Source organism: Megalops cyprinoides, chromosome 1, assembly GCF_013368585.1.
Source record: "Megalops cyprinoides isolate fMegCyp1 chromosome 1, fMegCyp1.pri, whole genome shotgun sequence".
NCBI classification, from domain to species: Eukaryota; Metazoa; Chordata; class Actinopteri; order Elopiformes; family Megalopidae; genus Megalops; species Megalops cyprinoides.
Genome location: NC_050583.1, coordinates 70,840,324 through 70,907,893, shown reverse-complemented (window position 1 = coordinate 70,907,893; position 67,570 = coordinate 70,840,324). Strand labels below are relative to the sequence as shown.

Genomic DNA, 67,570 nt, shown 5'->3' with positions numbered 1-67,570 from the left:
AAACAGGTAACACCACTGTAGCTCCCTGCTCCACAAGCCCTTGCAGACACCACCAGGTCCTCTGTGTAACCGGCCAGAAGTAGGCTCTGCCTGCTGTCTGGGTTACTTGTGCTTTCCCAGCCACCGTAGTTACTTCCTGTCTGACACACAATCAGCTGATTGGATATTGCAGCATATTTAAACCCCCAAAGTAGCGCCCCTAGACAGTACGCTCATTCCTGGTTGGTTTGCTTGGTCCTTGATGGACACTGCTTTGCTGCGGAAAGACTTACACTGTTTCACGCCATTGCAGCAGACCTACGGTGTGTGTAGCCTACTCCATTTGGCTGTACTTGGGTAGGCAATCTCAACTAGCATCCTAGGTAGAGAGCTGAACATCTGGCTTATGCCACTCCCTGTCCAGATCTACTGCTCTCACGGGTATTGGTTTATCTTTCTTTTAACAATGGCTCATTGGAAATATCGACCATTTCTTGTTTCTCCTGTCAGCAGGGGCTAGTGCGGCCGCACCTGTGGGCTGGTTACTGGATGGTGGATCCCCTTCCTTCATGGACTGCACAAGGTGGATAACACATGTAATAGTTACAACGTGCACTTTCACCTTGATCACTGTTTGCTCTGTGTGTGGGGTTGTGTGTGATTCCAGGCACATGGAGCAGACACGTGTGAATTGGGTGAGCCAGCCTCTCTTCCTCCCCCATTCCAGTTAACCACTCCATATGGTTGGTGTACTCCATTTGTGTTCATTCATCCCCTTGTTGACAGCCAGTACCCTATCCCCTTCTATTCCACTTGTTTTTACTGCTGTTTTTATTGTAGTTTTTAATGATTGTTTATTTAAATAAAGTGACTGTTTTTACTTCTTCATCCACTTTTTAAGCTTTAACTTCGATATAAATAAAATTGCCCATCCAACTCAAATGCACGTCTCTGTCATTTATTACAAAACTTAGCCATGTACTGGGGAGCCTCTTGAAGTCTGTTTTTGGTTTGGTGGTATCAGATTCCTAAGGTGCCAGTCCTTAAGTGGCGCAGTCAAGCAATTGCTAACAGTCTGAATATTGCATTTATAACCAACTTGGAGCCCAAGGCCATATCTGCAACACAACACAAACACACTGACATAACAGAGGAACGTTCCCCAAAATGCAGGCAGTGAAAGTCAGCCCACTCTTGCTCACTACTGCCACAGACTGTGCTCTGTCTGTTCCTTGCTTGCTTTTTTATGCTTTGCCACTCAATAGAATGAAACTTTGGTGCAACTTAATAGTGCTTAATTGACAGAGCTTATTACTACCAAGTGACCACATTGATGCCCATGATAATATAACGCACATCTGCCCCTGACATATATCTACCCCAGTAATCATTCCGACATAAAATTCTTCCCTGTACCAGAGCAGAAGTCCTCACATGATCTGTTGAGAATCATGGATCTGTTCTGGCCCCTCAGGGGATGTGTCAGGTGTGTGAACAGGAGGAGGGAAAATCTGCACAACTGGCTCAGCGGGCACTACCTTTGGCACTATTGTCACAAAGAACATCACAGGATACTAGTCAGGGTGGTTTTGACAGGGCACAGGCAAGGACTCAGGCGCGGACCACAAGAACTCCAGAGTCCAGGCGTTTATTAACAAAAATCGCAGAACACGCAGGCAGTCCAAAACAGGCAGGGTCAAAATACCAGGAAGGCAGTCCAAACACAGACAGGAATCAAAGCCGGGGACAGGCAGGGTCAAACCAGGTAGTCAGGAAGATCAGGTGAACAAGGCAGGACAGCAGGCAGGAGCAAGGTCGAAGAGCAGGCAGGGTCGATTCGGGGAATAGCGATCAGGCAGAAAACACAGCGGGAACGAGACAGGTAAAGGCACACTGCAATGAACTGGCAACAAGACAGAGACAAGCAGGGTAGATATAGGGCTGGGCTGATGAGGAGATGGGAAGCAGGTGTGTAAGCAGGCAGGAGGGGATGATCGGGTGGGCGGAGACAGGGCGGAGAGTGGGGCAGGGCTAGAACACAAGGAAAACAAAAGCACATGGACAGGGAAAAACAAAACACAATAGCTAGGGGGCGGGAGCACTGACAGGTTTTGAGGTATTGAAGGGTCAGTTAATTGTTCATGAATATAGTAAATTAGCTAGACAGAATACAATGCAAACCATTGGCCTTTTTCACCTGCGTCGCCATATTGATTTCAAAACGAGGCTTGGGTGGGTAAATGAATCTAGTTAAGCCAGCTAATGGACACTCGATACCACAAATCTACTTTCTACTCAGTTATTTACCAGAGCGTTTAAGGGTGGTCTTAGCTACCTACTTAGCTTTATTCATATTTCAACCGTTTAGCGATTTTAAAAAAGCTAGCTAGCTAGCTAGCTACCCAGCTGATGACTGTCATGCGAGATGACTGTCAGATGCGAAAACGAGGTAGCTAGCAGCTAGCTAGATAGGAGGATCGAAACACGATTAACCTATGAATGGACAACATTTCAGTAGTAATTAACATCTCACTAACACCTACAGGGTACACCAACTGTTAGCCAGCTGGTGAACACTTAATTAGCTAATATTTAATCCGTGTTTAGCGACAGATGACTGTGAGATGCGAGATCGAGGTAACGTTAGCTAGCTAGATAACAGTAGCAACACACAATTTAAATATGAATGGGCACCATTTCAACAAGAATGATCATCAGACTAACACATACAGGGTACACAAACTGTTAGCCAGCTGGCAGACACTTAATTAGCTAATATTTAATCCATGTTTAGCGAGCTAAAAGAGCTAGCTAGGCAACATTACCTAGATGACTGTGAGATCGAGGTAACATTAGCCAGCTAAATAGCAGTGGCAGCACACGATTTACATATGAATGGGCAACATTTCAACAAGAATGACCATACCCTAACACATACAGGGTACACAAACAGTGGACAAGGTGTGCCCTTTTGCCTTTGGGCACAAGCCGTAGGTTTTGTGTCCGTCTTTCACATGCCATGCCCAGCTAATCTCAAATTACCGGGGGGGGGGGGGGGGGGGGGGGGCGACTGTTTGTTTACCCAACCAAGCCTCGTTTTCATTTTCAATATGGCCGCGAGGTGAACTCTGCACTCTCACATTCTTTAGGGATGTCACGAGATGTCACGAGAACAGACACTTCAGTACCAAGGCGATCCTTATCCTTTTAATCCTTATTCTGAAATACACGTTACCATTATTTTTGCTTGAGATAGATGGCATAGTGCTGTGTAGCCAACTATGTTCCATACGACGTTTGCAATGGCTAAATGCTAAAGGCTACCGTGTTTAGGCTAACATAATGTAACCATAGCTAGTGGTAGGCTACCGTCCTTACTGTTCAGTCTGTGTCATCTGTCATCAAAATATGTTAGCGTTTTAAATAAATATTTCCGGACTAATGATCTGTCACCATGTCAGTAAATTTAAACTACTGCTTTGCACTCCGAGTACATAGAGGTGTGTGTGTGTGTATGGGGCACCAAATGTAACAGACCTTTTTCGTAGACAGAAAGCCTTCTGTGCTACGAAACGCATAAATTCATTACGAAACCATATAACACCGTAACGCCTTTTGTCCACAAAAAACACAAATGCGTTAGCATTGTCTCCATGAAACAGTGAAGAGAGCACTTATTTTCGTGCACAGAAAACACAACGGATAATTCCTTTCGTGCACTGAATTTACCATTGTGCTTTTCATTTTGTGGGCAAAAGGCAGAATGCACTGCGCACTATGTGGACAAAAGAAACTCATTTTGTAGACAAAAGTAATTCTGTCCACGTAACAGATGTCCTAGGCCAGCATTTATGCTGTTGTGGCACGAAGTGCAGAATGCGCTATAGTATCATCATTCCGTGCCATTGAATGTTCATTTTGTTCACTTACCTGTTTTGCTATATTACTGAAAGCATGATGTCCACGAAAGGGATTTATATTCTGTGACTCTGCAGTTACAAAGGTATTCCGTCCACAAAAGCAAAGGCTGCTTGAACTTTCGTAGACATCAGTGTTTTGCTTTCGTAATGAATTTATGCGTTTCATAGCACAGAAGGCATTCTGTCCACGAAAAAAGGTCTGTTACATTTGGCGCCCCATATGTGTGTGTGTGTGTGTTAGTACATGGTGTGTGCAGCCTTTGAGCTATACCTGATAAAGGAAAATTGAGATTTCAGTTCACAGTATCAACCAGAGGAGGATGTCGACCAGGAGAGGCAGGAGCAAAGTCAACAAACACATACACAGCCAAACAAGTCAGAAGCTTTTCAAAGACACATATATTATGTTATGTTATATTATATTATATTATATTATATATAGGCCTATTTATTATTCCCATATTTTTTCATGTCTTGGCCAGGTACTGCAATTGAAATGCTGTGCCATCATAAAAAGTTGACTGTTTGTATTTAAGCACAGTATTGTTTGTTTTAAATACTTGAAGGCTACACGCCACTGTTTTGTAATGTTCAAATGTTTTTAATAAAGGAGTGTATGTTGAAGTACATGGGATTTATTGTTTTGTTTTTTTGTTGTTTGTTTTGTTTTGTTTTTTTATCGTGGTATCGAATTGGGTATCGAGAATCATGGAATTTCACTGGTATTGGTATCGACTACTAAATTTCTGTTATCGTGACATGCCTACTCTCAATCCCACCCTCTTTGCTACTCATTCAGACAGCTTGGTACAATCAGTAAGATGATTTGATTGCCCATGATTATCATCATAGAAGTAGCTAATTGTTGATGCATATGTAGCAGGATTGCTAATACAATGTGCTGGCACACACAAGTTAGTTAGCATGCTAGGCAGGGCTGACAACATAGCTGCTACCCGGTTTACTATGTCACAAATCAGTCAAGGTGAGCAGCTATAAATACACTGTATGGGTGGCAGCAGAAAGAAAGCCTTACCTTTCACTGTTCATGTGATGCGTAACTTCCTTGCTGTCTTGGAGGTAGGTTTTAAACTGTGGACATGCGTGCTACTTACTAGTGATGGGCGGACAAAGCCTTGTGAGGCTTTTGAAGCTTCTTCCTGATTGTGCCGAAAAAAGATCCGAAGCTTTGAACGAAGCATCAAAGACAGACACAGTGACATCTGGTGGTTTGCAGAAATTACAGCAGCCATGAGCTCGACAATCCGGAGGAAGACTGCACACAACACCTGGTTGATTTCAGTTCCAGAACTTTATGTACTGTGAAAGCCCTAGAACGTGATGTGTCTTCAGTCTGATCTTCGATCACTCATTAAAGTCCTGTAAGAAATGTATGTTGCTACCTGTGTCTATTTGCTACAGTAAAATTATGTTTAAATGCGTTGTCCTTGAATTATAGCTGCCATGACAGCACACAGTATAGCTACCATCGATACTTGTGATGACCGAGGCTTCATGCCTATCGACTTAGGTTGGGCATGTGCCCACCTAAGTGATTTGACCTAGGCTAAAGAAACAAATTCAATATTAAAAATATTTTTAAACATATAATTGTGGCTACAATGTCTGAACATTACAATTAATGGATAACAGGTTGAAATGTTCCCACACTCGTGATTGACGCTTTCCACTTGTCATCTCCATATTTTACATATCGATTTATCTCGGCTCACTATGAAACACCGAAAACCTGCCGGTTCTCTCTCCATTGTTTTTATAGTTAATAGTCAACATTCAGTTAAGCAAAGGGCAACACAGCATTTTAAAGGCTAGATAATGTGACGCCCACTACATAGCAAAAATGAAGTAACATAGATAACTGCTCTAAAGGCAGCCAACAGGGCACAGAGTATAAGGTAGAAGGCAATATTTATATTCAGTGATTCCTCAAAACTGATGAAAGTATTGAGTTATGGATATGGGAAAAGGAGAACAAAAATACTTTGCAAGTTTTGAAGACCTCTGATTAATCCTTTAAGTACAGGGGTAGGCCGGCCAAGGCTACTGTTCTAGCTGCACAGATGTTGTTCTTGTCCTGTGGCACAAACAAAGACAAGGTATGCATAGGGGGATGTTAGGGTCCGCTGTTCACATTCAGCATCAATGTAACGCATTAAAAATATTTTGACCTGTTTCTCATATGCCATCAAAACTTCTTCCATCTTCTTACCAAAACATCCAGTCTTCCTGTTTTTGTAGAGCTTTAGCAAAGCTCTACCCAAGACCAAACACAAGCAACAGTTATCGAATACACATTATTTTTTATTTTTCAGCTTTAAATCTGCTTTTTTGTCTTCTTGGCCTGCACCAATAACTCCAGCCTCAAGTTGAGCCACAGTAAGGCCATCTTCCTCCTCAAACTCTCTCATTCTCTTATTCTGAAAAAAAAGTGAAGTGGGTGAGTGGTAAAGTTTGGCTACCTGAACTAGTTAAATGTAAGGCAGGGGTAAAGGCAAGGCAAGTAAATTCACATAGGACATTTCATACACAATGGCAAGTCAAACTGCTTTACATAGGGAGGAAATGTTACACCATTCGAGGATGAAAAAAAGCACAGTTTGTTATTTAGATATCACACAAACTTAGTCAGGGCAAATGGATCACTCTGGATGTTGGTTTATATTTTCAAAATTTTCAGCTAGCAGTTTCAGCCATTACGTTTCATTGTAAGACTAGCCCGGCAGCTAGGCTACATGTAATGTTAGCTTGAAAACACAGGTATGAATACACTAATGTCTTCATAATCTCATTGTCTCTATGGGTATGAATTGTTGTTTATATGTAACATCAACTTAGTCGAGGCATAAAAGCCCTCGTATCTTCATGCAGTAGTCAAAATTTGAGCTAGTTGACAGCCTAAAAGTAGCAGGCTTGCTGGCTGCTTCAGCCAAACGGCTTGCTGGCTTGCTGTTTTCACATCCATGCCCCCAAAGCAAAATTTCGCTGGGCGTGATACTAATTACGATACATTAAACAGTATGCTTTACCTGTAGGTCGAACAGTTCTCAAATCGACTTCACGTCAGACGAATAGCTTACTGATACAGTATGTGAGACAACTGTCAAGATCAAGGAAATTTTGCAAAGAGCAACTACTGTGGCGATAACCTAAGAACCTTTTGCAAAAAGTAACCTCTCGCGGTAATATCACTATTTAAACTGGAATACCATAATTTACAGCGATTAGGAATGCATTTCATCCTGCTCTACAGGCAATTTAATTACTTCAAGAGGAGGTTGCTTACCGTTAGCTTTCTTCACGCGTCTGTGGAAGTTGCTTGAAGAGTCTAAAAGTTAGGCTTCAGGACAGGAGTGAGATTGGTTGGATGAGGGAAAGACGAACATTAAAGGTAAGCCTGTCAGAGGCAGAGTGGGGCGGGTCCAAAACGCTACAGGTGATGTGATACAAATGACTCACTATACTTGCAGATGACTTGGATGAAACGTACCGCCCCCCTACCCCCCCCCCCCCCCCCCCTATTTTTTTGCAGATCTACACGATTCACGTAAATGACCTATTACGAGGTGACAACGGCGAATTTTGCTGAAAGGTGACAAGTTTGCACCCCTGAATATTGTGTTTTCGGTCCCTGGACAACCTCAGATTTTTAACCTCTTTTTCAAATGCACAGTTGCCCTCTCTTAGAGCACATTCCACCTCGTATGAGAATACTGGAACAATGAAGACCTCGGGCCATCGGCTGAGATGCTCTGGTGAATCTGTATTATCTGACAGTAACACTGTGCTATCTGTACTGTATCTGTATTGAACTTAGATCTGACTCAATAATTCTAATTATCTTTATGGTTGCCTTGGATGGCAGGTCCTCTATATTGACTAAGTTACAGAGGGCATTTTCAAACTCTGGGTCTTGAAACTGCAAACGAAATTCATAATTCACGTCCAGCTTGTTTTTGACCTCAGATATGAGGGCATTCACAGTCTCAGGGCAAGAGGGCAAGATAAGCCTCTCAGCATTGACATCATCAGGGATAACCCTTAGTTTCAGAACATCAGTCACTTCCATTGACGCTATGTTAGGGAAACCTGTAACATAAAAACAAAGAGCTACCTCAGGTGCTGGCTCTCTTTTTCACTAGCTGCCTAGACCACCCACACAAACCAGTATATCAAATGCTCCCTTATTATTGGACCTAAACCTTACACCACAGTCTGAGCGCATTCTTGTTTCTTCTTACTGGTCTGCAACAACAGTTAAATGCACATGTAGTGCAGCTCATAATTTGTCTAACTTTCTACACACAAAACACATGCACCTATAAAACATGGGTCATAGTAGAAAATGGACATTACCTTTAAATATGTTGTCCAGTGTGCCCAGGAAGGTGATCACTAGTGTTCACAGAAAGGTCCAGACAGATCTTTAGCCTCCCTCAGGTCAAAAAAAGGCTGAGTATGACTGCTTGCTGTGGTGCTATTCTCTTACTCAGACACTGGAATGAAATGTTTAGTTGTGAGAATTAGCTTACTTGATACTTTGTAGGCAAAGAGTGGCATTTGGTCAGTTAGCTGACACACAGATTTCACCGTATGGCTCTTGCTTTTATGATCTGTTAGCTCATACGACCGCAAAAGTTCAACATACCAGGTCTCATAGTCTTTCAGTAGAAAGAAGATGTCATTTCCGATAAATAATATATTTTTGATTTCTTTGAACTCAGGCAAGGTAGCATGCGCCCCAGTGCAAATGACCATTCAAGGTACAACTTTTGTGGTTGGCATGTTTACCTGTTTTGTGCCATATACACTGCTGCTGTCTGTGATATTCGATATTATCACATGTGTATCAGTAGGCAATGACTCAAAAAAGACAGACTCCACTTTTGAAGTCTGTACTGGTGGCTTGAAAAATCTTGATGACAAATAGAATGCCATCATGTTTTGGTGTCTCTCTGCCAAATTTTTCAAAACATTTTTGTAGTTATGAGTGTCACAAACTATTTTCTTGAAAACTTTAAATCTGTGTCCAGAGATGCACCAGAGGACCAAAGCACTTAATGAGATGAGGATAATGTTCAATGTAATTATGCTTTGGTCGTGATCGTAGGCTGGGTAAGACTTCCTGAAGCAGCTGCCTGTGATCTGAAATCTTACATGCCATGTACTGAATGGTATCATCTGTGAAAGTATGAGACACAGCAAGCTCAACTATATCTTTTAAGTCCATTAGCACACAACTGTTTTACACCATAATTCTCTTCACTGTCATTGGTCTGTATTTCTTGAACAAGGTTATCATGCTGATCTTTGGTTCTCATCCCAAAACTACCAGTGACTGCATCTCATTTTTGCATTTCTACCTGAATGGCAAGGCAAAATCTGCAGAAATATGGAGACTTGAAACTCTCACTAAAACCAGCTAGCCCATGGGCAGCAAGGTTATCAGCCACAACAGAGTAGACTGTGCCTCTGAGACAGTCACCAATGTAGACACCCACAATGTTTCAATGTAGACACCCACTTCTTCAAGAGTTTTTAGGTCACCCAAGAGAGGTGCAAAAACTTTTGCATATCCAAACTATCGTGCATCATTTGAATTGCACAAAAGGGCCAGTTGAGTAGAGTGGAGGGCTGAGTGGTATATTAGCTAACGAGCTAACAGAGTTACATTTAACATAAAACTTTAACAAACTAACGTTACTCAGCAGCCCACTTGACAGCGACTATCATGCAAATTAACGTTATGAAACTTTTCTATCTGAACCACTTAAGAAGGAATTGGGCTGCTTGCAAACTATGGCTAATGTTTGCGCAACGCAGTAAGCTAGCACATTTCAGCATTCACACAATGTAGGCCTACTTTTACTATTCTTGTGCGACTACAGCTTGTGCAAAGCAGTAACAGAATAATGTTACCTCGCGTATTAGACAAATCCGTATCTGTGTGAGTCGGGAAATCAATTCTTTCATCAACACAAAGCAGTGCAGCGTCTCCGTTATTCCAGTGCGCAGTGCAAACTCTCTCTCTCGCTCTCTCTTTCCTGCCTTGAACAGGCTGCATGCGCAGCAACCGTTGGTATAACCGCTTGATATAGGTGGGACAAATCGCCAACACGTGTTCACACAAAATTAAGACACTTCTACATCTATACTCATTTTAAATGTAGGATTTGTGGATCTTAATTTAAATTGTTTGGGTGGCAAAACCAAAAGCGACATTCTACGACAGCAACTATTTTCTGTTTTTGTCTGCGTGTAGTGAAGGACAAGAGCAGTCACCCCCCCCGCATTTCATATTGTGGTTTTTTTAATCTCTTTATTCAAATGGCAATGCATTTTATATGTAGCCTACAATGCATTTGTCAGTGCTCCGCCCTCTTCGCTGTGGTGTTTTCGTTTTGTTTTTGTTTTTTTCCATGTGCTTTTGTTTTCCTTGTGTTCTAGCCCTGCCCCGCTTCCCGCCTGATCTCCCGCCGCCTGATTACCTGCACACCTGCTTCCCATTCTCTCGTTAGCCCTGCCCTATATCTTCCCGTGTGTCCCTGTCTTATTGCTAGTTCGTAGCAGCGTGTGTCTCACCTGTTTTGTCCCTGCCGGTTCTTTTCTGTGCGGTTTTTCCGTGTTTGACCTGATTGTTGCCGACCTGATCCCTGCCTGCCACTCTGCTCTGTTCTCCTGATTGTTTTGTCTTCCCGGTGTTTCGACCCTGCCTGCTCCTGATCCCCCTGAACCTGGATTGCCCTCGGGCTGCCTTGCTGGCCCTGAACCTGGATTGCCCTCGGGCTGCCTTGCTGGTTTTGACCCTGCTTGCTTGTCGTTACGATTCTGCCTGTGAAATCAATAAATCCGCCCGCAACTGGACTCTCCGGTGGTCTGTGTTTGAGTCGTTGCCTAAGCTCTGACAGCATTTTGCAGTACAATATGATGACTTATAAACTGAAGCCACTCAGCATAGCCCATCAGCGGGGCTTACATTTTTGTAATGATATAAAGTCAACTTAAAGAAAATGAGTCAATGGAACAAACTGGAATTACATCACCAATACTTAATATGCTCCAGAAATTTAAATGCACTCAAACCAACTGAGTTATTACTTTAACAATTCATTTTTGAGTTATGTTAAATTAATGGGAATGAGTGACTCCAGCTTTTTTCCAAGATTAAGTTATGTTAACTTAGTTCTTTTAGTAAGATATACTGTTTGGTTTTACAGTACAGTTTTTGTTACAGCCCTTTTTATTTGTTATAAACAAGCAAACTGACACACTGAAAGTGCCCCATGGGGGAGACAGGATTTCATTGTGGAGTCAAATATGATGAGTGAGTGCAGCTGTGCTGATTCACTAGCTCAGGACCTCAAAGCACTTTCACACTCGACACAAATCAGAAAAAAAGTCTTGAATCCAAAGTTTCTCCCTTTTTTCTCTTTACTACAAAATTAAACTTCAGTACAAAATTAAAATGATGAATCCTAGGCTTTGCTACTGAAAAGACATAACATGCCGATCAAAAGACTGTGATGCTCTCAGGTCATCCCATTTAGTAACTTCAGCAGCCAATTAAAATGCACCACAATAAATCTTTTCATACAGATACATACATATAAAGACTTCACTTCTCTCATTTAAACATGTTCACTAAATATAAAATTATATCCAAGGTATAACACAAAATAACAAATGTGCATATTAAATGACTTTACAGAAATGGCTCTAACATTCCCGGCCCCTAATTGACTGGGTGAGTAGCACATCAGGTACTAACTTAAACTTAAACTAGAGCCATTAACACCTTTAAATTAAGACATTTTCCTAAACTCTCTTAAAGCTTGAAGGTTCTTCTCTCCTCTTCATGTGTAAGTACAGTCTTTCCAGCTAAGTATTTCTCCTCAATCTTTATTCTTCTTCATGCAATAAGCACAGTTTGGTGATTGGTCTTTCAAGGGTGTTTGTTTTAGTCTGCACTTCAGCACTTCGGACCACTCCTTTAGAATCTGGCATAACTGGTGATTCTGCCTAACATCCATGAATTCCTTGGCAGGGATGGATCAGCCATTAGGACATCTCCAACCTTGAAACTTCTCTTCAGCCTAAGCCATTTTTGTCATTCTTGCAAATGAGGTAAATATTCATGAGTCAACCTCCACCAGAAGAGGTCTGTCATATATTGAATTTATTGACTGTGTGTCTGCAGTCCTTCCTCATCCAACAGTTTTTGCTTTATAACAGAACTGAGCACCTTTCTGACTGTGCGAATCTTACAATCCCAGATACTGCCATAGTGAGACGCAGCAGGTAGATTGAAAATCCACTGCACTCCCTTCTTCATCATGATTTCATTGATACGGGAATGGTCCAGTTCTTTTAGCGCTTCATGCAGCTCTCTCACGGCACCTACAAAATTTGTGCTGTTGTCTGACTGAATGATTGAAACCTGTCCTCTTCTACTCTGGAAACGCCATAGAGCATTAATACACGAGTCTGTGTCAAGTGAATAGGCAACTTCTATATGCACTGCTCTAATAGTAAGGCATGTGGAAAGCACTCCATAATGCTTGACTTTGGCACATCCTCTTCTCACCTCAAAAGGTCCAAAATAATCCACACCTGTGTTGGTAAAGGGTGGTTTATCACGCAGCAAATGGTCTTCTGGCAAGTCTGCCATTTTCTGTTCTCCTACCTTTGCATGCAGTCTTCTGCGAGTGTTATCACACTTCTTGCTGCAGCATTGGCTCTAGGTGTCCAATACCTTTATTGTAATCTGGCTAAAACATGATTTCTGCTGCTATAGTATGTCCTGTAGTCCTGTCTCTTCATGAATGTGTTGAATAAGGCGGGTTATTCTGTGTTTTTTTGTGCGGAATGGAAGGATGCTTGGCCTCCTCAGGCATCGCCGATCTGTTCAGACGTCCCCCTACTCTCAATACACCATCTTGTAAGTACGGATCCAGTGTGTAAATAGAACTGTTCCTTCTCACGAGTGCTTCCTTGCTCCTATGCTTGTCTCTGACTATATCTAATCAGTTCCATTTCAGCTTTGGATAAATCCTCAACAGTGAGCATTCTTTTTCTTAGTTTCTTCTTGCACATGAACATTGGCTGAAAGACAACTGATTTGATTTTTTCTGGATCATTTTCAGATCGTTTTATGGTCTGGTCAAATCATGTCAACCTTGTCTGCAACCACTGCCGCTGTCAACTCCATCCTGGGAACAGTAATTTGTTTCGGTGGTGCCACTCTTGACTTTCCCATCAAAAATGAAACGTATTTTTCACCTTGATCATTCATAAACAAAAGATAATACATAATGCCATATCCATCTTGACTTGCGTCTGAAAAATGATGAATTTGTGCAGCTTTTGTGGGCCCATATGAGGCGGATTTGATACATCTGCTCACACTGAGTTCTGAGAGCTTGTCAAGGTCTGATAACCACTTCTGCCATGTCTGGCTTTGCTTCTCTGGAATTTCTTCATCCCAGCCTTTTTTCTCCTTGCAAAAATCTCTCAGAATGAGCTTCATGGGTAAAAGAAGTGCTGCTAAAAAACCCATTGGGTCGTACACAGAACTGACAACAGACAGGATGCCTCTTCTTGTATATAGCTTATCCGGCAGTTGAATCTTGAACCTGAAGCTGTCAGAACTTGTGCCCGCTCCACAGGTAATTCATCATACTGCAAGTCTAGATCTTTAACTTGAGCTGCTCATTCCTTCTCAGAGATGGAGTACAGCAGGGCTTTACTGTTGTTCACCCATTTTGTTAGATGGAAACCACCACTGGCACACAAAGTCACCAGTTCCCTCTCAAGATCAACAGCTAAGTCTTCTGTAGCTGCTGATTTCAAACAGTCCTCTACATAGAAGTTTTTGAGGACTATCTCAGTGGCTTCCAGTGTAATCTTTGTTGCTGCATCTTCTGCTCTTCTTCTGAGTGCATACGAAGCATAACTAGGGGATGACGTAGCTCCGAACAGATGGATGCACATCCTGTACTCTGCTGCTTCCTCATTCAAATCACCATCTGGCCACCAAAGAAAGCACAACAGATCAGCATCCATGTCTGGAACCCGCACCTGGTATAACATGGACTCAATATTGGCAATCATCGTGACAGGCTCTTCTCTAAGTCTCAGCAGCACTCCAATAAGGGTGTTTGTAAGATTGGGTCCTTGTAGCAACTGTTCATTCAACGAAACTCCTTGGTAAGTTGCCGCACAGTCAAAAACAACTCTTAGTTTTTTTCTTTTTCAGGTGGTACACCCCATAGTGCAGGATGAACCATACCCTACCATGCTGCGACTCAGTTGCTCTTCTGGTACTCTAATGGCATAACCTTTCTCCAATATGTTGTTCATGAATCCTTTGTACTCTTCAAAGAAATCTGGATTCCTAATGAACTTCCCCTTCAAAGTGTTAAGCCTTTGTTCAGCTATACCACGGTTATATGGCATCTTCATCTTGTCATCCTTCAGAGGCAGCTTAAGGCAGTAATGACCATCAATGAACCGTGTTGATGTTGTTACAGCATGCATGAACTGCTTATCCTGTCGGGATAGTTCTCATCTATCATCACAGCTGCACTCTGGACAATCAGCAGTGTAGTGCTGAATCAACATATCTTCAATGTTCATCACAGAGATGTGGTTGACCAAGAAGCTCTGTCTTTCAATGTCATCTGACTCCCTCTCTCCCCCTGCACTAATTGTGTCAGGACTCAGGCATGGACTCAGACGCGGACCACAAGTGCTCCAATTCCAGGCGTTTATTAGCAGAATCGTCAAACAAGCAGGCAGTCCAAAAACAGGCAGGGTCAAAATACCAGGGAGGCAGTCCAAGGGGAAAACAAGGATCAAAAACAGAAACAGGCAGGGTCAAACCTTGAAGGCAGGCAGATCAGGCAATCAGGACAGGAGGGCAGGCAAAAACGATGTCGAGGAACAGGCGAGGCAAAAACCAGCAAAAAGCCAAACAGGGAAAACAGGCGGGAAACGAGACAGGCAGAAACACTGAAACGATCTGGCAACCAACACAGAGACAAGCAGGGTAGATATAGGGCTGGGCTGATTAGGTGATGGGAGGCAGGTGTGCATGCAGGCAGGTGGAGACAATCAGGTGGGCGGAGACAAGGCGGAGAGCGGGGCAGGGCTAGAACACAAGGAAAAACAAAAAGCACATGGACAGGGAAAAACAAAAACAGCTAGGGGGCGGGAGCCCTGACAATTGGCCCATTAACAACTCAACCAAGAGCTGTCTTTACAGTATATGGTCCGTCTCTCTGGCTGTTAATGATCTCCCACGGCTATATAGCTTTGTAAGCATTGGCACCGATTAGCAGGCCAATGTCTGCCTCTAGTTGTGGGAGATGGACTCGATTCAGGTAAGACCACTTCTCCAAATCTTTCCTCTGTGGTATATTGACTTTTTTTGCAGGTATGTCTGGTTGAGTATACACATTTGGCAGCTTAATGTAGTTTTGTTCGTCTAGGCTGCAAACCTCCAAATCTGTAAGAACATAACTCTCCACTTCCTGTTCTTGTGCCATAGTGCGAAGAAGGAACTTGCGAAGTCTTTCTGCCTCGGATGTTCAACTTATTTGCTAAGTCTTCGGTGCAGAAGGTCGCTGTGCTTCCTTGATCCAGGAATGCATAGGTCTTGATAATCTTTGTGCCTTTCTTGTGTTTTATCTGCACAGGTACTATGGGGAATAGCCATTCGCTACTCTTGGCCCCAGTGTGTTCACCTCTTCTACACCCTGCAGACATGAGAGCACTTGTAACTTTACCTGTGCCTTGTGAGCTGTCATCCACACTGCTCTTTTCTGTAGTGGTATCTTCGTTCACCGCATGCAGGATAGCAGGGTGCCTAAGGGAACAATCTGGGCATGATGCCTTTTTCTTGCAGTCTTTGTACAGATGACCTGCTATAAGACACCCTAAAAAAAGACCATTAGACTTCAAGAACTGAATTATCTCTTTCAAAGGCTGATCTCTGATCTTGTTGCAAACGTTCAGTGAGTGATTCTTTTTACAGTAAAGACAGGGACTTTGGAAAACACTAGCTGACTTAGCTGAAGTAGATTTCTTCTCAGGTTGACCTTTACTGGCATCCTTTTCAGTAGAAGACACATTTATAGCAAAGCTGCGTCTTTTGGACTCACTTTTTCCAGCACCGGGTTTCTTCTTTGTACTTCTCTGATTACCTGAGGTGACATCCAGGATATCTCCAAACAGTGGGTCATTGGCGACTTTAGCTTGATAGTAAACAAATTCTACCAAATCAGGAAACCTGACTCTTTTTCTAGTTCTTTCTTGAATGTCATAAGCATGGCTTCTCCATCTTTCTTTCAATTTGAACAGAAGTTTAGATAAGATGCACTTCATGTTGGTGAGGTTATTCATCTCATCCATGTAATCCACATCACTTACTGTGTTACAACATCTAATCAAGAACAATGCAAAGGTATTCAATCCCTTTCTATCTTCTGGCTTTATCTTTATCTTCTTCAAATAAACTGTGGCAATTGTCAACTCATCTCCATAGTGACGATCAAGCAATGCCCTAGCTTCTCTGTAAGCCCTGTCTGGGCTCATGTGCTCACAGCTACGAATGAGATCAAGTGGCTCTCCACCCATAGACTGCTCTAAATAATACAACCGATCTTGTTGGCTGTCACTTTTGCTATCGATGGCATGCTCAAAGGCCCTTATGAAAGATCTGTAAGTAAGAGTATCTCCTGTAAACGTTGGAATGTCTCTTTGAGGGAGTTGAGACAAACTTTGTTGCTTGATGAGCATCTCAGTGACCTCATTTTGGCACTGCAACACTTTGTACAGGCCTTCAGTGGAAGAGTCAGTAGGCTGAGCATTGTCTGCAGTAAGAGCTGATGGAGGTATTTTTCTGGCTGAAGCCTTGTAAACATCAGCAGAGATGATATCAACATTACATTCGTCTTGCTTCAATTTTTCAATCTCATTCTTTCCCTTGGTTAACTGCGCCAACTTTCCCTTTCGTCCGCCTTTCAATCTCCTTACTTTTTCTTCTACAGCCTTTTCCGTGGGCTTTGGCGCCTTCTTTTGGCTAACAGGTGTATCCACACTTTCATCTGCCATATTGTTTCACTTGTGAATCTTCACACATTAGCTGCTATGAAACCTATGAATTTTCTACAACTTCTTACTCTTCTAATTCATTCACAAACACTTGTGAAAAGAGTTACATGATGTGTAGGATTCCCTGCTAATAACTCAACAACTTTCTGAACGGGAATACCGTGTGGAAATTTCACCTTTCTCCTTTGGCCAAAGTTAGCATCGTCGGCAGGCTAATAGAATCATGAGAGAGTATCAGACCTGGGGCCTCATTTATAAAAAAAGTAGGGCTGTCAACGTTAACGTGTTAAAGCTCGTTCGTGATTAATCGCGAAACTTTAACGCCTTAATGTTTTAACACAAATTAATCATATTATCAAGTTTGACCGCAACTTGCTTCCATAATTCCAGGGCGGATATTTACCTGGCTGAATAACTGAAAGGCGTGGCAAATGCAGATGTGCTGAACGGCAAATTTCGTTTTAACCCTTTCGCATGTAACTTATTTGTTATGGTATGTAGCATGCGTGTTACCTTATATGGTTTGTTATGTTTTAGAATTGTTGTCTTGCTTTTCAAATGTTTTTCTACCTTGATTGGTGTCTCACACATCACCAGCACAGTGTGTCCACAGCTGGCCCTGAGCTGGCCCATGTGTGACACAGCTCTGGCAAATCAGATCTGGGCCACAAAAGGGCCATCATTCTTTGCGGTGTGTCGGCCAAGTGTAAGTGCATGTTGTGGGCCAGACCAATTTTGCTAGGTGGGTAAGGACGTGCTGTCTAGGCACAAAGCTCTAATAGTGTAGCTCTTGGCAAACGGTACCTGCTTATCAGGCACTCATCATCATGCGCGAAGACGTCTGCCCGATCTGTAAAAACTCGCTCCCTTCTTATTGCGCGGTTGGCAATATCTTCAAGAAGTGCCAATGCTGCCATTCTTCCTCTTCCTCAAACCACTGCATTATTGGACATTTTATAGCCTATAGATTGACCGAATTTTTTTTACATGTGTGGAACCACAATATGTATATTAAATAAATTTCCTTCAAGGATGTGTCAGATATGCTAATAGGGGTAGTTTTGGAAAACCAATGTGTTTTTGTTTTCAATTCAGTTCATTTTTATTTGTATAGCGCTTTTTACAACACAAGTTGTCACAAAGCAGCTTTACATTGTTCCCAGGCCTGAGACCCCGCTGAGAGCAAGCCTAAGGCAACAGTGGCAAGGAAGAACTCCCTATCAGGAAGAAACCTTGAGCAGAACCGGGCTCAGAGGGGGAGCCCATCTGCTTCTGGGCAGATAGAGTTAAAGACAAGTTATACAATGTACTTTAAGACATTTAAGATTGATAGACAATAGTAATTAACAGCAGAGCGATTATAAGAATGTCTCCTAGGATGTCCGGTTCTTGGAACGCAGTTGGCTTTGATGGGCACGGCAGCGAGGTAGCAGGACTGGAAAACGGGATGAGACGCTTGGGCTACAGCTCCGGACAGGAGCCCGGAGCAGGGATAGGAAGCAAACAGAAAACAGTGGTTAGTGGATGATAAGAATGGCGGGGATGTAGAACAGAGAGGCAGGAGAGGAGGGGCAGTGAAAAAGGTGCCAGTGTGCAACAAGGAAAAAACCCCGTCAGGCTAACATTATGGCAGCATACCTAGGGGACGGGAGGCAAGGGAATGGCATAGTCATGAGGGCGACCCTAAGGCAGTCAACACCAGCTCACGGCGCAGAGTCCATGAAAGCAATGACCACTTAGTCCACCAGAGATTCTATGATCCACGCCAGCACCAGGCCATGTCCCTCAGCTGAAGGATTTACTATATAGATATGTTTTGAGCCTAGACTTAAAGGTGGAGAGAGAGTCTGTTCCCCGAATCTTGGTGGGTAAGCTGTTCCACAGGAGAGGGGCTTGATAGGAAAAGGCTCTACCGCCTATAGTAGTTTTGCCTACTAGGTAGTTTTGCCCCAATAGGTAGTTTTGTTTTCCACAACTAGCCTAGCTTATATTGTTGTAGTTTATTGATAACTTTATTGTGCAAACCATTACCTATAGCCTAAACCAGTGTTTCTCAATCCTACTCCTAGCAGCTCACTGTCCTGCATATCTTCTGTCTATCCTTGCTCTACCTACCTGACTGAACTCAACAGTGGCACTTTTGATTAGCTGAGCACACCTGATTTAATCAAGTAGCAAGGATAGATAGAAGATACGCAGGACAGTGGGCCACCAGGAGAGGTTTAAGAAAGGCTGGCCTAAACAATGTGTTCAATCTGGCAATACAACTAGAACAGCATCTACTACTACTACTACTACTACTACTACTACTACTAATAATAATAATAATAATAATAATAATAATAATAATGAGGAAACAATTAGACAGCAGACGACATGTTGACACGTTTCAACACATTTAATTTAAATATATTCACTAAATATAAAATTATATCCAAGGTATAACACAAAATAACAAATATGTATATTAGATAACTTTACAGAAATGGCTCTAACGTGGTGTAATTCCTGGCTATACTGCCAGTGCAAAGGGACATAAAAATGTTATCACATAATATTGGCTAATTCATTGAATATGTTTTCAAATATGTAAAATAACTTAAATATACAAACAATACAACCAGGCAACATTAAAAGGATTTTCTATAATAAATAGGTCCCAGTATTTTTAATGAACAATAGCTTTAATGCAGGAGTCAAGGTTTCTTACCAGTATGATGCACTGGCTGATTTCCACTTATTGATACGCCATACCAGCTAGTACCATCTCACTTTCCGCAGGAGTCCCCATTGGGAGGTGCAAGACGGTCCCTTGGGCTTCTGTGGGGGCAGGTGCATAGATGGTTCCAGCACATTGTCCTCTCCAGGCGACCCTCCCTTGTGCCAGATCTGATACGCTGGAGATCGAGGCTTTGGTAGTTGGACCATGACAAAGGGTTGCCATTTAAGGGCCAACTTACTATGCTGCTGCCCATGGAAGAGAGACACATCAGCTCCCCTGGGAGAAACAGTAAGTCCTTTGCCTGCCAGTCATACAGGAATTTGTTCCACTCCTGCTGATATGCTTGGAATGCCACCCGTTGATACATCTGGGTGAGCTAGGGTGTCAGGAGGGAATGGGAAGCAGGTGTGCAGGCAATCAGGCGGGCGGAGACCGGGCGGGGAGCGGGGCAGGACTAAAACACAAGGAAAACAAAAGCACATGGGCAAGGAAAAACAAAAACACAACAGCTAAGGAGGCGGAGCACTGACATAGGGGGGCACGCAGTGATGGTGCCTCCATGGACTTATCATCAAGCCAGAGACAATGCACCCATCTGCAAATCCACAGTGAGCTGGGCATGCCAACCTGTGAGCACAAACTGAGGGGGCATAGCCAGTTCTACCTTGCTCAGAGTTATTACTGGCCTGGAGCAACACCAGCAGCTTCTCCGACCACCTCGGCTGCTTCCTCCTCTCGCGGGTACCCTAAAAAAGACAGCAGGTTCTGGTTAAAGTATTCACAGGCCTCATTGCACTGGGGATAGTACGGGGTGGTGTGCATCTTTATTCATCCATACAAGTCACAGAAGAGTTAAGCTGAGAAGATACAAATGCAGCACCCAAGTCCAAAAGGAGCCACCCAGGCCAGCCTCAGTTCTGGACCACCATGCTCCACATGCCTCTCACAGTGGTCCCCACCAACTGATCTTTCACTGGAACAGCCCACTTATATCTGGTAAAGAGATCCATAAACACCAGTACATATGAGTAGGCATCATCAAGGCACCTGAGCGAGAGATAGTCAATGGCCATGACTTCCAATGGATAAGCGGTCACTAGGCAAAGTATTTTATAGAATCAATAAAAGATATGTTTTCAAGAATCTTAAAATGATGCAAAGCAATATAAAAATAAGAAAGTAGAATCTACTGAATATAGGTCGTGGTTAAAGGTTTAGTGTGGTTTATTTTTATGCAGCACATTTTATATTGACTAACATACAGTAATCAAATTCTACTTTCAAATATATATATTTTTACTAATAAAACTGTATCCCTTGAACACATTTAAACTTTTGTATTGCCTTATTGAGATGACCTCATCTGAAAAATGCTGACCTCTTGAATGAAGTACATTACCATAATATTAGCACTAAAGACATTCCAATCTGGTACTGATTTCCACCAAATGCTAAAACATAGTAATCTAATAACATGCTGTAAATACACTTTGTGCTGTTGCTGTACAGAGGCTTCACATTGCAGAGGATGCCAAGTGATGGCAGAGAAGAATGCTTACCTGGAACATAGAATCCTGCATCATTTGAGCAATGCTAAAATGCAATGCCACAAAATTATTTATTCTGATGATGGCATGGAGAGGGGAGATGAAATGTGAATAAAACAAAAACAGACAACAGACCAAAAAAAAAAAAAAAAAAACAGTAACCAGTGAGTTGCCCCTGGCCACAAGGTGGTGCAGTATTCACGGTATGGTACAATAATGAAATAAATAAATAAATTACTACTACTACTACTACTAATAATAATAATAATAATAATAATGACGATTATTGTTATTATATTGCTGCTGTTGTTATTATTAATGTTGTTAATAATTTTACAGTAATGAATTGCATCCATGAGGTACGTTTTTACAAAGGGTATTTCAGCACAATATTAAATTTCAGTTCTGAATTCTGCGAAATAATTCGTTATATAATATTGTCACTGTCTCATGGTTACCATGTTTATAGCCATGATAATATTATCAACTAAAGGTTTAAGATATTAAATTTCACTCAGTGTTCACACACTGAAAACTTATATTTGAACGCTTTAAGAATGCATTGAACGCGCAATGGTTTGCTTTTGACACAGAGCTCGTCTTAATTCTAGCTCTGTACCTTTAAGGCGCCTCAACGGGATGGCGTTTGACGTCAATAATCTTGTGTCCAAACCACGAATGCTCCAGTCGTGGAGAAGGGAATCTCGTGTTCAGAGAGGGCAAATTTAAAACGCGCAGGAACTGTACTCCTCTGAAGTTGAAGTCACACCAGCTATGGAAGGTAAGAATAGACCATTTAATCAGAACCTTTGGACTGAAATTAATCCATCGTTTTTGCAGAGTGTGTACACGAGCGAGTGAAAAGGAGGAATTGTGTCGTATTTCACCTGCACTGCTGTGTTCTAAATAGCCGGGTACATTTGCGTGGATGAAGAATCTAATTAGGAAAAACAACTGACAAAAAACTGACGAAAATCTATACATAGCTGAAAATGATTCAAGTTAATTCGTGTTACATTTTTGTTTATTGTTAAGGGGTGTCACAGTGGATTCAGCGTGGTCGTCAATGGATAAAGTTGCTCAGAAAGATAAAAATTTAACTATACTACAGTCTTTACTCGACAGGAAATATGATGCTGTCTCTTTTACTTAAAGTGTACTGTCACCAAATCTTCATGAAGTGTTGTAGTGCTGTACAGTTACAATAAATTGTAGATATGTTTAATTGTTTCAATTGTCTATTTTATGTGCCTTCTGTAATTAAAACTTGGGTTATTTCTACAAAAAAGACAACATAAAACGTTAGATAGTTTGGCTTGTGTTAACAGTTCCTAGTTTGTGAATTTGTTTTGAACCAAATAAATTTGAGCTCTGTGTTGGACACCAGTCACATGAGAAAATATCAAATAGTGGTTTCCGACAACATTTATTCACAACTGAAAAACTCCTCACTATACACTACTGTACTATCAAAGTGTATCAATGTGATCAGTCATTATGAAAAAACATTTAATGTGATGCTGTGATGATAAGACATGGGGGTGTAGATGAAGGTTTTGATATTTCGGTTTGCATTCTGATGTCATTAGGGAATTACAGTAAATTGCTCAGGTCTTTATAGTAAATGAAAAATATTTAAGTAAATCTGTGATAAAAGTGAAAAAGGGAACTGCTGTCTATGATTAATTGATGCTGGTTTTAGTGTGGTAGCAATGAGATCGATCTGAGACAGACAGAGGGAAAAGAAATTCTCCTTGGTGTCCATTCAGGTGCTCATACTTCTTCTGGAAGTTTAGCTGTCATGGAAAAGATTTGAAATTTCTCCAACATGATGGTTGACCACTGCCACTCTAGGTGTTTAAATTGTTTTAACAACAGCAGTAAAGTAGCATAACAGTGAAAGGACAACCAAAAAGGAAATTCTCTTAAACACAGTTTGCATGTCACAGAGAACAGTGTAACATGTATTTAAATTGACCGGTGGACATGACATGGGGTGGACATTGTAGGTGATATTGGATTTGCCAGTGAGTGTTATTAGTTTTAAATAGATATGCCCATAGCAAAGGTGCTAAAAGTTAACTTTCAAGATTTTTAAATACTTAAAAATTCTCAAATATAGCGACTCTAGACATTGTAGTTTTTTAGACTTTTAAGAGGCTTTAAAAAGTACATTTTATGTTCACAATATTTTCCATTTTAAGGGCTAACATTTTTAGCTCATTTAGTGCGTCATCATGTAATGCACTGTATATTTGTAAGATATGAATTGACTTCTTATAGTTTTTCATGGGTGTGGAGGTATCTCAAGAACCTGGGGTACACTCAAGGAACACCTCAGAGTGCAGTAGCTACAGTCACAAAATACTTACCATGACAGCAGTGTGGCATGGTGGTAGGCAAGGAACGGGGCTCATAACCGAAAGGTTGCTGGTTTGACCCTGTTAGGTATTGCTGTTATACTCTTGGGCAAGGTACTTAACCCACAAGTATAAAAATCCAGCTGTATAAATGGATAAAATTGTAGCCTTCTGTATGTATGTAAATTGGTCCGGATAACAGTGTCTGCTTAATGACAACAATGTAATGTTACTTACCAGCCTACTCCATTGTTTCCACCATGGGCCTGCTAATGTGGCTCATGTGTATGTGTCTGTCAGAGCACTGGGTAAAATATTTGATTTGATCTTCAACATTTCTTCAAAATGTGTTGATATTGATAAATTATTTAGTACACAGAACTAAAGGAGTGAAAGCAAATCTAATGAAAACATTGCATTTAGCATACATACATATATACACTATATGGACAAAAGTATTTGGCCACACCTGTTTTTCAGGGTTTGGGCTAGGCCCCTTATCTCCAGTGAAGGGCAATCTTAATGCTTCAGCATACCAAGACATTGGAAAAACTTGACTGGCCAGCACAGAGCCCTGACCTCAACCCCATCGAGCACCTTTGGGATGAACTGGAACGGAGATTGCGAGCCAGGCCTTCTCGTCCAACATCAGTGCCTGACCTCATAAATGCTCTACAGAATGAATGGGCACAAATTCCCACAGAAACACTCCAAAATCTTGTGGAAAGCCTTCCAAGAAGAGTGGAAGCTGTTATAGCTGCAAAAGGGAGACCAACTCCATATTAAAGTATATGTTTTGAATACAATGTCATTACAATGTAATGGTCAGGCATCCGAATACTTTTGTCCATATAGTGTGTATATATATACATACTACAGTCTACAGTCTATTAGTTGATAACAGTGGGAAATAACTATAACCAGGGAGAAATAACAAATGTGGCTTGTTAACCAGCAAACTTTATTAATTAAAGCAACACATATGTCTAGAGGGACAAACCTGACCATAGCTGAATATGTTGGTTTATTGTACTGTATTTTTCTATAGTACTATATTACACTATAGTATTAGACTATAATTTGCTAATTTACTTCTATTTCAACATAGGGGAAATACACATGAAATGCATTTGATAACAGTACTTTGTATTTTGCTAGATAACATAATGAATGAATGAACATTCAAATGTGTAACAGTTAACCCATGGAAAGCAAAGTTTGATGTTAAGGAGTCATGCAAATATTTTTTCACTGGTTATGCTTTGATTTGTAAGCACACTTGGTCTTTCAAAGGCTATGTGTTTAGTAATGAATTGTATATGATATGATTTCAGTTATGATTTTGCCAGCTCCGTCATAGTGGTAGTTAAAATGTGTAAAATAAGAGAAAATCATTCTCATCAGACAGCAGTATCCGACAAATTTTTCAGTTCATCTCAATTAGTTTCCAGTCTTTTTGGTTCATTGTAACTCTGTGCATTTTACTCATATGTATATAGTGCCATTTACATTTACATTAATTCATTTGGCAGATGGTTTTATCCAAAGTAACTTACAAGTGAGACAGAGTACAACACAGGCACAAAGCCACACAAGAAGTCAACAGTATTAGAAGAGCAGCAAGACCAAGTTTCAATAGTTAGTACAAGGTACAAGCTAGCTGGTAGAGATAAAGGTGCATGAAACCACAGTTTACGATGTATGAAATTGCTTTAGGTGATAGCATGGAAGGGCCTGATTTGACTGGATATTCAGTTCAGTCACACACAACATAGATAAGGTATTTGGGTGAACAAATCAATGGTCCGAATGCCTGAGACTACTTTTTTCTTCTGCACTACCATGATTTTCTAAAGACAACAGGACTCTTTAATGCAGGTCATAGAAAGATGTCTTATGACAGGGTTTGTGTCTCAATACAAGGGTTTACACTAAAATAAGAACTTAACCGGTTGGTGTTTGTGGGCCAACTACCATTGCTTAGTTCGCCTTGATATTTTCCACTCCACTCCCTTTTCAACTCTCACTTGTCCAAAAATATTGAAAAGAAGATGTTTTCATTTCATACAATTGAATCTACTCAGCTATAGACTCAGCTTTTGCTATGGACTGAACTATTCTCATGATGCTGTAAAAAAAATGGCTTGGCAACTAAAATGGTTAACAGTTTAATTTTTTGTCTCTCACTATGAGGCTGCAACAAAAGCAAGCTGAAATGAATTTCCTATGCTTCCCTTTGGAGGTGATTCTTGTGATGCAGTTGTGACATTTAGGGGTAAAGCTCTGGGTGTCATTCAGCTTTAGGGTTGGGAACCGAAACCTGGTTCCAAATTAGAACCAAATCCAAAATGCCAAGTACCGGGTGCCTGTAAAAAAAAAAATTGAATTTCGGTTCTGCCTATCGGTTCTTAAATGCGATTACCCTTTATTATTGCAAACAAAGGCTACATACAGTATCTGCAAGGACATACGTAGCTATCTTTGAGGACTTGTCTACATGACCACGTCACGCATCAACGCAACAGCGTGTCTATTTGTTTAGCCCTTTAGCGCGTACGGTCACACTGGTGTGATTAGCCGTTTAGCGCGTATGCTAAAACCGGGGCAATTAGAACCCTTGATTGGGAAAGTTCTAGCTAATTTTAGCTTTGAGAAAACAGCGATTTAACATTAAAAAAATAGCAAATGCTAACTGAAAACTATGAGAAGCTTAATAATGCTGATGAAAACATAAACCATGTAAAGTAGCATGCATGCTACATAGCATAAAAATAAATTACATGCGAAAGGGTTAAATACGAATTAGCATGCATGGCTAACATCACAACAGTGTGAAAGATGGACCGCGGTAAATGGTCAAAAGTGTGGCTTCACTTTAGAAATGAAAATGGCGACAAGGCAAAGTGCAATGCATGTGGGAAGCTAATTAGCTGCAAGTCAGGTTGCACATCAAATCTGACCAAACATTTAAGGCAGCATGGCGTCAATCTGAAAGACTGTACAGTGTACAGTGCAGTGCAGAATCGGAATCGGAATCGATAAAATTCAAATGATACCCAACCCTAAGTATAATCTCTTTCACATTTGCTTGTTTTGACAGTTAAAATTACTTCTGGACGAGGTGTTTATTTGTTGATAGTGGGAATAGTGTGTGATGTCCTTGACTAGTAAAATATAGGACAAATAAAGATGCATGTGTTTGTCACCAGAACACTAAAATAGTCTCTCCAAAACAACTAGCAGTTAGTTTAATCAACTGCTCTAGATTGATCTTCATCTATTATTCAAGATTTTTTAATGCACGTCTGTGGATTATACTTTTTTTTGTATGTATTTAATAAATACTAGTAAATGGTAAATACTATTTACTTTGTGAATGTTCAGTTAACGCTTAAAAGAATAAATATATTTTTGTTATCTAAACATTTGACCTCTTTTTTTACCTTTTTGGAATCGAAACAGGGAATCGATAAGATAAAATTCAAACGATACCCAACCCTATTCAGCCTCAACAATTGGCTGAAATTGTGTTGCCAACAGAAGAGGCATCTGGCAATATTAAGAAATGTGCTACTTCAGGATTTACCTCAGGTCTGTCATGAAATGGACAGATGTGTATTAAAGTTTAGGTCATTTGAGTCTTAATGATACTGGGGATAGTATCCCTCACCTAGCACTTCCTTTGTTGGTACACTGGGCAAGGGAGTAGCATCATCAGGCAGTTTTGGATATAGTCTAGCATGCATATTAGAAGTCAAGGAAAGCAGTCTGGCCATCTGCTTACTGGTGGGTGGATCATTCTGTGTTGTTCTGTGTCAGCTGTTATGTTGCATTACGCTATTCTGAAATCTAAGTTCCACTGCATAGCTTTTACAGCCTGGAGCCTCTGCAGCTGCAGCAGTTGACCTGTGGATATAGGTCATTTTACACAAAGTCTCTCTAGCATGACTGAGCTTAAGGGAGAAGCTGGTTGCATTATGTTGAATTATGTGGGCAAACCATGCTTTGCAGTAGGAGAGAAGATTGGGTAATGCCTTTGTGTGTCTGAGTGGAGGGAAGCTCTCCTCAGTCTCTTACACAGATCCATCACTTCAGACTTAGGAAACTCAAATGTTTTATATGACTGCAACTGAATGGAAATTTAGTTAAATGTCTGTTAGAAAGAACACCCATGTTTCCTTTTAGTAAAAGACTGGTTAAGTAATCCTTAGAGACTCTTGTAGGAAAACATTACATATTTGGCTTTTATTTAAGTGGTGACTTATTTAAGTGGTGACTTAAATATCTAGGTACAGTTTTATACCTGTGGTTGCATTTTTTCAGAACACATATTGTTTTGAAGGTGCAAGCATCACCAATATGAAGGACAGAGTCATGAAAATGTTATGCCATTACAAAAATAGGCTTATCTCGCACTGTGCCAATGGTCTGTCCACACATGCATATGTCATGTTTTCCTGATTCTCATATTCCTGGTGCTTCCAGATGTTCTATTTTTATGAACACAACTCTCAAAACTACTTTGTATTAAAATTTTAACCCACCCCACCTTCAACCTGATTGGCCACATAATTTTTTTGTCTCTTTATGTCTCTCACAATAACAGCGCATTGTGTGTGCTTCAAGAGATTGCAGAATCACTATTGATATACCACTGTGGTGAGAAAAACAATGTTAAGCACAAATTCTTAAATAAAAAGAAATAGACACCAGAGTTCACAAACTGCTTGTATGAATGAGGATCAGTATCACCGTTCAATCTGAGCTTCTCTGTCTTTTAAATTTTTGCACTGAAAAAAAAAAGTGTTTTTCAAATGCCCAATCCCATTTGCAAGAAAATTCATTACATTACTTGCGTTTAGCAGGTGCTCTTATCCAGAGTCACTTACATCTGTTTTTTTTTTTTTTTTTTTAAGAATGTCCATTTATACAGCTGGATATTTACTGGGGCAATTGTGGGATAAGTACCTTGCCTGAGGGTACAGCAGCAGTGTCCAGGCAGGGAATAGAACCGGTAACCTTTCAGTTATGAGTCTTGCTCCTTAACCACTATGCTACACTGCCACCTATTCAATGATGTACACAGTATTGGAATGTAAAACATGCAGTTGCAGTATCCCCACAAAAGCGCACTCCATGGGCCCAGCCCTTACATCTGCTCCCGGTCGCTGGAGTAGTATAGGGAAGATGGAATGATGCCTGAAACACAAATGTCTCGTAATCACATGGGAAGGTGTAAAGGTATGCAGCTTGATGAACAAGTATCAAGAGTGTTGCTGAATTTACAAAAGCTAGGATCATACATATTAGACTAGAAAGTGATGATTTCTTCTGTGATAAACTAATAATGTGTTTACTTTATGGTGTAGAAGATTAATGGGGCTGTATTTTGTAGTATTTTTGATGGAGATTGTGAAGTGGATGCCTTGATCAGATTCATTGGCGATGCCAGGTTACTTTCTTTAAAATAAGGAAAGGAGATAAAGATCTTTGAATATCAGAGCACAAACTGCACATTTAAGTTCTTAGAGACCATTGTGAAAGTTTGAGCATGACCAATGCACACTGAAACATAGCAATGAATTGTATGAAATTACACAGAAGTTATCCAGTGTGCCATACGGCTGAATACACAGCTATTAGAGTTGGCAATTATAAAGGATAACAGCATTGTGCTTAATAAATGCACACTTTAATTAGAAAAAAATCATTCATAATGTTTTCACATCTGTATTTGCATATTTTACAAATTACTTATGGTAAACAGTGTAAAACATAATGACATAATCATTTCACCTGATGCTAAAAACTGATGAGGTGTTACCCAAATACCTTGTCATATTCTAATGGAAAGACATGCTTATTCAATGTATTATTATTATTATTATTATTATTATTATTATGTATACCTCTTGCTTGGAAGAAAACTTTAACAGATAAGTGAGAAATAAACTTCTTAGCCACCTGTAAAACAGTAAGTGGATAAAAAAGGTCACATGAAGAGTATGAGCTGGTCCCTCCAAAAAGTTAAGTCTCTAAACACAACCCTGATCACTAGACAGCACTGCAAATTATGTTTTGAGGCAGTGTGGAAATGCAGTAAATCTATTTCAGCACCTTCAAGTATAATAAATACATCAATGAGCAAATCTCAAATACATTAAACCAGAATCCTCCTGTAAATAAACCAGTTTTATCAAATTATGATTTTCCACTGTAATACTGTATGCTACAAACTACAGGTGTGGGAGGAAATTTTTGGATATAGTGTTATTTATATGTGATTCATTATGCATTCATGAGACATACTTTATACACTGGATATATTGTAGTCTGTTTTGTTTGTTAAGTTGTGTTTTACTTGTACAGGTTGATGTGATGCAGTACCAGGATTTCTCCTTAAATACTTCAGTGTTTAGTGTTTTATGTAATGTCTCAGTCTTTTTCCCCTCTCCGCTGTGACGGCACACTTAACACATATTTTAGTTATACGATTTATATGATTTATGTAGTTATTGTCTTTACTTATCATGTCATGATTGAAGTATTGAGATGCTCTATATCATCCACCCATAACTGACAACTGAGTTGTCAAAGGAGTTACAGTTATTTTTGCAGTTGGGGTTCCATTGTTCATGGAAATATTTTGTTAGTCATGGAGTGGAAAGTCTGAAAAGATGTGTGTAGTTTGTATTGTACACACAGACACACACACACACACACTCAATGGCACCCATATGTTCCCAGTAAGAGTTAAAGCATGTATGAATACTCTACCTTTTTGCCCAGTTACCGAGAATATTTAGCCACAGCCACAAGGAACTGTCCTGACCTCATATAACTGTAATACTGTCATTTTAAATGCTGCCTACTTAAGTGCTGAAAAAGTCATAACTCTGATATCCTATGTACAACAAAGCTTGAGTGGTGGAGGCTGTGAAGTTTATTGTTTCCAGCAGCACTGAGAAGAACCTTGCTTACTTAGGCACAGAGATCCTGATGAATCACATGTAGTGGTTAGCAGCTCCGTCCTACTTGCGACACCTTTTTTTTGTTGGTTTGAACTTCTTTCTACTTTATAGGATTGTCATTTGGTGAAGAAAGTACAGAAAGAGGGGGCATTCCCTCCCTTCCCCCCTTCCTTTATTACTGGTATACTTTAAGATACTCAGGGGTGAAAGTGCTAAATTTGCCTCTTGTGTCCTGCGGACATACATTTTGATGGCATGCATTGTTACTGTTCATGAGAGGCGAATCCTTCAAGGAATTGTAAAGCTGCCAGTGTGCTGTGCTTCAAATATTTGAAAATATAAAATTTGAAAACTTACTTTGTGGGGAGTTCAGATTTTGTGAGATTGTTTCTAATCCTATAACTGTATTGAGAATGTGGGGGAAAAAAAAACTTTTTCACTAAATTTGAATTTCACTTTATTTCTCAGACATACCTCTTTACAAGCATCATCCCATTTCTCTTAAATATGGCTTACATATTTGCCATTGTACATGAATTAGTGCACAGTATTTTGTTAATTGCCATAGGTCAATGGCTATATCCAATATGGCCACCAAATGCATTTTTTGCATATCAGGAGTCAATAACTTTTCATAGCATTTACCTAAATTCATATATGCTTTATTGGCATAAAGACTTCACATTAAACAAAAGTGACAACACCATGATCAGCTGTCACTAAAAATAAAACATATTTTGAAAAAATAAGAATAAAAAACACAATCCCTTTAGTTTGTGTCTGTATACAGGAACTCTGTTGTTTGTTTTCACAGATACCTCCTTGCACATGGACACAGAGGACCAGCAAGAGCACGTCCCACCTGAAACTGAGAGAGGTAAGATGATAATCAGCTTTTATTGTAACACATGAAACCAAGCTAGTGTCCTTTGGAACACTCAAGCAAAGCTTAATTACTTTGAGATACATTTTCTACATCTACCTAATGCATTTAGTATTACAAATTTAACAATAATACTGTCCTAATAGTGCTATTACTAGTAGTAGTACTAATAGTTGTAATTTTCTTATTTATTTAACCTTTATTTTACTTTTTTTTTTTTCAAATATGACATGGGAGAGGGAATTATTTGTGGAGTGACTTATTTAATGAGTTAACCTTAGAGATCATGAAATGGTCAGATTGAAAAAGTCTGATTTTGCCAGGATACCAGGGAACCCCCCTACTCTTTTGAGATAAGTTAAATGCAATCTTTAATGACCACAGGGAGTCAGGACTTTGGTGTAATGTGTAATAATACATGTTATTCATGAAGAATTCCCTGACTAAGAAAGCAGCACACTAGATTCACTGTAAGTCACCCAGGACAAGGTTGCCTATCAAATATGTATTCTTATTTAAAATCAAGAACAAAACAGTGAATTTGTATTTAGACCAGTGTTGATAGCCTATTATTGATGGTGTATATCAGTTATCTCTAATTAGTTTTGATCAGGTGAAAAGGTGAAATTGTGCTGCTGAAAAAAATAGTGTTTAAGTAGGACAACTAGATCACCAAAAGCATGATTCATATTGGGCTTGAAAGTGCATCATAGTTGTTTGAATCATTTGATTCCAGTGATACAAAAGATTTTTAGCATTTTAGAATATGTTGGACTAGAAAGATAAAAGTTGAGTTTCTGTTTTCCTCACAGACTCAGGGAGTGCTGGAACAGAAGCAGAAATCTCCAGCCAAAGCACTCAAGAGGAAGAGGAGCTGGAGGGGGAGGACTCTGACACAGAAAGAGAGGTAGACTGCGTGGAAGCTGAGCGGCATCATGCTGAGAACAACCCAGAGACAGGTGTGACCCCAACATTGGCACACATAGACATGACATGCAAACACAGACAGGGACATTGGTTCAAAAGTACCAGGAAAGGGTTCATACAGTTTGTGAAACTGGTTGTAACCAAACAATACATAATTTTCTTACAAACATTCCTGGTTGCTGCATCATCACAGGCATAAAATGTGCTTAAAATTGTGGAACTGTGGAACTTAAGCACATGCATGATATCACATAATTCAGTTTCAGCAAAGACTGCACAGTGGAACAGTCACATTGCACACAATGTAAAAGCATGTACATGTTTCAGATTTAATTTATTCATTTAGGACAAGGCCCATTTGGAGGGCTGTTTCATATTTCTGTGACTATGAAAAGACATCATAATCCTGAGTGGGGCTTGAGGCTGCAGTATGTCAGCCTGCATGGAATCATGATTTACCCAATGGTGCTTCACTATATAAAAAATATTTTATTGTTTTGAACATGCATTTGTTAAGCCTTTTTACTCATATTTTCCACTGTTTGTAAGGTTGAGTATGATAACGGATGGTATCTCCTGCTGTCATTATGGCACAGTTATCATTGCATTTTACCTGGATTATGATTGAACAGACCCCCCATGGAGACAAAGATGACACTGTTGACCAATGGTTCATGCAACAGCAAGTCTGTGCAATCAATGTGACCTCATGCAAAGCAGAATTGACAACAGATTGGGAAATAACCATGTTTTGTTGAAATGACCCATGGCATAGAAAACACATACAGTGTTTGACCTGAACTGCTGATTTAACTGCTCCTAACAATCTTCTGAAATCAAGAGGAAGTCATTCTTTGTATTCAGTAGCATCCCCTTTTCAAATGTTCCCATCAAAACAAATGCATACTGAGATGCTACAAAATTAAAACATGTTTAGTTGAAGGACAAATCACTTGACATGTTGCGTGCTCTTTAGCAATTTAAAATTTCATATTCTGTTATAGCTGTTTCTCTCATTTTGGTTTTGGGTTGGGTCTGCCTGAATCACATTCACAATTGGCTTGGTGGTCACTGTTTTATTGTTTGACCAATTAAGGCTGTTTGCATAATGAATTACTGTTGTTCATCCATAAAACAAGATCTCTAATGTCTTTTCACCATGCATTTCTTATGGTTTCATAATATTTGGTTAGGCATTGATTGCACTTAGTTTAGATTTTTTAAAAATGTTTGAAATTCTTCACGTTGTTAAATATTGGTGTTCATCAGGAGATGTCTTATTTCACATTCATCATAATTTGAATTTATTCCACCTTGCAGAATGTGCCATACCAACCCCCAAAATATAGACTAGTGGTATCTGATCAAAATAATCACCACTATCAGATATCAGAACAGCATCAGATACCACTAGTCTATATTTTTCAGATACCACCAGTCTATATTTTGGGGGTTGGTATGGCACATTCTGCAAGGTGGAATAAATTCAACACAAAAATGCCACTGCGCCCCAAGTATTCACAATCATGCCCCAAATTTTTTGACCACCATCTTCCTACAATGAGCAAAAGCAAAGCGTTGGAGCTGTTGGTATTTTTGCTGACTCCTCTGATATGGGATTACCACACACAATAGCACTAGATGCATTTGCGGAGTACACTGTGTTTTCTACAAAACCGAGCCCTATAAGTTCCTGTGCCTCAAATGCTGGATGCAAAGATGTTTCTTTTTTCCTTTTTCCACCATATTTGGACAAGGACCCTGCACCCCGTATGAGTGGTCATGAGTTGTTATCTGCATTTTCTCAAGCATCTGCACTTTCTCAAGGACTTTTTCAATGTCATATCGCCCCCTGAAATTTGTTGTAATTTATGTTTCATCTGATCCATATCTTTAATGTAAATGAAAACGGGCATTGAATTTTTGAAATGGAAAAAATAAACAATTTTGGACATTTTTAGAGAATTCTTTATCATTGTACAAACTTTGATGTGGGGGATGGGACTGAAAAGATGTGACCTTAGTAAGATAAAGTATGTGGGTTTTAATGGATTTAAGTTACAGCTATTATGGTGATTTTAAGTAATAACTGTTACAATGATATGATATGGAACCAGGATGTATTTTTTCCATACTTGGGAAGATGGCAAATCAACAATCATTAACATGTATTAGATATATATTTTTGTCAGTATAACCCTGATATTAAAAAAGTTAAATTGTGACTGGGATATGTCTTGTGATTTTATTTGTGCAAAGTAAGCATATGCACAATAGCACAATAGATGGCATATTTTATGGTAGTTTTAAGTCTTTAAAACAACATAACAGAAATTTTGTTTTATAAGTTTAATTTGTTCTCAGAGAACCTAAATGGTTTGTTTAGTCGTTCCTCTGCGTTTTTACTACCTTGCTGATTTTTATGTTCAGGATCTTACACACGATAAACAGGAAGTTGCATTCAGTGAGGAAGGAAAGTGTTTCTGTCAGATGATTTCTTTCACTTGCAGAACTTTTGGTCTCTGTAAGATGATAGCAGCACAATATGTTCCTGTACAGCAGGGAATGAAACCCATATCCAGTTTATTTAATTTCATTTTCCATTTCACATTCACAAGAATGATACTTACCTCAGAGTGAAGCAAGGCTCTCACTTGAGTGTTAACCTTTCTCTTCCTTGTCTGAGTCTTGACACACTGACGCTGGGCGTGACTTACACCAAAGTCTAGCTTTCTGCTGAAGCGTGTGTGGTGAGCATTGGTGCTGAGGAGATGGTGTCAACGATTATGATAAATGGAGCACTTAACAGAGTGCAGGCATGGGCTATATTTAAAGGACTTCTGATATTATTTAGTGAGTTTCCATTGCACCCTCAGTGCTTTGAGCTGTGAGTTGTTTTTCAGCTCTTCACACATTGCTGAGACCGCATTGTGGTTTCTGGATGCTGTTGAGCCGCATGCTTACCAGGGGAAGGCAACCTGATGGGTGCATGGGGGTTGGGTCGGCTGCTATGTGTGTGAGGGTGTATATGTGTATTTGTCAGGGAGGTGGAGGTGAGGAGGGGTTCTGGTAAGGGGAGCATTGTAAAGGGAGCCAATCCTTACCATCCTTCTACCACTGTGGTGGAATGGTGGTTTTGCCTCTGGAAGATAGTGTCTTTCCATCAGCAATGATAAGAATCCCTTTATGTCATATCATTCTCCCACATTGCCTGTCTATGGAATCATGCGACTGTCTACAGTTACCATTACTTCAGAATGTGCATGTTTTGAATGTGGAAGTAGAGCCATAACATTTCTGAACTTTCATATTCACATGTGCCTTTAAATGCATAGGAATTAATTTTCCTTGAAGTCTTTCTTGATATGTCTGCATGCATGGTTTCAATTACAAGCAACAGATTTGATTCCTCCTCCTTCCTTTACCCGCATCACTAGATGGTTCCATGATACTGTCTTTGCCTTAGGCAAACCTTACTGCCTCAGCTTATGTTTTTCAACAGTTGGATTCTTTGTCAACACAGACATTTTGAGGTCCTCTGAGGGCATGTGCAGATTCAAAGGATCCCCCAGCCCTGCAAAGCTGCCTTTGTGCTTTGGGAAATATTATGTGTTGGGGGGAATACTGAAACTGAGGCCTTTCTTCTGAGGCAGATGTAAACTCAAAACAGCTCAAAGCCTCATTTGTATGCCTGCCACCGAAGGCTCTGCCTTGTAACTACTGTCCCTCACTTTTTGCTGTCATTGTGACTTTTTTTTATTCGTGTACAGTACTGTGTTTCAAGGTGTCAGATTATTTGAGGTAGCTGTTTGCATAAGAAGGCTGTGAGAGTAATCAGCAAATACTGTGGTTTGTCTGAGAAAGAAAGTTTGCAGGGCTGTTGATGGCATCAATGCTTTTGTTTATTTTTCCGAAGAAGATCTCATTGTGGTGTGTTCATCTGCATCTCCGCCTTGAGTTCCTATAACAAAGCTTGCACAGACCCCCGACCCGCATTTCACAACACCATACTTCTAAATATCTCTGACCTTTATCAAGCCAAGGTGACAAACAAAAACCTCAGACCAAACTCAAACAATAAAATGATGGTACAGACAAGTCTGCAGACTGTGGTTTCTTGCAGGAGGGGGGAGTGAAAGGGGAGGGGGACAAAGCATGAAGGACTACAGGGGTCCAGTTGTTTTTGCCATAAATGGAATTGTTGTAGCAAACAACATTCTGGTTGTTAGAGGATTTGAATCATGAAATGGTGTTCACTTATGTTTGTAGTAGTAGTAAATTCTGATGGAAAAAAATAAATGCTACTGATGTGTGGGGTTTCTCCCACAAAGAGGCGCCTCTTATAAGATGTCATTGCCTGGGGAGGGTTGTGCCTGGCTGTTTAGAGCTATAGGGGACACAGAGACTGTTGCTTCTCACACCTCATGCCAGGGACATGTTTCCCACAGTCACCCTTCGCACCCTCTCTCAGCCCATGCTGCCAGTGCCAGCCTCTCTCACACTACAGTCTTCTTCCTCTTCCACAGTTAAAAAGGAAATAGTGTTGAAAAAAGCCATAGAAACAGTGTGACGAAATGTACATTCACTACAGGCAAGGATGAGAAGGATGTGTCTTCCATCTGCCCCTGTGGAAATGTACACAGTATGAGCGCAATGGTAGTGCATTGACAACACAGTCATAGCAGGACCATACAGAACAGCTAAGAATAGACAAGGGTACCAATAAAAGTTACGATAAATACAAAAATGAAGTTAAAGCTTTATTCGCTTTTACTCAGTTCTTCTCAAATGTCATAATTTTTTTTGCTATTAAAATAAAATATTAGTACATGTACTTCTAGGTAATATTAGGTGTTTTTTTTTTTAGTCAAAATTCATGTGAAGAACGAGCAAGAAGAGGATGAGGAGGACTACCTCAAGACTGAAGAAGGGGAGGTTCAAGAAGAGGGGGAGGGAGAAGCCCACAATGGGGGCGAGTCACTCTCTCCCATTGACTATGTTAAGTACGAGATTTCATCCTCTGATGGCCTGGCCAGCTCCTTTCTGGGGCCCCGTGGCAGCAGTGGGAAGATGAGCTGTGACATCTGTGGCCTGGCCTGTGTCAGCCTCAACGTGCTGCTGGTGCACAAACGCAGTCATACAGGTGAGCAGAGAGCTATACCTTGTCAATTAGACACAGCTATAGCATAATCATTCAGCACAGAGTTGTGTGGCATTCGATGAGTAAAGACCCACAGAACATGCCTTATGAAAGATTGAGTCTCGAGCTGGTCAAACAAAGTACAGAATCTCAAGATCTCAGCTTCACATTCCATCATGCTCTCCGTGAAATGGTTTTGGACCTGTATCTATTGAATGCAACCTTGGTCTGTCAGTCCAAAACATAACTAGCATAATCATGGCTGAGAGCACAGTGCTGATCTCTCTCTCTCTCCTTTCTCCCTGTTTTGCCTACCATAGCTAGAAGAAGAGATTTGAGTGACTTTGAGAGAGGGGTGATTGTTGAAGCATGTTTGGTAGGAGTTTCAGTGATGAAGACTGCTCAACTTTCTGATGTTTCACAAGGAGCAGTGGCTATGGTGGCATGGAAGTCTGAGGAAATGGCATCATCAGTTAAATATAACATTAATTATACGCAGTGGCAGCTGGTGAGCTGGAAACAGGGGAGGCTGAAACATTACCTTTAAATCTATCATTACTTTCAACCCGTTCCCCTTTATCTTCCTTAATTAACATTAAAAAATAATTCACAGAATAATTGACACCAATGTGTAAATGGAGTAAATGATTATGCTCGTGAAACAGCTAGTTTGCGCTTGCGAAAGCTACAATGTGAAATTGTTTAATTAACAAGGATGGCATTTATTGATTTAAATTACATTAAATGCTCATGACACATCACAGCTTTTGTGAGGTCTGTGTTCTAAATGTTATTGTTCATTGCAATCAGCCTAACCTAAAAGTTTATTCTCAGTAATTTAAATCGATCTAACTAAATTTAGCTCCGTTTTGTAATTTGAATTTTGTAACACAAGAAAGCTATAATGTGAAACAGTTAAGAGAAAGCTTTGGGATTACTTGCCACTTAATTGTTTAAATTGCCATCCTTGTTAATTAAACAACCTCATGCTGTAGCTTTCGCAATAGCGCACAAACTACAGACAATCTGCGCTGTTTTGCGAGCATAATCATTTACTCCATTTACGCATTGGTGTCAATTATTCTGTGAATTATTTGTTTTATTGTTAATCAAGGAGGATAAAGGGGAACAGGTTGAAAGTAATGATAGATTTAAAGGTAATTTTTCAGCTTCCCCTGTTTCCAGCTCACCAGCTGCCACTGCTTATACAGGAGTAATTACTCTTACTCTTAACTGCACTTTCTATAAATAATACTATTCTTTTGCACTTCTGGTTAGATGCTAACTGCATTTCATTGGCTTTGTACCTGTACTCTGCACAATGACAATAAAGTTGAATCTAATCTAATCTAATCTAATCTAGAGGGAAGTATTGGTTGAAAGCATGTTTCTCAACTGTGATGTCCATGCGTTGGTTGCAAGGGAAAACAGATGAGAAATTCTGAATCACTTGACTGCAAATATCAATGTACGGCATTAGCAGGCAGCTTCATCACGGACTGTCCATCCAGAACTTCACAGAGAGGGAAACTATGGTTGAGTTGCAGTTTATAAATGCTTTATTACACCTAAATATGCATGTTTACCAGTAAAGTGGTGCAGAGAACACAGGCAATTGAAAAAAGTACTACTAAGCCGTGGAAAAAAGTCATAAGGTCAGATGAGTCATCCTTCACACTGTTCTCAACAAGCAGACAAGTGCATGTGTAGCACTCGCCAATTAAAATCGACAGGCCCAAGTGGTTGTTTCCCCACAGTAAAGGGTTCTGGCAGCACTGTTGGAATGTGGGGTGCATTCTCCTGGTGTGGCTTAGGTACACTCAACCCCTGAAAAGACAAGGTAAATGCTAATAATCGTTAAGTCATTCTCGGTGGTCGACTTCATCTAGAGATGCACCAATCCACTTTTTTTTCAATTCCAATCCGATTCTGATACCTGAACTTGGATATCTGCCGATACCGATACTGATAGTGATACCAGACCTCTTTTTTTCTTGAGTATTATTTTTATCATTATTATCATTATTATTATTATTGTTGTTGTTGTTGGTATTATGTGTACCAACAAGGTTACATGAGGCTGTAGTAAACCACACAGCACAGAGCAAAAAACATACAAAAATGCATTAAATTTAAATGTATTCCAAAGCAATTTATTTGAACTGTAGTTTAAATAGGCTTCACATACAAACAGGTGTAGGAGTGCAAATTGCTATGGCAGCTTCTTGAATGTTTTGAAAAACTTGAACAAATCAAGTGCACAGCAATGCACTATCAACTACTAGTAGGCTATGCGCGAACCATCCCAAACTGCCAACTCCAAGGCGATCCATTGCTTTTATTATGTTACTGCCATTGTCGCTTAAAATGACATGGACTTTCCTCTTCTCAATTTTCCATGCATTTAACATCTCCCTCACTGCTGTAGCGATGGACTCTCCTATGTGTGAGCCATGAAACTGCTTAGCCTGCAGCACTGCTTTTTGCAAAGTAAAACCTGAGTCTATCCACTGTGCTGTCAGACTTAGTAATGACATTGGACACACGTCTGAGCTCCAGATGTCGATTGTCAAAACTAACCATTGCAATGTTTCCCTGAATTGTTTCTGGCAATGTTTGCTGTTGCAGCACACTTTTCTTCTTGGCAGCCTGTATAAATTCAGCATACTCCTTTCCATGATGCTTCTGCAAGTGTTTAATCAAGTTTGTGGTGTTGAAGTTTCCAACGCTGCTGCCACCCCTCGAAACACTGGCATGGCATAAATTACATTCAGCTGTTTTGCTTATTTCTTCCTTGAGCTTAAAATAACTCCACACAGCTGACATGATGACAGCGCTGCTGACAGGTCTCAGTCATGTTCTAGACACTGTTCACGTGACACATGCTGCTCATCTGTGTTACTCGTGACACATCTCTCTTTACGGCATGTCATTCAAAGTTTAGTTAAGCATTTCTGTGATAGTTTAGGCTAATGGGTCGTATCGGATTATACTTTTTTTCCGATATCCAATCCAGTGATTTTGGCCAGTATCGGATAATAATTGTCAGAGCTCCGCCCCCTTAGCTGTGGTGTTTTTGTTTTTCCCTGTCCATGTGCTTTTGTTTTCCTTGTGTTCTAGCCCCACCCCGCTCCCCGCCTGGTCTCCGCCCGCCTGATTGCCTCAACGCCTGCACCTGCCTGCCTGCCCACCTGCATCCCATCTCCTCCTCACCTCAGCTCTATATCTTCCCTGCGTGTCTCTGTCTTGTTGCTAGTTCGTTTCAATGTTTCTACCTGTCTCGTCCCACCGTAGTTTTTCCAATTGATTGCCGCTTCGCTGATCCTGCCTGCATCCTGACCACGATTCTGCCTGCCTCCTGGACTCGATTGCCTGATTACTTGCCTGCCTGGATCCTGACCCTGTCTGCTCCAATTCCCGACCTTGGATTCGCCCCCGGACTGCTTTTCTGTTTTTCGAACCTGGCCTGTCTCTGGTCTTACAAACTGCCTGCCGATTACAATAAACGCCTGGAACATGACAATCTCGTGGTCCGCGTTTGTGTCCCAGTCACCCCCGTGACAATATCGGATTGGCGCATCCCTAACTTCATCCAATAGTGAAGCATTTCTGTCCTGATGGGAGTGTTCGTTCACAGCGTTTTCCACCACCATCAACAACACACCAAATGATGGAATTTCTGGAAGAATGATGTTGCATTCAGTTCCAGATACTTGTAGAATCCATGCCAAGGTGCGGTGAAGGTGGTCTAGTGACTTGTGGTGGTCCAATGTCCTATTAAGACACTTTATGTAGGAGTTTCCTTTATTTTGGCATTTATCTGTACATACTTATGCACACAGTTGTGAAATGGCAGGCCAAGCAGGAACAGAAATCAAAAGTCCTCCAGCTGAATTTAAATCAGACCTCTGGTCTTTGAATATCCTGTAAGTCACTGATGGTATGTAAGGATAGTTCAGAAACCAAATAACATTTGTAAGTGCTGCAAATATTCAGGTACATACATTGAAATCACAGTAAAATTGTGTGTGAAATAGCATTAGCAATTTCAAATCTGCACAAGTGAACTTTTTCATCATTGTACCTTGTTATGGACTGCATCATGACATAGTGTATAGTCTCATTCTTAACCATAATATGCAAGTACTCAAATCAAAGCAGATGTACCTTATTATTTATTTTTTTCCATGCACATCTGGACATGATCCATCCCTTGGAACTCAACCAACACCCAAATCTAGGTAAGCCTTTAGTTTGCACACTTCCATTTCTGGAAGAATGGGACTATCATCACATCTCCTTCACTGATTGATATTCTGTACTTTTTAAAATGTTTTTCAATGCTTCAATGGCATTTTCAGTAGCAGGAAGATGAATGATGATGATGAATGCCCGTATTTTGGTACTCATTTTATAAATGCAGTGATTGTGAAAGGGAGTGAGCAGATCATTCCACCATACCTGGGAAAGATTCCTTCAAATAAGTATTACCCTTTTGTAGTTTAACATTATGCAAAATCACAAAATGTGTCTATTCTGCATGAAGCATAAGCCTTTCATCCTGCATATGTACAATGCAGGGGAGCGACCATTTCACTGCACTCAGTGTGGAGCCTCCTTCACACAGAAGGGCAATCTGCTGCGCCACATCAAGCTGCACTCTGGGGAGAAGCCCTTCAAGTGTCACCTGTGCAGTTATGCCTGCCGCCGACGTGATGCCCTAAGTGGCCACCTGCGTACACATTCAGGTAACTCACACTTGTCTGCTCACACACTTGAGTAACTCACACTTGTTCGCAAATTCACTTGGTGTGTAGGCATCCCCTGCTTTGAATGAGAGATGGGACTGGGTCGTAAGTAGTAGGCTATTTTGAATTATTGAGGAAATGTTTTGTATACCCAAAAGCTAATATGAAAATGTTCATAAGGATGTACTGTTAATCTGAGAACAATTATGATGGTTTTTACCATAATAAGAAACTCCCTATTGCTTTTAATTTTCAGTCTAATGTTAATACATCCTTGGCTGTGGGTCCTTGGTACACATTTTGAGGGCATGTTTATTTAAATTTTAGATGTGTCAAATAACTAACCAAAATGAAGGAAATTGTTATCAGCAGTGAGTTTATCATAGAGGGGTGTACCGCAGTTAAGGTTCGTGTGATTCTCTTGATTTTTTTATTCAATTAATGAATATAAATGGACAATTATTTCTTTAAAGTGCTAAACCTTTTACCTTTGCATAGAGAATGCAGCTAACTATGTACTAGTTTTATGTATTCTAATAATAATAATTTTAAAAATTGTGAAATATATAGTATTAAATCCTTGCTTTGTCAAATCAAGCAGGATGTATTCTGTATTCTTGCTCTGTACCATTATATCTGTATAAATGACAATGTGCTGGGGCAAAGGCTTTAAAAGGTAACAAACCCTCTACTTATTAAAGAGGCAATCCCAGCTTACATATGTGTTAAACCATGTTAATTTGTGCCATTTAAATTTCAGACTGGGTTTGCACATGCCCATTGGTAACAGCATTAGCACTTGGTCTTTGTACTTAAGAGCAGATTTCAGAGTTGTACATGTCCAAACTTTGACCATTACTGCTTTGTTTTCTTCGTTTTCTTTTTTGTCTCAAATTTCTTCCAAAATTGTCATATATATTGCTAGTTATACTTCTACCTGTTGGTCTCTTGTCATTATAAACAAATAGCCTCAACTATCCATTTTAGTAAACTGTACGTCACTTTCTGGCCACCATCTTCATTGTGAACCAGCCAGGTATTATAGCAATATATCCTGAATGGATAACAAGAACATTTCTAAACATGACCTATCATTAATAACAGCATCACCTTGTATGTCAATTTACAGGTAGAAACAGGTAGGCCATAGTATCCCAAATGTTATTCCCAGCCAGGTACAAGCTATCATTCTTTTTCAGCTGGCAAGCTAGCTGACAAGCTAATTTAATTTTTAGCCAGTTAGTTATTAGCTTGTTAGCTAGCTGATTAATACACTAGCCGACTACAAGGTCATTTTACGTTTAGACAAGTAGCTTGTTATGAAGCTGACCAATACACTGGTTCAGGCAGCTAAGTAATTATATTTCAAGCCTTTTGACCAGTCAGCCAGTTACTTTGCTACTTATTTAACTGACAAGTGGGTAGCTAGTTAATTTTTTTTTAGAAAAAACTATGCGACTAGCTAAATCATTTGCATCACTTGAATAGATTAGCTAATTTTATCTACAGCCATTTAGTTCACTAACTAGTTAGCTGAAAAATTGAAAGTGGACTGATCTCTTAGCTTGCTAGCTAATTCATCCATTTGAAAACTGACTAGTGGCTGACAGATAAGGCTGAAGTGAAGGTTGATCTTTTTTCTTTTGAACAAACTTACCAGCTAACTGGTCAACTAGCTAGCTGGCCTTCTCCATCCTGAAACAAAAAGATTCACATTTCACAAGCTATGAAGCCATCATGACTAAACACTAAGCACCTCATTTACAAGCAATATTGCCATTAGCCTTATGTTTTATGCCACATCAATTTATAAGCATACCATTCTAACCCATAATATAGAGTACCAGAATAAATTATATACAGTAAACTCCCTTACATCTGATAATCTGGGAAAACTGGGAAAAAAATAATAGTAATGAAAAGATTTAAAAAAAAAAAAACGTTTTTGATGACAATATAAGTTTGAATCTTGTGCACAATGCAGTATTTTGCTTACCTCCCACCAGTGCATACCAGTTATATTCCTTCTCTCTCCGTGAACATTTCCTAGTTCATACATAGTGTCTACATTTGTCCCGAGTTCATCAACATCCATCATTCTTCATATCCAATCCCAAGAGTTTTGAGAGTCACAGGAAGAGGAAGAGAGTTTTCCTAACCATGAAGAAGAAACTAGAAATGTGAGAAAGGTGAAAATAAGGTCTTGATGAAGGCATTTTATGTTTGTTCGTCAACAGTTTATGACATTAGGAATCAGAGTTAGAAGATGGTGGAGTTTGAAGTCTGAACCTTCCTGTGCCATTGATAGAAGGCAGACCCTCCATCAGGCTAGAACTAACAATTTGGAAAGGTACTTTACAGGGGTTTGCCCTATAACGGCCAGAAGGTGCTACCATCTCAGGGTCTATGCTGCAGGAGAAGGCAAGAGACTTTCATGAATATATGAAGATTGCAGATGAATGCAGTTTCTCTTTGGAATGGCTGACTAGGTTTAAGATATGCCACAGTACTGGCAAGTTGGATATATCCAGTAAGTCTGCAGATAACAATGCTGCTGAAGATTTTTGCTCTGTTTTCAAGACACTCCTTGAGGAGCACAATCTAAACCCAGGCCAAATTCATAATTCAGATAAGACAGGGCTTCTGTAACATGACCTATTTTGAGAGAACTATTCAACAAAGAAATTGTGTGAGTGCTGTGTGAACTTGTTAAATCAGGTTAAAGTGAACTTGAACAAGGACCAACATAATGCTTGGGTTTCCATTGATGATGATACTTCTATTACTCTTTCACTTGTTAGCAATGACACCATCACTGCAGTAGTCAAGAACAATGAAGAGAGGGACAATGATAGTAAGGAAGAGTAGGAGACTACTCACATATAGTGTGGGCAAGGTTCTTTCGGTAGGCCACACACTCAGCATATATGCTGGTGCATAATGTTATTCAGTTACACATGATAAATAAGGAACTTCTCCAGCAACTGTGCCATTCCACCAAGCAGACTAATATCAGAAAGATATTTGCAAAGTTTCAACCTGCTTTGCTCCTCCACCTCTGCTGGCATCTGTTGATCTGTTGATGACCCTGACTTAAGAACTTAAGGACCGTTAAGGACTGTATTGTTAAAGACAAGTATCAAAGACTGTTTGATTAAGGACTGTTTTTTTAACTTAGAGTTTAGTGTTAAAATTTAAAATTAATCTGTACTTAAGTGCCCAGGATTACTTTATTACAGTTTTGAAGTTTTGTCAGGTGATGGTGACTAATTTGTTTTTGTTCTACCATATTTAAGTGTTATATTACATTACTTACTCTCACATTGTTATCATTGTGGTGTTGTCCTAGTCCTAATCAATTTGCTATAGACTAGGTATCATTGAATTCCACTTTGTTTTAGGCTAGGTGTCATTGTGTATTAGTTTATTTTAGGCTAGTTGTCTTTTAATGGAGATTTATGGGCATATATCTCATTCACATTGAAAATCTTTGCACAGGGAACCCATTCCCCTTTTTTCAGGACATTAGGGAGCATAATGTTATTACCTTACACAAACTAGGTTGGCCTAAATTCTTCAATGTCTGAGTTGACTTTGTTTTCATATCAACCATTTTAATGGCAGACCTATTTGCAAACGTCAGCAACTTGGCATTTTTGTGTACAGAAAAGCCTTATGATTCAAATTCTGCACAATTGCATATTTGGCTACCTTGTATTCCATGGCATCCCTTGTTCTACCAGTGCTTAAATTTCTGTAACACTACAATATATTTATGATGCTTTGGATGTTACTTTCTTGCACACTTAAAATTTACTGGGCTCTACATTTTGCCAAGTACTTTGCTAATTTTTTATTCATTTTCAGGTCAGCATTAGTGTAGAAAATGTTTTTTCTCCTCTGCGGCTGGAAACTGACAGCACACTCTGTGGTTGGCTTGCATAATATCTGACAATGCTCTCACACCCCCTTTGATCTTATTTGCTTTCCTGGGTGGTAATTAGCGCCTCTATGGTTTGCAGTAATTCTGTCATTCTCTCCAGTCCTTTGGGGGCTGAATTTTATCTATCACTCTTGTACGTTAACAGTAAATTCTCTTTTCCTATTGTGATTATCTGATTCTGGACTTTGTTCATAGTGAAAACATCACTTTCATTTTTAAACATTTAAGATTATCAGATGAACAGTGTGCTGCTTTAAAACCTGTTGTAAAATGTATCAGAAAAAAAAAAATTAGTAATCCATCAATAAAATTCTATTCAAACATAACATCCCTCTCTACTGTTACAGTAACATTTAATGCAGTATTTTGTCTTTTTACTTTAAGCATAACATAAACTCACATCTTTGTATGCAATACTTTGAAAAAACAGGCAGTGAAAAAAAAATCTATATAAATCATCCTACTATTCAGCTTCATTTCTTTATTTTCCATGCATACATAATGACATTTTTCACTCCAGGTTCAACAACAATAATGATGCAACTAAACCAAAGGCACGTTCTCCTTCACGCTTTGAAGTCATTTTGCAACGGCACCTCTGCAGTCCCTGTGTCTTTTTCTATCCTATAACCCTGAGATGCTGGTTTCAAATAGACTTTCTTCTCAGCAGACTCCTTCTGCCAGTAACATGGGCAGATACTCACACATTCATATGTGTAATATCAGTGGTTAGTGCTTTCTTTGACAGAGGTGCCTGTCTCTACACTAAAAGAAGAAAGGAGATGCCATTTAAGGAAATGGAGACTCATATTGAAAATATGCATTCTGTTTTTACTCAAGCATTGGTAGTACAACTGCCATCATTTTCTCATCAAAACAGGTGTTTCACTTGGAAACTGAAATACTCTAATAATGAAAAACAACGAAGATGTTTCAGAATATGTTCGGAGGTATGCATTAAAGTTGAAGATGTGGTTACTCTGCATGTGACCTGTCCTTTACCATTCGATTTAGATAAGAGATCATAATAGGATATGTATTTTGATTAATTTAATATGCAATTATTCTCAGGCTCCCAAGATCCAATATTCCAATGTGACTCTGTTTTTTGTACCCAAGAATTGAATAAAACTGCAGTTCTTTGTGTGTCAGCAATGACTCGCTGCAATGAGATCTGAACTTATCCACGCTCGCACAGGCAAGAAAATTCATAATATCGGTTATGATAACTATCATATCAATTATGATATCAATGCTTTTTTTTAGCATTTTTCCCCTTTTTCGGCCAATTTTTGTGATTAATAGTTGTACACAAGGCTCTTCCCACCATACATACATCCAAGTGACTCACAGATTTTCATGGTTGCAACGAGTAAACCCTGGTTTATTGGCTTATTCTGTTGCTGCAGGTTCCTGGTCATTGTTGACAGATGGCATGGCCATTTATGAACATGGACTGTAGGGCTCAGCCTGTGTTTAGAACAAGCACCTTTGCTGTCTGAACCACTTGGGAGATCAGATTACCAAATTCAATGTTTTTATGCAAGATATGCAAGCACTTGTTTATGAACATTGATGAGGAAAAACACTAAATTTAAAAAATTTTGTCAATGAAGTGAGCCAGGAAATTGAGTAGTAACCTCATGGTCAAATGTCATTTTTATATTGTAATCATTTGCAGTTTGACTTTTACAATGTACTATTGACTGTGGTGAGGAACAGAGCTTAATTCAACATAGTTTGACTAATATTATCTACATTCCATCATCCACTTCAGTACATTGAAAGTAAGAGCATTAACTTACCTCAACACAGTTAAATGGCAGCTTTGTCAGCTGCTTATTAATACCCGTTTGAAAGAACATGGTGTAATGTAGTTATTAATTATAAAAAAGTAGTCTTCATGTAAAATTAAAAATTAGCAAATTACCAGTAGCAATAATGTGATATGGGTCCATGATTTCTGACTTAATGACATATAAGGCAACTGAATTATTTATTCAATTAGCCTGCTGTCAGGAGACAGTGATGTTGCTCAAGTTTTAATATTAAGTATCAGATTTAAAAACAAGTAGTAGTTGCCTGTTACCTGAAAATTCTGATAGCACTGCATTCTTTCAGTACATTGAGTATATTGAAAATACTGTATACTTCAAATGTAATACAAATTGCCCATAAAGTATAAAAACAGTACCAAGTAATAGAAGAATACACTGCATTAGTGCCTGCTTAATTTTAATAATAGTTCTTGTGTCATTCTATATTAATGGGCAGCAAAATACAATTATTTATAATAAATAATTGTATTTTGCCTTGCCTAATTATTTATAATAAATAATGTGTCATCAAACAAAATTCTGCACTTAAGTTATTTGTATTGTTAGTACACAAATAAATGCACAACTCCCAAATACAAAAATAGAGAAACAGATATTAATAACACTTAAAAGTACTTCAACAAGATCATTCAAACCAGAGCATGTATTCAGTCCTTTCTTGACTTCAAGATTTCTTTTCATAAGCATGTTTATTTGTTCTGGGATTGTATTGCACCAAAAGCACACTCACATTTTGAGCAAAAAAACTCAAAAGATCTGGAAAAGTCTGTAGCTATCACAGTTATACTGACTTCAGATAAGTTAGTCTAGAGAAATAATGTAGTAGTAATGGGCAAAATGGCCTTGCTTGGCCCATCATGAGAAACTCCACTGCACAGTGCTATCTGTCTGCCTTAGAAAGTGAAATGAATCCTATAGTGAGAAGCTATACAAAGCAAAGTCACATTAAGAACCAAAATTATTTGATGTGAGTCTTGGACAATAAAGAATCTGGTGAATAAAGACAGTTGGAAAGTGTAAATACAGTAAAATATTTTATCTCTTGGTTAAGCACAACTTTGTTCTATTCTTAGAATAGAACAGTAGAGCAAACATAACAACATGCAACCTGTACATAAGCCATCACAAGCATCAATTATGTGATCAAGCAGAAAAGTGTATATGACAGACACTTTATAGATCATGTGATCCATTTGAAAAAATTAGATTTCATCCTTTAAGTCTGTAGTGGAAGAAACAGAATGCTGTTCTGACTACAGAAAACAGAAGAAATTAATTCCTCTTTCACATCTTTGGGGGCTACAGTGTCAAGTATTTGTATCCAATGTTTACTTGCTTAATAACTTCATGTCAGTTATCAACTTATGTATCATTAGTTTTAATGTTATTTTTCCTCTTTATCCAACTATATGCTTTGGAATTGCCAGTTGTATATTAGGCCTGTCTCACCACAGCAACCTCTGCATTCATGCAGGAGCGCTGAAGTGAGACAAATGCAATCCTATGAAATACTTACATGCAGCCAACAGTTATTTTTCACAGAAAAAAAAATCACACAGCATGCTATATTGGAGTGGGTGCTTATTGGAGGATAGGCCCCACTCCACCAATGTCACCAGGCGTTCATAGGTGTCTGATGAATCACAGCATGGCTGAGAGTGGTGGGAGGAGGAAACCCTTGCCAATTTACCCCTCTTACCCCCAGTGGAATGAGGTCAGTTTGTTTTGCTGCTGAAGAATCCTGGTCATTGTCAACAAATAAGTTGCAGGGCTCAGCTTGCACTCAAAGAGAATGCCTTTCTGGCTGAGCTACTTGGGACTGCAGTCTTCTGCATTATTGCTCATTTTTTTAGATACCCACCCTCTTGTGTGTATTCACTTAATTTTTATTTGAATGTATTCACAACAGGACTACACTTTGCCAAATAGCCTGTGGGATGTTTCTCAGTGCTCTTAGGTTGGCATATAGCCAGCCAGCCAGCCAGAGTGATGTTAGCTAGACATAACTTCATAATGACAGGTTTAGCTTGCAAGTTTAACAATCACAAACGATGATAACATTTTGACTAGCATGGCTGTTTTTGCACAATAAAATGGTCATTTCTATCTAGCTAACTAGTAAATAAGATGATGATCCAGAGGACAACTAATCAAATGAAGCCAGCAGTAGTCCCATCATTATTTTATTTTTCAACCTATCACATAGTGAAGCAATATAAATAATGAAGCAAACAGCTATTATGAGAGTGGGTTACAGGTATATCTGTTTTTAGTGTCTGTTTCACAGGTAATGTAAGACTGCAGTGCCATTACAGATCTACCGGGTAAACCACAGTCTGATCTTCTGGGGAATTTTACCCAGGCTTTATCTGCAGGGTCATCGTCCCACTTTTTTCTGCAGTGAAAGCATAAGGTTGTGTTCTGTCTGTGAGTGAATGTTTGGCATGCTTCATTAGCAGGTGAAATGATCTTTTGATTGATTCTCTCACGCAGTGGAGAAACCCTACAAGTGCAACTACTGTGGCCGCAGCTACAAGCAGCGCAGCTCTCTAGAGGAACACAAAGAGAGGTGCCACATCTACATGCAGAACAAAAGCAACATCGAAAGAGGTGAGCCACTCTCACCTACATTGACACAGGCATGCGTGCAAGCAAACACATGCACATTGACAAGCACCATAACACAGACTTACAAGGAGAGGTGCCATGTCTACATCACAGTTAAAGGCAAAGACAAACCCAAACATGCACAAACCATACATACATGCACATGCAAACAGAAAAAAACACACATAGACATACTGTATGTACACAGATACTCTGTGTTTCTAGTCTCTAGTTTATCAGAATATCATATTTTTATTATGAAAACAATCCATTAGGCCTAGCTACGCTCATAATTTTGCCTGTGTTAGGTGCTGACTTCAAAAGCCAGATTCTCTAAAGAATTGTGTGTAAGAATTGTGTGTATTCTGTAAGCAGCAAAAAAAGCAAACAACATTTACTAACCAGTCACAACGGGTATAATAAGCAATTAAGAACAGTTTTACATGGATAGCAACACCTTGTGCCCTTGGTACACGTGCTGTTTTTCATATGCATGTGTATATCTAGGATAAATGTACCAAAAATTTTGAACAGTTTCCAAATGTGGTCCATTAAAACATAAATTGCTAAATTTACGAAAACCAATATAATGTGCAAGAATTTGCTTAACAAGAAACCAGCAAAGTTTAAATTTAGATTTTTGTTGTGATGTGTACTTCCCTTCGATCTTAGCCATAAACCTTGGATCAAGTCTTACTATAGATCATAGATATAAAGAGACATATTGATAGAGGTTATGGTACAGATGGATAGACAGATAGGTACTGTTATGTAAGTCATTTCTAAAAGTATACAATATGGGTTCTTGGTGCACAAACAGAACACCGTGAATTTTTTTTTGTTAGCATGCTTTCTCACTTGGATCATGTATTGGGGTATCCATTGTGTTCTGTAATTAAGTCTCACTGTCCCAATTGGATGTTTTTTTCCTGTGAAAGAACCTGCTTTCCACAACAGTCTTAGTAAATTGGTCAAAGACTTCATTCCACCTTGGATGAAAAAATGTAGAGACAGTGTATATCTTCAACTAATCTTCACATATACCCTGTAGCTCTGCTGACAGAACAGAGTTTTTACTAATTTCTCAAATTCACTTCATTAATCTCTTTTGAAAATGTCAAAACTTAAAAAAAAAAACAAACAAGCCCAACAGGCAAATGGAAGTCAAACAAGGTGCAGTGACAGCATTTCTGATGAACTTTACAAGGCAGAAAACCTGCTGCAGACAGCAGTACAAGCAGGAATTTGGCTGGAAAAAAATAACTAAGTGGACGTATGATGAGTGTTTTTCAGTGTGTTACCTGATCAGGGCATGTCATATTATCTTCATAAGTGTGTGTTTGCCTGAAAAATGGACAGTATTGACTGTGATAGTTTTCATCATGGCTGTTTCAAGTGGGGGAGAGTAATGTCGGACTCACTCCAGCTCCAAACTGCTCACCTCTCTGTACAACTGCTCTCTCAGTTGAAACGATGAGGAATACAGCTGCATATGAACAGCAAAAAAGAATAATTATTGTTGAATGTCTTAAGCACTGTACTGAGTCAGCTCACATTCATGATGTTCAAAGGAAAAAAGATGTCAGTTTCATGAACATGGGTGCAGTTGATGGCGCAAAGGATATTAGAGACCATACATAGCCATAAACTCCTAGTTATTATGTTCTTGGATGTCACCTCATGTAAAGCAGAACAGACAACTGTTTGGGAAATATTAGCCATCAACCCCAATGTGTACTGGAATGTCTGATGACAGAGAATTAAAGGGCAGCTCCATCTTTTATACAGTATGAAGAGGCAAGGAATGGGGCAGGTGTAAATGTGTTTAACCGTCCACCACTGCTATACCACAGCTTTTATATACTGTGATACTGCTATATCACATCTTACTACTATACCTTTTGGAATTTCACACTGGATTCTTTTTCATTCTCTGTCACAGAGAGAGTTTATTTAGCATTGTTTCTTTGGTTTTTGTTTCTTTCTCTCTCTCAAAGTGGTAGTGAGGCGGGTCTGGCCAACTATATTTGTATTGTGCTGGGCTGTCAGTGTTTCACTTACCAACTGACTGATTATTGTGAGTCATACAGAACTAAGAATTAATTAAACAATAGGTAAAACCACTCAAGAGAGTTAATCTTTTTATTTCTTTATAGTTTCATAGTGCTGTTTGTACTGGTGATTGCATTTGGTATAACTCTGTGTTTTTATAAATAATCAGTTGGAATTGTTCACATTTATTAAATTGATGGAGGTGAATAGGTGCACTTACCAAAAAAACATGAAAAGTTATGTTAAACCCCCAAAAATAAATGCTCTTCAGCAGCTCTCCATCATCCCTCAGCTTTGTTAGACTTGAAGAAGTAACTACATCAACCAGAGGCACCCACGTAAAAACATTAAAATAAAAAACATAAGGTAAAATCTTCTGGGGCTGCACTCATAGTAGGTTGTCAGTTGGTATACATGATCTCAGCCTAAATTGTTGCCTTTAAAGATTGTGTGCATGATCCCTCCTACCAATTTATATTTATCTTATCAAGTTTACTACTACCTGTGATTGTCCTGGTCTTTTCCATGATTGTATGGAGAATTGTCATTTTGGCATATCATTGATACATTGTGTCTATTTAGATGCCAATAGCATATAATATATCATCATCCTTTCTATAGCCCATGTAGAAATGCTGAGATTGTCTCCATTAATGTTTAGGTAGAGTTTTAATATAAAGTGTCTACAGCTGTTGCCACTAATTGTTTACAATTTAAAAAGTCCCATGCACTATCTACAGAAATATGCTCTGAGGAATGCTTTCGTCATATAGAAAAGTTGGCAAAAAATGAAAATGGTGATAGACAGCTTTTTCCTCATTCATTTATTTTAGGATGCACACCCTTTTTTCTTCATTTTCTTTGAAAGTCAGGCTGATCTGTTATTAATTCAATGTTAGGGTCTATCAGCAAATGGCTTTTCTCTGTCTCTTATAGGTTACCATATATTTTTGAACAAGCACCCCCTGCAGACTTTCAGGGAAGATGCTGTGCCTGGCTCTCAGGTGACAGAAACACTAGGTCAAAAGTGTCTACTATGCTCTGCCCACAATTCCATTGCACTCCAAATATTCACAGCCACATTTTAAAAAGCGTTACCACCACTATATCACCCTCCTACACTTGGCAAAATGCTAATGCTATCAGAACAAACATTACAGTCATGTGGTGGTGTCATTTTGGCAAAGATTTTAAAGTTCGCAAAAACAACTATGTTGCTGATAATGCCACCAAACCAAAATCTGGCCCCATCTGTCTTAAATCTCTCTTCATAACCTTTATATTTGACCAAGATTTTCCTAGTCGACTAGTAGTCGTTAGTTCAAGCCATTAGTCGACTAGTAGTCGCACTTTTATGACATTAATTTAATTATTTATATAGGCTATATATTTTGGGGGCCATCAGAAAATGGTTTGAGTTCCAGCGCTGAGGAAGAATGTTATAGGTAACATTGTTAACATTGTGCTACGTTACAGAGAAATACAAAACCGTAATAATGAGCCGTTAAAATATAAATTTTACAAGCGCATGCACGAACTGTTAATGACAATACTAACAGCAAAAGCGGTAGGCTAATGATTCTGAATGTGTGGGAACAACCAGCAAGGAGACTGAACATTTTGTTAATTTATTTCAACACAGTATAACATAATATGACTTAACTTATGAACTTGTAACACCAACACAATAACTTATAAAACAAATGATAAATAAAAAACAGAACATTAAGTAAAACATACAGTAAGCGAGGTAATTTAGCTTCCTCAGTCCCCAAGAACACTTGGATAAGCTTAATACCGCATATGACAATATATTTATTTAGCTGCATATAGCCTTAAATTTGCAATTTGTTAATGTTAATTAGGCATAGTTAATTACTTAGCATAATAGAATAACCCTTTGGTGCATACGGTCACATCGGTGTGATTCGCCGTTTAGTGCCTATGCTAAAACCGGTGCGATTAGAACACGAGATTGGAAAAATGCTAGCTAATTTTAGCTTTGAGGAAACAGTGATTTAATGTTAAAAATATAGCAAATGCTAACTGAAAACTATGAGAAGCTTAATAACCCTAATGAAAATATAACAAACCATGTAACGTAACAGCGCACTACATTGCATAAAAATAAGCTACGTGCGAAAGGGATAATAGTAATGTTAGGCTGCTTAGGGGAGAGCCGAGACGAAAATAACACTTTTCAGATAAACGTCATTTTAAAAGATAACGTTACAGACAGAAACTAATTTTCGTTGTGATCAACAACTCACGTGTGTTCTATCAATACCAGGTTTTTGTACATATGTGAAACGACGTCGGTATAATAATATAATAAGTATAGTTGTTATTGTAGAGGGACGAAAGAAGCAACTGTTACAATCGTCCCGACAGTGACTCCTGACAGTTAAACCTGACTTGCTTCTAAACTGAGAAACTCTGACATGGCAAACTTCAAGATGTGTTAAAGTACTAATTAATGTGTCAAATGATCATGACTATGACACATGAAACAATAGACACAACTTGTCATTCAAAAAAAAAAAAAAAAATTACCGCTTGAGTGAATTTACTTTATGTGATCGAAAACAGCTTCTCGGGTATAACTCCGCGAAAGTATGATGTATCCACGCGATTTTTCTGGGTTCTGCCGTTCTGGTAAGTGTTGCATGCTGTACATGCTGACGCAGTCAGGCATATCAGACTTGTATGGGCTTGGAGAAAATCGCTGTGTGACTTTGGTATCGGCTCTCCCCTACATGTTTCAGATGATGTCTGAGGTCGATGAATGATGGGCGAATCTTTACATGCAGAGTTTGCATGTCACCTTGGGGTCATCCTTTACACGCTCAAAATGATCCCACACTTTGGATGATTTCCCGACATAGTCTAATAACTTTTTAACGACAAGGCGCACCTCCCGAATTGAGTTTGAGGGTTTTTTTCTGCGATTAACCGACCAATGAAAACTTGGTCTACTAAGACTCTTCTCATCGATAATAATGTTTGGTTGACTATTATGGGGCAGCACTAATATTTGATACCCAGAAGTAGTCTTGTTGCCAATTAATGTTTTTACTGTATTGTTTCAAGAGGTTCAATGTCATTGTTATTGTGTGGTACCCAGAACTGGACACAGTAAATGTGGTCTGACAAAGGCATTGAATAACATTGACATAATTTCCTTTGATTTACTCTCAAGAGTATTTGCTGTATATCCAGGTATATTTTATTAATAGATGTGGATAGATATTGGTTATTTATGTAAATTGTATCTTTTTGGTACTAAAAATGTCAGCAATGTTGTCAGTTCAGTCTTTTGTAGGTTATTGACCTATTTTTTTTTCCAACTGGCAGCACAACTAGTCAGTGGCAAAACTGTTAGATTTGTGAATAGAAAGAGGTCACTGGGGCATGACTGACTGCATTGGCATTATAAAAAATATCCTTACCAATCATACTCACCCCTGTTGGTTTAATATAGGTCATGGCTATTGCATTTACAGCTATCAAGGGAAATGCATTACTTTTAATCTGGTAAATACACAGTCTACAATGGGAAATGAGTTTGATCTGAGTAAATGAAGGTAAATTGGGTTATCGTATGTGTAAAAAAAAAAAACAAACTGAGAGGAAACACCTCTTAGGTCTGTTTGCAGTACTCTTCTTGTCCACTGTGATAACACAAGCTGTGAGGAAGAGAAGTCAGCTATTCTCTGTGTTTGTTATCTTGTGGGCACCAGTCAAAGTCTTCTGGGGCCTAAATGAAGCCTTTCTCTCTCTCTCTCTCTCTCTCTCTCTCTCTCTCTCTCTCTCTCTCTCTCTCTCTCTCTCTCTTGCTTGTGTGCACATTTCAGCTTCCCCTGAGTGTTAATCTGATAATGTGCTCCGGTTGCACAACTCACCACTTCTCAACATCCCTCTCTATACCACATGAGAGCCGATGCAGGAAGCCCTGCTCTCTGCCTGCTCTGCACTGCAGCTGTGGTGTCATCCGCCCTGACATCCTCCTCCTTGCATTTCTGTTCTTCTCCACATAAATGTGAATAGTGTACATGTGTTAATTGGTGTCTTAAGTGAGCAACAGAATACATTCTTTAAACTTATGTGAAACAACTGAAATGCCTTTTAGGTCATTGCTTATAAATATTATTTAGCAGAGCTAATTTTAAATGAGCAGCATTTATAACAATGGTGTGCCAAATTCATCAACAGCTTGAAAATGGGAGGTCTGAATCGATCACATAATTATAATGATATAACTTTTAACTTCTATAACTTTCATGATATGGTGCTTTCCTGGAGACCCCATTGTAGACAGGGTCCTGTTTTCCCACCGATTATTTTAAAACATTTTTTCAAAAACATTTTTTAAAACATTGCTAGATAAATGTTAGATAATTCATGATATTAACATTGTGTAAATGTTTGAATATTTAAATATAGTTAATATGTACTAAAATAATGTATAGTACAAATATTCACAATTATGACATGTGCTGTGTGATGGTTCAGGAATTACAGGACAAAGAAAACAAGACCCAAAACAATCTTCTGATCAGCATTTCATAGGGTGAGCAAGACAGTGCACACTTGCAAAGGATGAAGTATATACTATATATGTGTGTTTACATTTATGTTTGTTAGACCAACTACGAGCGCCCCTGGTGGTAGAATGATGAAGTACTCCTTTGAAGTATTCAGTAGTGTTACAAACAATTTTGGTATAGCAGCCTGTTTGAAATAATTTCTGTGTGCAGCCAAGCAGATTTTACTCTCTAGGTCACTTACACTTCCTTTCTCAGTAGGCTCAGTACTCTCTCTGAGTGCTAGGTCAGGTTCTTCGGGATCTCTTTCTCTAGCTCACCCTCCCCCCCCCCAATTTCGCCCGCTCCTCGCCTTCTACACTGGCCACAACTGCACTTCATCTTGCCCAGTGGCAAACGAAAGTTACGTCAAACAACTTCCTGTGTTCTGCAGAGATGAGATCAGTTTTTTTCCAATGGCTCTGTTATTTTGTGAAAATGTGTGCTGCCAAAAATAAGAAGTCCAAGACAGCCTCAGCTGCATTCTCATGTCACTCCTTACTCTGCTAACTTCTCTGCTGTAGGACACCTACATATTGACTCCCCAGGGAGGTAACAGCTATCGTTGTGCTTTGTCAAACAGAGTGTGAGGAGGCCAGGGGGTCCAGGGTACAGATGGGGACAGAACGTGCTCTGGTGCTGGACAGGCTGGCCAGCAATGTGGCAAAACGTAAGAGCTCTATGCCACAGAAATTTGTTGGTAAGACCACCTTTTTTAATGTTTTGTGAAGCTATGACACAAGATTTAATGTCGTGGGAGAGAAATAGAATGGGGGGGGGATGAGGAGTGTGATGTGGTGAGAGATGATGGGGGGAGGGGTATTGGTAAAAAGGTTATGACAAAGCCAGGTGAAAAGTGAAAATGTACTCAACTGCAGAAGACAGAAGTGTTTGCTGAGGAAGCAGAGTAGCTGGTGACTTTTGGTTGTGGTAGTGATGTTTCCACACTGAAAGAAGCACACAGACCACCCGTGTGTGAGATAGAGCACTTTAGCTCTTAGTTTCAGTCAGTGTTCTGTGTAAATCTCTGTCATGTACCAGAAGGCAGCAGCTCACCAAGCTGGTGACCGTACCTAGTTAATCACAATGATAAATGTAGAAATGCAAATATAGAAAAACTCATTTACACTTACTTTTACATACTTGAATTTTGCTCCTTCTGCTTTACTACAAATTATTCACAAGAGCTATGCTGTTCTTGTGTCATGCCTGTAAGTGTCATGGAAGCTTGCTGTGTGCTTTATTTGTTATGTTATGCATGCTTTGACTTTAATTGAGCACACTCTTTGTGCAAAGTGCATATGATGTGCTAGTTATTCATAAACACTTGTGCCAATCGATAAACCATTTTAACCATTTGGCTGATCTTCAGTTGTATTTTTAAGGAATTAAACCGCTTCAGCTGAAGTTATCATTTTTAATCTTCATTGAATTTTATGTATCATGTTAAATGTGAAATGTATATGCATGCCTTCTTACATTTACATTTACATTTATTCATTTAGCAGATACTTTTATCCAAAGCAACATACAAAAGTGCATATAGTGGGCAAACAGGCACAGGCACAAGGGCAAGATGTGTACAGGTCATACAATGCAGACAGTGCTGAGGCTGAGCACAAGGTCAGTGTAGCGAGACAGAACTAATCTGATCTAGGGGTACATATATCAAATACAATCATTGGGACAATAAAGTACCACTATGCTACCTAGGCAAAAACGTGCTACAAATACAAGGTAAAAAACACCTTCTGTAGTGTTTGTTGAGCGTAGTGGATGATCATCGGAAGTAATGCAGCATTTGAGACTGGAAATCTATCAATGAAACAGAAACTGGAATTTTTGGAAAGCAGAAATGGGGAAAATTTACTTTTATAAATTGTTTCAGTTTCTGTTTCATTTTAGAGAACACCAAAGATGTCCTAGTTCGAAGTATTAGGAAAAAAAAGCAAGAAAAAAGAACTTTACCCTAAATTAATTGTATCATTATAAAGCAGGCACACGTAAAATGTAGTAAGCTAGGATTCATGATTCAGACTTCAATTTTTGAGTTTGTATTGAGTAGGCTTTCTGCTTTGGCCAAGAGATATTGACTCAGTACAAAGGTAAACGTTATGTAATTTACATTTTGCTGTACTCATCTCGTACAATCAAAATTACATCTATAATATTACATCAACTATTCTTTTTATCCACCATTGTTTTTCTTTCTGAAGTCTCTCTGCAACAAGAAACCAACTGCTACTCATAAGTGACAGTAATTTGTGTTCACCAGACTTTTGCAGTATGATGAACGACCAGGACATTTTTGGCTGCTAGAGCTTTTGTCTAAACGGCAAACTATCATTTTACAAGACAGACATAGCCCATGCAGGACCTAAGCTAACACAGAAAAGCCAATGGAGTCCTCTAGGGTTTTAGGTAGGGAATTTTAAGTCTTTTCCAACTGTGGTGGAAATGGAGTTTTCGATGTAGTGTGTGTAAAACTTAACAACCAGTACTGAACTGAATGGCATGTTACAATATGCTATGGATGTTTTGCTATGCTATGGAAGTTTTTAACTCTGAAGAGGGAAGTTGACTGTATATTCTTAGAAGTGACTTGTGTCTGGCTAAAAGTTCCTGTGTAGTTTTTTTAGAATATTGAAGTGTGAAAAGTAGAAAACTAAGAAGTTGTTTTTATCTTATTTTTTAGCAAGGATAAATTTCTCACCCAGAAATACAGGTTCTCTCAAAAAGACCAGGAAGAGTACCAGTGTGGAAAATGACTGTGAAATATTTACTGTACACACCAGCTTTTTTGTCCAGTACTATAAAGTCAAATAGTAAAATAATCAAAAGTGGAAACTTTATGCCTGTAACATATTTAGTCTCTGTACAATTAAAGCACTGTGTTAGAATTAAATCTTACTATCATCACATTTCATCACATCAAAGGGAATTAAAGTTAGATGCTACCAAAACAAGAAAGATGTGAAGATGATGTAACTATCAACTGGCTGCAATCAGGTAACATCATTGCATAAAGATTTAACACAAATTAAATGATTGATGAGGCAGCCAGCCAGCCAAACTGGCTGCCAGCCAGGAAAAGTTATATAGGGCTATAACTACAACATACAAAATAGTCATTCAAAAACAATGATAACGATGTTGATGACTGTAATGATACACACTGGTCCAGTAATCTTTTCTGCTTCTCAGTGATTATACTCAGTGTTTTTGGGAGTGTTCTTGGAGTTCAGTGCCACTCACCCTGCAGTTGTGTACCTCTTCACAGTTAACACAAAGGAATCTGTTTTTATCTATTGACAGAGCTCTCCGATCATAAGAAATACTGATACGAGAATCAGCTACATATAGTGATAAAAACATTGGCACAGAATTGTTCCTATGCTCATGTTATTTAAAATCTCCCCTAAGAATCAAGCAGCCATCTTATACAAATCAAATTGGCCAGGCACCATGGCATTAATTATCATGGATACACTTAAAATTAATTACTGTTGGTCAAATTATTATAGTTTATTTTAATTTAGTTAAGGAAATTACCTGCTATGGCATTTTAGCTAGCACAGAACGAGCAATTTGTATTCAGATTGGCACTCAGATAATTAACATGTTGTTTTTATTTTATTCAAGGGTTTTTGGTTGATTTAAAGTATAAACTTCCATTCTTCTCCTTAATTTGGCACCCCACTTTGAAGAACCAAAGGCTTATAATTGAGGAGGTGTGATCGTTATATGCCAGGTGCACTGTCCTTATTTTTGAGAAGAAACTAGCCAGCCAGCTAGGAATCAAATCGATAGGTATAGATATGGTCTTAGATAAAAGACTGGTAACTAGTGAGTTAGCTGCTAACAATATTTCAGACAAAAACCTTGTTCCCTCTACCAAGAGGCAGAAACTTAAAATAGCATGAACTGATCCAAAGTTTCACCCAAATCTACAAAAAAAGGTTATCGGAGCACAAAACAAATGTGCTCAATTTATCATTTCGATCACCAGACCTCAGTCTGATTAAGCATTCGTGGGCAGTTTAGGCAGGGGTATTAATAAAGAGGGAGGACATTTCATTTCCAAATAATTTTTGTCCACTTTGTAGTTTGGAGGCCAGGCTCAGGATGCAGGCATTGGGATTATTGCTGATGGAAGCAGCGTTTGAGCTGGGATTTTTAGTAGCCAATTGAGAGAGGCATGTGCAAGTTGCATGGCCAGGCCAAACACAGTGCCACCCTAGCGATAAAACGATGACCTTTATATATGAAGGTAATAACAGCTCAGCAGCAGTCTGAGCAAACCTGACGTACCTTATTGTGCATAAAGTGCTTTGTTGACTTGTGTGTTGAAAATACGGCAAGATTCATACTGTTCTACTCTAAACTCTGAAATGTTGGAAATGGCTGGTGTTAACCTATGCTATGTTAAGTTGAGTCAGGCTTTATGTGTATTTGTAAATTAAAATACATACTGCTCATGTATATCAGAGATTTTGGTGTGATACAGAGAGGATTTTGGGGGCCAAACTCTTTATGAGGAAATGGTTGTTTGTGCCATGCAGTGCATCCATCAAATTACTATCACTATCAGTGTAAAAGCATGTAATGTCATATAATGAAGAAACTACCTATAGATTTTGTTTGAAGTTTTTTTGATCAGTGTAACTATCTATAGAAGTCAGTATGTATGCATTTAAATTCTGCATTTGAAAACACATCCCCATGAGACTGACAACAGTCATTTTCAGTAAATTTTTGAGCATGAGGTATTTTCAACTTTCGTTCCCAGAGCCTTGAGCTCTGTGAAGTTTTCCAGTTGTGTGTAAGATCACACATTCCTCCCCTGCAGTTTTTTTAGCAGACATTGCAGAAACACATGTATTGCACCATACTAGCAAAGTCATCTAATCGTGTTGAAAAATAAACTGAACTCTACCAGTACAACAACCGCAGAGCAATAAGAGAAGTAACATTTTCAACCACAGCCCTCAAAGGGAGAAAAATAAGGGAGACAAACGTGAGTAGGTGCCTGTCACACTTGTGGGTGCAGCTCTAACTCAGGCCTTCTAAGCCTCCCATCTGTGACTCACACTTGCAAGAAACCAGGCAGGTTTTACTCACACAACATCAGTTATGGGAAGCAAACTGCTGCACATGCCCTCCAACTCTCCATGAAAGCCTAAGCATTTCCACGCCTTATTGCCCTTCTGACTTTCTCATTATGAGCAAAAGCACAGCTCTGCTGCCCTGCTGCTTCCTTATTCTTGGCATCCTTGCATTCTTCCCACTGCTCCCTGGCCAGGGAACATAGCTGCAGGCCCCCTCATATACTGTACAAACATGAGCATTTTTTTTTCCTATAATTGGTGCAGGGGAGAAACGCCTGTGCTTGGACATGAGCTACAACAGCAACCTGATGTTCAGCAAGGAGGGTGAGTTGGTCCAGCGAGGTGTGCTGGACCCAGCACTAGGCTACCTGGGTACTGACAGCATGTACCACCTGATCCAGAGAGCTCAGACAACAGCGGCTCCTGAGATGGCCGCAATTGTCAGTAGTGCCTTCCCCATCCCACTGACCCGTACTGAGTTGTCCAATGGTCACGAGCCAGAGCAGCCACATCCCTGTATCAAACGACAGTCTTCCACCACACAGCGTCCCTCCCCCAACCATAGTGGCCACGACTCCCCTGACATTGACAACAACCACCACCCCCATGAGGAGCCACAGGGCCACAATCATCCACTGTACACCCTGGGCCATTTGCTGGTACCCCGTCCTCGCAACGGGCTGCCACACCCCGATACCCCCTTTCATCCCCCACGACTGTACGAAGCCCTGAAACCCCAATTAGCAGTTCCTCCCCAAGAGGCTCTGCGGGTGGTGAATGGGGAGAACGAGTTGGTGGGGACGTACCTCTGCGAGCACTGTCGTGTGCTCTTTCTGGACTATGTCATGTTCACCATCCATATGGGCTGTCATGGATTCCGAGACCCCTTCCAGTGCAATGTATGTGGTCATCACAGCCAGGACCGCTACGAATTCTCCTCTCACATTGCACGTGGTCAGCACCGACTTATGTTGAAGTGACACACACAGACACAAATATATATATACACATGAAATTGGTATGTGCATTTCTCAGAGGTCTGTGTGTATTTTGTGTCACTGCTGACAATAGCCTACTGTATAACTGTATAGCATTAGCAGACGCTAGGTTGCTATGTAATATTTGCTTTCATATAATACTTAATTTGAAAGAGGGTAGTATAATTCTAGATCACAAAGACATCAAAAAGCATTCCATTTTGGCAGTGCCCCAAATTCAAGTTCAAGTTCAGGGTTTCTGTATCCATTTTTGAAGTTGTTTGTTTTGTATTTTGTTCATGTGGAGCTATCAAGTTGAGTTTTCTTGCATCAATATCTTTGTTTTTCTTTGAATGAAGGACAGATCTGTTCCATGGTATTATTAGATTTTCCACTTGTTCATTCAGTTTGATCAGTCCTGTACATGTGCAGTGTAGTACTGTGGTGCTATATTTGTACCTTCTTTCTTTGTAATGATTTTCAATGGTATGTAATAATGGGAAATGGTAAAATAGTGTTTGGCCACTTTGTATTTGAGAATTACATGTGCCTTAGACGCACACACATAAGCACAGAGACACACATCTACATGTGTGCAGCACTGCCAACTGTACAATATACTAAGGTAGTTCAGTGGCACAGTAACCCTGTAGCAAACTCATCATATTTCGGCCAGTACCTCAATGTCTAGATTATTCTTGAAAGATTTGAAATCTTCAAATAAAGATATGCACAGCTATAAAGATTTGTGCCATAACTGTGACTGTTGTGTACCTGTATGTGTGTTATCCCTTTTCCATCCCTGGCTAGCTGTGCATATACATTTTTTAAATTATTTTAATATTTGTACGTCATCATTTTTGTGAATGTGATTTTGTACTTCTTTGTGTTAGCTAAGAGATTTGCATTCCGCAGTCTGACTTTCTAAAGAGGAAACACAATTTTATATTTTCATCAATTACATTATATCTAGACTGAGACCATTATTTCAGATCAGTGTCTAGGCAGAAGAATAAATGGCTACCTAGGAAAAGGGAAAGGGACAACAATAACTACAATAACAATAGTATTCATAATTTAATGTACATAGTGTTTTGTTGTGAATAACAAAAAACAGTAAACCATAACACAGCACAAACTGCAATTATGTTGAATGAAACAACATCAAAGTATTTGTAAAGTAATTGCCATGAATGTAAGAATAAGTAAAAACTATTTCTCTCAACCACCAGTTCTTGCTTTAAATTAAGACAATATAGTCAATCATTGATTTCTTTTTCAATAAGAAACAACCTATGGTATTCTCCAACAGAATATTACTGATAGGCAAATGTTTATGATTAAGTTGTCCATTGACTGAAGAAAGAGAATAAATATATTATTACACCAAAAAGAGGTTAAAGAATAGTCCATAATGGCAATTATTTATCAGTCAGATCAGTGTGTTGAAAATGTGATTCTGTCAAACTTATCTGTTTGTTTGCAGTGTGAAAGGATTTAAAACATTTGTCTCTATACATAATAGCAAAACACACTGTATGAAAACAGCAAATTGATGATGGAGCCAGCACGTTCTTTGTGCTTGTTTTCTGATCTGTGTAACAGGTAGAACACAACTCTAGTTGTTTGGCAATGATGAATTTTCAGGTTTTAAAATTACATTAAGTGGTTGAATGATTCTTTTCTGCGCTGATCATGTATTATAATGTATAAAACATGCGAATGGAGCATGTACAAATTGAAATTGTGACTTTTTACTGTGTAAGTTCTGTTGTAATTAAAGAAGTACATTTAATTTTATTCACAGCTGAATTCAGAATTTCTGTTGCCATTCATATTTTCACATTCTGTGTGTTTTTGTTTTGCTTTTCTGATACTGTTGTTTCATGCCTTGCTGTTCGGGATATTTATATTTTAATCAATTATTAATGAAAATGTCCATATCTTCATTTAGTATTTACTGTGAAGACAAATCTATTTTAGAGATTGCAGTTTGTTAGAAGAGAAACCATCTCTTAGAGAGAGAAACCGTCCATTTCATAAATTTATTGTCCTTAGAATGCTTTATTCCTGCCTATTCTGCTGAAGTGCTAAAAATAGTGATACCATACTCTTTTTTATGTGGCCTGTCTATTGTGAACATTTCTGTGTTGCTACAGATAAATGTTGCATTGAGAACTTGCAAAAAACAACCTATAAGGTCTCAAAGGTCATTTGGCTGGGCATCATATTTAGTTTGTGGTTTGAGCAATTCACAGCTTCAAAGGGCTGCACTTCACAGATATTTTAAGTTCTCAAAATTCCCCTCTTCACAGCTTTATTAGAGAACATGAAAACTGGTCTAATTTTCTGACAGTCTTGGTTCCTCTAATCATTAGAGTATCATTTTACTTTGGATAGGGGAACATTATTTATGTACATTACTAGATAACATATTTTTCAAAAAGATACCTTTTAAAGCATGGAATGTTTATTAATGTTAATTGATATTTATTAGTGAAATTGTTCACTGCTGGCACCTGTGATATCAGTATTTCTTCCTAGGGATCAATTATGAGTATATTTAGATATACCTTTCACAGTGCAACAAGATACAACAAAGTTATGACAAAGAAATGTGGAATTGTATCGTATTATAGTTGTGTTACTGGAAAGACTAAGCAAACATGTGGAGTGCACAAGTTGTAAAACATTATGTGTGTAAATGCAAATTTCTAAAACGGTCTCTTATTTTTGGTGCATTGTTGATATAAAGGCGCATATTTAAGCGACGGAAGTTTAGCTCTCAAGGATAGGTGCTAATCCCTTGTCTTGTTATCAAATGTGTGTGTTTGAATCAATATTGACATGCTAACAACACAAACACACATGATGCTGGAAGCACATATGAGCTGGAATTACATTCTATGGACAAAAGTATTTGGCCACACCTGTTTTTCAGGGTTTGGGCTAGGCCCCTTATCTCCAGTGAAGGGCAACCTTAATGCTTCAGCATACCAAGATATTTTTGACAATGCTATGCTTCCAACTTTTTGGCAAAACAGTTTGGGGAAGGCCCTTTTCTATTCCAACATGACTGTGCCCCAGTGCACAAAGCAAGGACTATAAAGACATGGTTTGATGAGTTTGGTGTGGAACAACTTGACTGGCCCGCACAGAGCCCTGACCTCAACCCCATCGAGCACCTTTGGGATGAACTGGAACGGAGATTGCGAGCCAGGCCTTCTTGTCCAACATCAGTGCCTGACCTCATAAATGCTCTACAGAATGAATGGGCACAAATTCCCACAGAAACACTCCAAAATCTTGTGGAAAGCTTTCCAAGAAGAGTGGAAGCTGTTATAGCTGCAAAAGGGGGATCAACTCCATATTAAAGTATTTATATTTGAATACAATGTCATTACAATGTAATGGTCAGGTGTCCAAATACTTTTGTCCATATAGTGTACATCCCGTAGCATCTTCTGTGTCTTCTGGTTTTGGAGGCAAACTGGTAAGGATCCAGTTGTGGGCTGACCACTGAGAGTAGAGAACACTAATATAATATGGTAGATTCCAAGTTCATTTGAACTGCAAGAGCACTACACTGTTTTGTTCCAGATATATACAAGGGGTAGACAAAATGGAAGCATCAAGCATTATTATAGTTTATCACCTAATAAGGAGTTGGACGAGCCTTTTCCTTCAAAACAACTTTGATCCATCTTGGAATGATGTTACACTAGTTTGGTGTAACATCACATCTAGTTTTGGGATAGTAGACCATTCTTATTGAGAGACAAAGGAGGTGGAAATCTACTCTAGTCTCTATGTTCCAGAAGATCCTATAAAGGATCAATGATTTTTAGATCAGAGGATTTAAAGCGGCCATGGAAGGTGTTTGACTTCATTCTGGTTTTCATTAAACCACTCATGAATCTGTTAAGCAGAATGTGTGGGGGTGTTACCGGCTTGGATAATGGGAACATCTTGGAGAAAGAATGTTTTTCCCATAGGGAGCTCCTGGTTGCCTAAAATGGCTTTGTATTTTTTGGCAGTGATTCTACCTTGCAGAGTAATGACTGGAGTCACTGGGTCCAGTTATTATAATAACAGTTCCACCACCATGTTTAACAGTAGGGAACAGGCAATATG

General features: G+C 39.2%; 1 protein-coding gene across 2 annotated transcripts; it reads left to right on the top strand.

Moving 5' to 3' along the window:
* Window positions 1–21,970: 21,970 nt before the first annotated feature.
* LOC118791187 (zinc finger protein Aiolos-like) lies at window positions 21,971–63,627 on the top strand. Of its 2 annotated transcripts, XM_036548473.1 has the most exons (8): window positions 21,971–22,080; window positions 31,445–31,507; window positions 32,326–32,472; window positions 37,308–37,583; window positions 42,161–42,328; window positions 50,603–50,719; window positions 57,935–58,051; window positions 62,724–63,627. In XM_036548473.1, the coding sequence occupies exons 1-8, from the start codon at window positions 22,074–22,076 to the stop codon at window positions 63,437–63,439; spliced, it is 1,611 nt and encodes a 536-aa protein (XP_036404366.1). In that variant the 5' UTR covers window positions 21,971–22,073; the 3' UTR covers window positions 63,440–63,627. The 2 variants fall into 2 exon arrangements, with proteins under 2 accessions (XP_036404366.1, XP_036404374.1); XM_036548481.1 differs by lacking the exons at window positions 21,971–22,080; window positions 31,445–31,507; window positions 32,326–32,472; window positions 37,308–37,583 and adding an exon at window positions 41,629–41,821.
* Window positions 63,628–67,570: the final 3,943 nt, after the last annotated feature.

Bases quoted from the DNA above. Each gene is read 5' to 3' on its own strand.
- LOC118791187 (XM_036548473.1), top strand. The intron at 31,508-32,325 runs GTAAGATGATAA...TTTTCCTCACAG, and splicing joins CCCACCTGAAACTGAGAGAG to ACTCAGGGAGTGCTGGAACA. The intron at 58,052-62,723 runs GTAAGACCACCT...TAATTGGTGCAG, and splicing joins TATGCCACAGAAATTTGTTG to GGGAGAAACGCCTGTGCTTG.